We start from the raw sequence: 67,226 nt of genomic DNA on the forward strand, positions 1-67,226 counted from the left end.
ATTCTGCAGAAAATTCAGAATAAACAGAACACATTAAATATGTTGCCAGATTTGAAATAAAAAGTAACGCTTTTACAGTAATACTATTTGCTACACCACAATAATGTAATGCATTACTAATAAAATGTACAGTCTCAGTAATGCATTTTACAAAAACGCTTTTTATCCCTAAATTAAGTGGTTTTAATTTTAACTGAAGAATTCATCACAACACAAGACATTTCATCACCTAAAAACTATTCCGCTATTCCTTCTTGCTAGAAATCAGTGTTTGTTAAGACTGGGGATGGATTCTACATGTTAGATGGACATACTCCCACCAACTCCAGTTTGTCAGAGAAAAGAAAGAATATAATAATTAAGTACAATCTATAAGAGACACCAATGCATCAAGAAATGAACTTAAAGAATCCCCTGGACTGGTGTATGCCGCTAACATACACTAAACTAACAGAGAGAGCTTCAGGGTCAGAGAAAAGAAAGAATGCGGCAGACAAGAGATGAAGAGACTGAGTGTGTTGCTCTGGTGCTCTTTTAATGCATTTTTATGAATGCAAAGGCCAGTCAATACCACAATCAATACCGCAAAAAGTAAAAAGCTGTCAGAGCAAGTTATGTCTGTGTTTGGAGCGCCTGATGCCTGAGCCTCTATGATGAGCATCCGTTGTAAAACACTCGCTATACATTCATTTTGATAACTGCGTCAATATACTGAGCTAGAAGCGTGGCACTTTAGTGATCGATGCGCAGAGAGCACACATACGGTACGCGTTGCACTGTTCGAAAAATAACGGATCATCTTTACCTTGATTACAATGCCTTTTATTTTGTTTAAATGAATAAACAAAATAAAAGCTGTGAATGAAAAAAAAGTACAAATGTAAATATAAAAATATTAATTAATATAAAAATATTTAAATTAATTGTGAAATAATAACCCAATTAAATATACATCCACCTTGTTGCATTCTGCTCTTCTCCTTCTGTAGGTCATCATGTTCTGAAAAAAATTGGTATAAAGGCAAGAGAAAACTACATTTACACACACATATACACACATATACACTGTAACTACTACACATAAAAAACTTTTAAGATGTGCAAAAAATAGTGTCTGTTAAAGCTGCAGTCCGTAACGAGCCAGTATTCAAAACTGTTGCCTTTATTCTTAAAAGTTAGCATATAATAACATTTTCTAATTTGAGTGGCACGGGTAGGTTTTTGCAGGGAATTCGAGCAATGCATCATTATATCACGTCTGTACACATCAAAAAAGTTGTTCCGGCTCCTAGGCCATCTCATGTGAGGATCCCGCAGGCGGTGCATTATTTAATTATATCATTTTCTCACAGCAGCTGGAATATTTAAATGTCAAAAAACCATTGTGCCAGTGGATTTTATATGACATGTGAATTACATTTAATTATATTCCAGTTGCAAATATGTTTAAATAATATTAAATTTCAGAGTGTCAGAGAACCACATGGGATATAATTCTGCAAGGGACTGCAATTCCAACAATTTTCAAACATAAATAGCGACAAAGAGGCAGCTTTAAGTAGATATTTGTGGATGAAACAGAATTTACACCAATAATAAAATTGTGAATCAAAAAGACAAATTCACCTCGTTCTATTTTCCTGTTCTCGTTATTTAGTTGACCAAGTTCTGAAGAAAATTAAGAACGAAAGCAACATTAATTAGAGTTAACATCACACATGGGTACACACTGTAACTGAATAAATGAGTGATTCAAATGGATATTAATAATCGTGCATCTAAAAAGAAATGGCAAAATGAAATGGTGACCTTAAATATACACTTTTCATCATATGACAAAAAGTACACACTAAAAACACGGGGTAAAATACCCATAGCTGGGGAAAATATGGACAAACCCAGCAAATAGGTTAAATGTTTAACCCAACCTAGTAACCCAGTCACTGGTCAAAACAACCCAATTGCCGGGTTTATCTATATTTTAACCATCAGTGGGTTTTATTTAACTCATGTTAGAGTGTATAAACATACACAATGTCTGTTAATAAACTATTGAGATATTAATTTAAAAGATACTTTAAATTAATGGTAAAATACAAAAGTACACATTTCTCCAGTCCTGCATGTACTGTATATCCATATTAGTGGACTAAGAAATTAGTAAAACATCTCGGTTACTAATGTAACCTCTGTTTCCTGATGTCAGTCATTGAAAATGACTGAGTATTTTCCCAGGGGCCACTACAGCATGAAATTTTGTACTTGCACAGGTCTAGCTGTGAGCTACATGTGCGCCGAGGGAACCTCAGGGAGCAATGGAAGGATGATTAATGTGTGGCAAACAGGTCTTCCTGCGTCTCCCCAAATCAACGGCAAATCACCGGGCAGCTTCCTGGGAGAGTCTCCACTCTCCTCGGAGCGTGACTCGTCATGAGAGTGTGTTGGCCTCACCAATGAGGATTTCTGGAGTGTTAAAGACTCACAGCAACTTCAGATGGCGAGCAGACACTGCCCTGATGATTGATGATTGATCCCTGATGATCTACTTCTGCCACTTATGTATGCGATTTATATCAGAGGTCAAAAGCCAAGGGCATAGCCAACAGTTCTAGGGAGTTCATGTGCCAGTGCAAACAAAGCCCTCGTTGTGGTTCTGAGATTGAACATCGATGCACACGGCATCACTATCTGTCTTAGAGATGTTTGTTGTATCTAGAACATCCAGCCGAGGTCTGACCAAGGAAATGATGATAGAGAGAGAAGCACAAACCTGTCCTCTCAGTCCCAAAGAACAAATCTGAGTGGACCGTCAGACAGGGACCATATGACAACTAGCTCTAGACTCCCTGATTTAGTTACATTAAATATATTAAATAATAAACAAACTTGAATCTTACCTCTGTTTTTACGAACACATGCAGCTATCAGCATTCCAGCAATCACAACGAGTACAAAAACAGCTGAAATCAAGATGATCGATGTCCTCCCAGGATTAAACCTTTTATCTGCCAAACAAAACAGTGATTCAGATCGATCTTATTGTGTCCAGTCAAACATTTATTACTGTTTGATTGAAAGGATTAATAATGTAATCTTTTCAAGATATATATCGCAAACACTTGAGTGCAGTTGTTGCTGCTAAGGACTTTTTCACACTGGGCCATGTGGGTTTTTACAGATTTTCACATGACTGTACATATAAATACACTATATATTATGTCATGCATATATAATTGCACAGTGATTTTTTTATTAAATGTACAATACAACGTAAATAATAACAGCTAAAATAATTTAATGCATTAAGTTGATAATTAATTTATCCATTCTACATCATAAAATTACCATAAAAACATAATTAAAAATAAGTGTAAATACATACTTGAGGTGATAATCTGTGTCTCCAGCATGTGATGTCTCAGTCTGATCCTGCAGTGAATCTTGCTGTTTCTCTCATATACAGTGATGGTGTGTCTCACACTGAACCCATCTGTGTTTCTGTGTGTCTCTGTAGTTTCTGAACTCAAACGGACTCCTTCTCTGTTCAGCCACTCAAGAACAGGTTCAGGGTTCCAGCCTTCAGAGTCACACTGTAGATGAAGTCCTCCTGAATCATCAAACCCATCTACAGTGATCACCGGAGGACGTCCTACAGCTACAAATAAAGAAAATGCGTCTTCAGTCCATAAACCTGTCTTTTGTCTGACATTTTTATTAGTTTAATGCTGACAAGCGTATCAAACTACATAATGAAAGAGCAAAATATAAGGTCTGTAATTTTAAGTGATAATTGCCATAGAAAATAAAGAAAATGCATGCACTTTTTATCTCTAACACTGATATTATATTACATTTGTGTGCTATTAATTTATGTTGACTTGAAATGCTAAATATATGGAGGTTTTGTACATGCATTCAGATCAACCCCAACTCTACTTGTAATTCAAAAGGGCTAAAGATAACATATAAAAACATACGGCACTGTGTGCTTGTTAGTCACTTTCATAGTTGTGTCAAACGCTTATACACCAGCTCATTTCAATGCGTTCAATCTTTGTGGGTCCAGAAGGAGTAAACCATGAAAGTTGTGTGACAATCTGCTAAACATGATATTTCTGTAACCCTGCAGACCCTTTACGACTGACCCCGAAGGTGTGTTCCATTTGAACGTAAGTGAACTGCAAAGTGAACTTCACAGGGTATTCTGACATTCCGAAGGGAACGAACATGTTCACAGGAAGCGTAAATGGGAAAATCACCCATCTATCTTTGTGCACTGCTTTACCAGTCAGAGTTTTTTAATGATTGGAAGCAATGGAGCAGTTGCAATAAATGTTATTATTATACGAACTAGATTATTTTGAATGCTGATGAGTTATATTTGTATATTGTAATGTATTAATAAGTTTAATTAAAACCGGCTAAAAACGGCTGTCTTTTTATTTGCTCTTTCAGTTAATGAGGCTGCGTGAGGTAAAGAAACCACTATCTGTCACGACTTCAGTCTGATCAGTTTGTTTTTGTTTTTGTCTGTCAAACAGTCTGCCATGTGCTTGTGTTCCCCGTCCCATTGTCATCTGATTAATCACTTTAGTTGCCTTATCACCTGTGGCTCATTAGCTCCTTAACTGCTCCCCTACTTAAGCTCCCTTTGTTTGCAGTCTTGTGTCTGACCGTTGTAGTGTGAAGACGCTGCTCTGGTTTCCTGTCCTGTCCTGTCCTGTCCTGTCCTGTCCTGTCCTGTCCTGTCCTGTCCTGTCCTGTCCTGTCCTGTCCTGTCCTGTCCTGTCCTGTCCTGTCCTGTCCTGTCCTGTCCTGTCCTGTCCTGTCCTGTCCTGTCCTGTCCTGTCCGGCCCAAGAATAGATTTTGTTTTTTTAGTTTTACTCGGTGCTCGTTCTGCCTTGTGTTTTCCCCAGATCTCTGCTCGCCTGTTCCAGACCTGGTTCCTCTGGTGCTGTGTTTGGCAGCTCATCCTCACCTGCCCCTTTTTGGATCTTAAGCTGGGATCAATCAGCTGGACTGTGGTAGAGACTTTTTGAGAGGATTCCTCATACCAGATGCTCTCTGCCTGAGTGATTGGGGACTTGTTTTTGACTTGTTTTTTATTATCTGATGTTACGTCTTCTGTTCCTCTGCCTCAGTCAAGTTCTGTTCTAAGACGATAAATAAATTTAAGTTCAACACCTGCAACTGAATCCGAGTTCGTTCCTGACAGAACGGTCAGACCAGAAATGGATTCAGCAGGAGACGTCCAAGTCAGGACTGCTGTGATTCAACAGGGCATTCTCCTTGACCAGCATGCTACCCAAGAAACCGTTACCTCAAGAGACATTGACCTTCTGATAACCCAGGTTGCTGAGCTCAGTGTCAAGGTGCAGGAGCTCCAGCAAGAGACTCAGGTCAGCCGCCCTGCTGCCACTCTGGCCCATTTTTCACCTCAGATGGGTCCAGAACCCCACACCAACAATCCTCCTCCCTAATTCGTGTCGGGCCTTCCTGTCCCAGTGCTCCTTGGTCTTTGCGCTCCAGCCCCGTCGTTATGCCACAGAAGAGTCTCGGGTGGCATTTGTGATCACCCTCCTTAAAGGAAGGGCTCGGGATTGGGCAACTGCAGTGTGGGATGCTCGCGCTTCTTTCTGTGCCACTTTCCTGGAGTTCCGTGCCGAGATGATCAAGTTGTTTGACCGATCTGCTCAGGAGAGGAGGCAGCCTCCCAGCTGGTGCGGCTGAGGCAGGGCGATCGTTCAGTCACAGACTACCTCATCCAATTTAGAACTCTGGCGGCCACCTGTGACTGGAATGAGGCTGCTTTGCGAGCCAGGTTTCGGGAGGGGCTGGACGATGAGATTCAGGATGAGATTGTCACCCATGAACTGCCTCGTGATCTTGACTCCCTGGTGGAACTGGCACTGCGCGTGGAAGGACGACTTCAGCGTCGCCGCCAGCGGTGGACTGCTCGGTCCTCCTGGACCTTGGGTGACAGAGTAACCAACTCCACTCTCGCCACCTCACCTCCTACAGCCGACCCTGAACCCATGCAGGTGGGCCACCTTCATCTAACTGCTAAGGAGAAGCAGGATCGACTGACTCGAGGCCTTTGCCTATACTGTGGGAAGCCTGGACACAGGGCCATCCAGTGTTCTTTAAAAGGCCGGGGTCCATCAGCAAGTCGGGGAATCCTGATGGGCGCTTTTCCATGCTCCGAGTCTCCCAAGTCTCGTACCCTGCTTCCTGTGTCCATTCAGTTCCAGGATTCTGTTCACTCTTGCCCAGCTCTTGTGGATTCGGGAGCTGAGGGCAATTTTTTGGACACCTCGGTCGCAGCTCAGTGGGGCATTCCTGCCATTCCTCTCCCTTTCCCCATCCCCGTTCGCTCTCTCAATGGCCTCCTTCTCTTCTCTATCACCCATTGCACTCCCTCAGTAAGCCTAGTGGTCTCTGGCAATCACCGTGAGGTAATTGAGCTGTACCTTCTTGACTCCCCGGGAGCCCCTGTTGTCCTGGGGCACCCGTGGTTGGTGCAGCACAAGCCTCACGTGGATTGGTTAGGCAATTCTGTGCTATCTTGGAGTCAGTCTTGTCTTGCTTCATGTTTGGGTGCTGCCTTGTCTCCTGTCTCTGTGTCTTCTGTGTTTCAGATGGAGACCGCTGATCTCTCTGGGGTCCCGGCGGAGTACCATGATCTTTGTCGGGTCTTCAGTAAATCTCGAGCCACATCCTTACCTCCTCACCGGCCGTACGACTGTGCCATCAATCTCCTCCCAGGCACTTCTCCGCCTAGAGGGCGTTTGTACGCCCTGTCTAGTCCTGAAAGAGAGGCCATGGACAAGTATATTAAGGAGTCCTTAAATGCCGGCCTCATCCGACCCTCTTCCTCACCTGCTGGTGCTGGGTTCTTCTTCGTTAAGAAGAGGGATGGCTCCCTGCGTCCTTGCATCGATTATCGAGGTCTGAATGACATCACCATTAGAACAGGTATCCTCTACCTCTGATGTCCTCTGCCTTTGAGTTACTACAGGGAGCCAAGGTCTTTACTAAACTAGACCTCCGCAACGCCTATCATTTGGTCCGCATCCGTGAGGGGGATGAGTGGAAGACAGCTTTTAACACCCCTACGGGACACTTTAAATACCGGGTCCTTCCTTCGGGCTTACCAATGCCCCAGCTGTCTTCCAGGCCCTGATCAATGACGTGTTGAGGGACATGGTAAACAGATTTGTCTTTGTGTATCTTGATGATATTCTCATCTTCTCCCCCTCGTTGCAGGTACACACTCAACATGTTCGTCAGGTGCTACAACGGCTGCTGGAGAACCAGCTTTATGCCAAGGCGGAGAAGTGTGTGTTCCACGCCAAGTCAGTTTCGTTCTTGGGGCATATTATTTCAGCGGAGGGGATTAAAGCTGATCCTGCCAAGGTAAGAGCCGTAGCCGAGTGGCCAACCCCCGATTCTCGGAAGGCACTGCAGCGGTTCTTGGGCTTCGCCAACTTCTATAGGCGATTCATCCGGAACTTTGGCCTGGTCGCTGCACCCTTAACGGCACTTACCTCTCCTAAAGTATCGTTCAGGTGGAATTCTCAGGCTCAGGAGGCCTTTGATGTTCTTAAGTCCCGTTTCATCTCTGCTCCTGTTCTTTGTCTTCCAGATCCTGAACGTCAGTTTATTGTTGAGGTAGATGCTTCAGAGGTCGGGGTAGGTGCGGTTCTATCCCAACAGTCCCCTAGAGATGAGAAGGTGCACCCATGTGCATTTTTCTCTCACCGTCTGAGCCCTGCAGAGCGAAATTATGACATAGGTAACAGGGAGCTGCTGGCAGTCAGGCTGGCTGTGGCGCCAGTGGCTGGAGGGAGCTGCACAGCCCTTCTTGGTATGGACGGATCATAAGAACCTGCAATATATCCATTCAGCCAAGAGGTTAAATGCTCGCCAGGCTCGCTGGGCACTCTTCTTTGGGCGGTTTAACTTCTCCCTCTCGTATCGGCCCGGATCTAAGAACACCAAACCTGATGCCCTTTCTCGTCTGTTTGAGGGTCCTGGGAGGGATCTGGATCCTGATACCATTCTCCCCAAGGGGGTGGTGGTGGGGTTCCTCTCCTGGGACATCGAGCAGCGAGTGAGGAAGGCCGGACGGGAGGGGGAGGTACCAGAGGGGTGCCCGGAGGGTCGGTTGTTTGTGCCGGCTCCCCTGCGTCCTGAGGTTCTCCAGTGGGGTCATGAGTCCAGGGTAGCCTGTCACCCAGGGGTTCGGAGATCGCTGGCTACCATCCGTCAGCGATTTTGGTGGCCATCCATGGCTTCCGATGTCAGGCAGTTTGTGTTGGCTTGCTCGGTGTGCGCTCAAAATAAGACTTCTAACCAGCCTCCTGTTGGTCTGTTGCAGCCCTTGCCCATTCCCTCTCGTCCATGGTCACACCTGGCCCTTGACTTTGTTTCTGGTCTTCCCCCATCAAAAGGCAACACCGTGATACTGACGGTGGTGGATCGCTTCTCCAAAGCAGCCCATTTTATCCCTTTGCCCAAACTCCCTTCCGCCAAGGAGACCGCACAGGTGGTGGTGGACCACGTCTTCCGGATTCATGGCCTTCCGGTAGATGTGGTCTCCGACAGAGGACCACAATTTGTCTCCCGGTTTTGGAAAGAGTTCTGTAGACAGATCGGGGCCTCTACGAGTCTGTCTTCAGGTTTTCACCCCCAGACCAATGGGCAGTCCGAGCGAGCCAACCAGGATCTCGAGAGAGCTCTCCGCTGTATGGCATCACACAGTCCGAGCTCCTGGAGCCAGCAGCTACCGTGGGTCGAATATTCCCACAATTCCCTTCCTGTAGCGTCCACAGGTATGTCTCCCTTTCAATGTTCTATGGGTTATCAACCACCCCTTTTCCCCACTCAGGAACCCGAGGCTGCGGTCCCGTCTGCCTTAGCCTTCGTTCGTCGGTGTCGTCGCACCTGGAGGAGGGCTAAGGAGGTCTTGGCCCGGGCTTGCAGACGGACCAAAGCAGCGGCCGACCGTCACAGGACCCCCGCTCCTCCGTATGTGTGTGGTCAGAAGGTATGGCTTTCCACCAAGGACCTGCCTCTCCGGGTGCCTTCTCGCAAGCTGGCGCCTAGGTTCATTGGTCCATATCCTATCACCAAGGTTCTGAGTCCAGTGGCGGTGTGGCTCAAGCTTCCCAACACGCTTGGTTGGGTCCACCCTGTCTTTCATGTGTCCAGGGTTAAGCCTGTGTTTCGTTCCCCTCTTAATCCTGTGAGTTCTACCCCGACCCCCCCTCCCCCCCGTATAGTGGATGGCACTCCAGTGTACACTGTGAGAAAGCTCCTGGTGGACTGGGAGGGTTACGGACCGGAGGAGAGGAGTTGGATATCGGCCCGGGACATTCTGGATCAGACTCTGGTTGAGGACTTCCGCCGGCGACGAGGTGGGCTCCTCTGGGGCGCCAGGTGGCGCTCCTGGGAGGGGGGGTACTATCACGACTTCAGTCTGATCAGTTTGTTTTTGTTTTTGTCTGTCAAACAGTCTGCCATGTGCTTGTGTTTCCCGCCCCATTGTCATCTGATTAATCACTTTAGCTGCCTTCTCACCTGTGGCTCATTAGCTCCTTAATTGCTCCCCTACTTAAGCTCCCTTTGTTTGCAGTCTTGTGTCTGACGGTAGTAGTGTGAAGACACTGCTTTGGTAGCCAGTCCTGTAATGTCTAATCCTGTCCTGTCCTGTCCTGCCTTGTCTGTGTAGGCTCCAAGAATAGCTGCTATTTTTTAGTTTTACTCCGTGTTTGTTCTGCCTTGTGTTTTCCCCAAATCTCTGCTCGCCTGTTCCAGACCTGGTTCCTCTGGTGCTGTGTTTGGCAGCTCATCCTCACCTGCCCCTTTTTGGATCTTAAGCTGGGATCAATCAGCTGGACTGTGGTAGAGACTTTTGAGAGGATTCCTCATACCAGACGCTCTCTGCCTAATGGATTGACTGGGGACTTGTTTTTGATTTTTTTGTTTTTTTTTATTATCTGATTTTTAGTCTTCTGTTCCTCTGCCTCAGTCAAGTTCTGTTCTAAGACGATAAATAAATTTAAGTTCAACACCTGCAAATGAATCCGAGTTCGTTCCTGACACTATCTGTAGGCTAAACATATACATTTTGACTATATAATATACGTAACTGTATATGTATTTCATATGTGTTTAAATTTGAAAGTAAAATAAATTACAATTTTATTAATGTAACATCATAATCTGCATGACCCTGCCGTTGATATTCTTTCATGATTTTGCAGGGTATTTGAATGAGCGATTATTGTCAGCTAAATCCACTTCAACAGACACTACTTAGGGAAGGGAGTAGTGAACACTGTGTAGGGACCCTGTCAATTGGAACGCACCTCGAGTTACAAACATCCCAGTCTTCCCTAAACACCAAAGCTTCATATCTAAACTTCATTGGTTCACTCACCTTCAACACTGACATCAACAGTAACGTCATCATACCAGGATTTGGACTGAATAAAGCACTTGTAACGTCCTTCATCAGAGACTCGGACTGATGAGAGTCTGAGTGATGCGTTTCCTCTCTCTAGTTCTTGATGAGTCAGTTCTGTTCTCCCTCTGTAGGACTCAATCTGCTCTGCATTGCCGTCTTCATGATCCTCATAGAGATGCACTAGTTGTGAGTCTTTCAGGTCAGATCTAAACCACTCCACTCTCATGTCCTCAACACTGATGCTGGGTTTGACTGAACAGGGCAGAATCACATCTTCACCAGCTACAGCAAAAACAGGATCCACAAATCCCACTACTTCATACTGCTCTGTTATAAGAGAAAAAGGACATGTAAATGATACAGTTTTAAAGATTTTGTCTTTACTTCAACATGTGAACTGAGATCCCATTTCTTACTGAGCCTTGTGTTATTCCAAATTTATACAACTGTCTTTCTACAAAAAGAGATATCCTGCATAATGTTCATATACTGCTGGACAGTTAACCTCCAAAAGAACAAAAAGGTTAAAAGCGGTCCAAAACATGTTACCTCCCTGAGAGTTGTATAATGTCATTGACACCGCTCATTGACTCACATGTAAATTTATCACATAACATCACATTTGACATAATGGCAACAAAATTTGGTTCCTTAGTCTGTTCCCTACAAAAAACTACGGACTGATATGACTTTTATGGCATTTTTGGCCTTTGTGGAGCAGCAGCAACAGGCAGTCTGTTTGTTCTACAGTTTTAACCGTTTAGAATCATCATCTTCTTTCACATTATAAGAAACAACACAAGACACATTTGATTCCTAAAAATGTTTCCATGTAAAGCAGTATTTGTTGTTTTTATCTTACAAAGTCAGCTCATCTGTTCTCAGGATTCATTTACTACATAAAACTACACACAACAAAGCCTGTGTACACTTTTATCAATGTGACTATTTGTTCTTTAAAATACCTGATTCTGATCAATCTTGTGGTCAAATATTTCTGAATAATGATTATTATCTATGACAACGTTACAGTACTTTCCAGTCATAAAAAGCCTTGATTTCTATATGATTTTTTTTGCAGTGTACTTTGTACAGGATAACAAAACAGTTTTGAATATTTGTTTATTTGACAAGTGTTTGTGCATTAAGCTGCATAACGTACAGTAAACCTGGTATTAAGGCAAAACTAACTCCTTCAGTTGGACTATGACCGGCTGATTGTACACTGACCCTTATAAATGTTACTTATTATATCTGTCTTCATCTTTCATTTACACATGATGAACACACTTTGAATTCAAATAATTACCTGATCTTGAATCTGTAATTCCATAAATAATCAAGAAGGTCAAACAAATAAACTTCATCTCTGAAGGACAGGAATGCTAAAAGGAAAAATATTAGAAAAAGAGTTTATGATCAGAAAACGCACAGAATGTTAACATGCATTTTGTTTTCTTTATGTTAAACACGTAGAATGTCTAAATGAAGGTAATCATTGTAGACTTCTAGGTAAAAGCATTTATTGGTTCTACCATGACTTACCTTGAAACTTTAAGAGAGTGAATAAATAAGATGATATGAGAGATCGTGCGGAGATCATTCCTGTTTTAGTTTTACTTGCTCTTATCATGACCATCTTAAGTGACTACAACTCCCTCCCACTATACTAGTTAAAACTTAACTAATAAACATCTTGTGTTTGTTTGAATTCTAATCACATTCAATATTACAAACATTTAATGTTAGATACAAACATATACACACTCATAAACGCATACAAAAGTGCTTTAGCATGTTTCTTCCTATTTGATTTCTTATAATACCCTGCAGATAGGTTCCTATTTGGTCCTTTTTCCTTTTATCATAAAGTGTAATATACAGTTTATACGGAAAGTATTCAGATCCTTAAATTTTTCACTCTATGTTATATTGCAGCCATTTGCTAAAATCATTTTAGTTAATTTTTTCCCTCATGAATGTACACACAGCACTCCACATTGACAGAAAAACACAGAATTGTTGACATTTTTGCAGATTTATTAAAAAGAAAAAATGAAAAATCGCATGGTCCTAAGTATTCAGACCCTTTGCTCTGATACTCATATATTTAACTCAGGTGCTGTCCATTTCTTCTGATCATCCTTGAGATGGTTCTACACCTTCATTTGAGTCCACCACACTTTGATTTCAACCAAACAGCACATTCCTTGTGACCCCGCTAACAAGGAACAGTTCTTGTAGTGCGTTCAGTGTATATTTTCCAAAATATGGTGCTACGGTGCTTATGGAGAGACACAGAGGAGACAAAATATTGAATAAATGATATTTTCAACCAAATCTCATCAAATGATATTCGCCAGTCAAAATTTTAGTATGTATTTTTGTATGTATTAAACACAAAAACATTGCTGATAGCAAAAACAAGGTTGGAAAGACACAAGCATTTTCTTTTGAGTGAACTTTACTCAAAATCAATTAATCGGCAGATAGCTATACATGCATGAAAACATGAATGAACTTAAAATCATGTATTCATCTGTTCTAGATCTAATAATTCTTTATTCTTTCTGCATTACAGTAAATTCATCAAAACAAGTGTGTAAAATGTGACACAAGTGAAAACTTAATATCTGAACTAGTTGTTTTATTCCAGCTTTGCTCATTATAGAGATTCATCAACAACAGTAAGTACTTTAAGAAGGAACCGATGACTTCATGATGCTTTTCATTATGATCTGCTCTAGCTCAAAATTCCCAAATTCCTCCAAGTCAAATATATAAGATTATATTTATTGCTATTACATTGTTGTTGTTTTTTTTAATTTGTATTTTCTTTCATTTTGTTGTCATCGTTAATCATCACAGATGATCAGTGGTGTGGAGTTTTCATTCCACAGATCCCCAAACTAACAAATGGATAGTTTCTCCTTAAAAGACTGATCAGTGTAATAGAAGATGATTCAAGATGGCGCCGCGAATGGCAGCCTCGGTGCTTCGCTCTCAAGTGCTCGTGTTGTTTTTGTTAGTTTTTCCTGTTTTTTGTTTATCAAACACCATCGTTTTTACCAGGGATGAACTGCTGAACATTCGCAGACCACTCCGCAAAATATTTCACCGGTCTTTGATTATTCTGACGTCTTGTTGAACATCGTAGTTAGCGGAGCAGCGGTGCTGGTCAAAAGCCCAAGGCCGCGCAGACGGGGAAACGGGCGGCGCGCTTGTGAAACTCAGACAACGTGGACTCTAACGCCGCGTTGCCCAGCATTCACTTGGCGAACCTCCGCTCTCTACCCAACAAAATGGGACGAACTCCTTCTGCTTACCCGGACTAACAGGGATCTTTCTGATCACTGTTTGGTCCATCTCATACCGACCTACAGGCAAAAGCTGAAATCAGCTAAACCTGTTCTTAGGACTGTAAAAAGATGGACTAACGAAGCAGAGTGGGATTTACAAACCTGCTTTTCTCTCACTGATTGGACTGTCTTTGAAGCTGCTGCCACAGATCTGATTTGAGCTCACAGAAACTGTAACATCATATATTAGTTTCTGTGAGGACATATGTATTCCTACCAGGACTTATTTAACTTACAACAATGACAAACCATGGTTCACTGCTAAACTCAGTCAGCTCCGTCAAGCCAAAGAAGATGCTCGCAGGATAGGGGACAGAGCCTTGTATAAGCAGGCCAAGTACACACTAGAAAAGGAGATCAGAGTGGCGAAGAGGAATTATTCTGAAAGCTTCGCACCCAGTTCTCCTCTAGTGACACCGCTTCTGTGTGGAAAGGTCTGAAAGACATCACCAACTACAAGACACCACCCCCCAGCACTGTGGCAAATCAACAACTGGCAGACGACCTGAACGAGTTCTACTGCAGGTTTGAAAAGGAACAATTCTCACCTCCTGTAATCCCCCTCTCCCCACACCTGCCCTTCAACTCAGCGAAGATGACGTGTGCCAGGTCTTCAGGAAGAACAAAAGAAGAAAGGCACCATGCCCAGACGGTGTGACTCCAGCCTGTCTGAAAACCTGTGCTGACCAACTGGCCCCCATCTTCACTCAGATCTTCAACAGATCATTGGAGCTGTGTGTAGTACCTTCATGCTTCAAACGCTCCACCATCATCCCCATCCCAAAGAAACCCAAGATTAATGGACTTAATGATTTTCAGACCCGTGGCTCTAACGTCTGTGGTCATGAAATCATTTGAAAAACTGGTTCTGGGTTATCTGAAGGACTTTACAGGACCCCTACTGGACTCCCCTGCAGTTTGCGTGACAGAGCAAACAGGTCAGTGGACGATGCAGTCAATATGGGTCTGCATTATGTTCTGCAACACCTAGACAGACCAGGGACTTATGTGAGGATCCTGTTTGTGGACTTCAGTTCGGCCTTCAACACCATCATACCAAACCTCCTCCACCCCAAACTAACCCAGCTCTCGGTGCCCACCTCCGTCTGTCAGTGGATCAGCAGCTTCCTGACAGACAGACAGCAGGTAGTGAGGCTGGGAAAATTCTCATCCAGCACCCGCACAACCAGCACTGGAGCCCCTCAGGGTTGTGTCCTCTCCCCACTGCTCTTCTCCTCTACACAAATGACTGCAGCTCTAAAGACACCTCTGTCAAACTCCTGAAGTTTGCAGACGACACCACAGTCATCGGCCTCATACAGGACGGTGACGAGTCTGCTTACAGACAGGAGGTCAAAGAGCTGGCTGAGTGGTGCAGTCTGAACAACTTGGAGCTCAACATGCTCAAAACAGTGGAGATGATAGTGGACTTCAGGAGGAACTCCCTACACTCCCCCACTCACCATCATGGACAGCACTGTGGCAACAGTGGAGTCATTCAGGTTCCTGGGCACCACAATCTCCCAGGACCTGAAGTGGGACACTCACATCGACTCCATTGTTAAAAAGGCCCAGCAGAGACTGTACTTCCTTCGTCAGCTGAGGAAGTTTAACCTGCCACAGGAGCTGCTGAAACAGTTCTACTCGGCCATTATACAATCCATCCTCTGCACTTCCATAACTGTCTGGTTCAGCTCAGCTACCAACCATGACCTCAGAAGACTACAGAGGGTAGTCAGGACTTCTGAGAGAATCATTGGTACAACCTCCCCACTCTCCAAGAACTGTACCTATCCACATTAAAAAAAGGGTTAAGAAAATCACTCTGGACCCCTCACATCCCGCACACTCCATATTCGAACTGTTGCCGTCTGGTCGCCGCTACAGAGCACTGAATACCAGGACAGCCAGACACAGGAACAGTTTCTTCCCCGAGGCAGTCCATGTCCTGAACACTTGAGGACACTTACTTATTTAACATACAGATTGCACACAACACTGCACAAAAATAATTCCTGTTACACTTGAATGTTTATAGTATATATTTTTATTTTTTCTATATTTTTATATTTGCTGTGTTGCACATTTTATTTATTTATTTTTTGTATGTTGTACATAATTCTCTTTATATCTGTCTTGTCTTGTTATCGTGTTGCACTCTAGAGTTTTTGTCACTAAAACAAATTCCTCGTATGTGCAAACATACCTGGCAATAAAGTGATTCTGATTCTGATGATATGAGACATGAACTCCAAATCATAAAAAGAGACGAGACCCTTCTCGTAATCCACAAACACACCAAACCTCTGAGGATTCACTCTCAGAGAGAGAGGGACATACAAAGACTCATGAGCACAATACATCTCATATCTCTGACTCACAGTAAAGTATCCATCCTTCGGACTCAGACGGATCCTTCCCTTTGTGTCCACAGATTCTCTGACCACTCCTAAATCCAATGAATTTTGTCCTTCACCTGCACCTCAAAGTAGAAACACCCAGAGGAGAATCCATCCTTCCCGAGAACACCAAGATTTTCATCAAACCTTTCATGTTTCTCTTTTTTCCATACACTCCTTCCATTCGATTCTTTCCATCTTTCACTTGTTTCCCATCATCAGACACAGTAAGACGTGGATGAGCCGTATCAGCATCCAGAATCAAATTCACTGAGAAAAATATAGAAAAATCTCATCAAATCAGCCAAAATGATTACAATAAGTGACATAAAAAGATTTTTACTCACCTGTGTGTGTTCTTAAATGTATGATCGCTATAAATAGAAAGTATGCTGTTAGGTTTATACCAGAATTCATCTTTAAATCAATCATCAGTAAAGAGCACTTATAGACCAACATAATCCAAGAACTCTTTATACAGTTTACATATCTTTTAAATATAATGAATTATATATGTTGTGACGGGAGGAGCCAACGACAGACACAGTGGGCGTGGCGTCAGGCCTCGGAGAGGCTTTTATTAACAAAATAAATACAAAATAAAGTGTCCAGGGAGAAAGTGTCCAAATACAAAGGGGGAACTGGTGCCCTCGTTGTGCTGCAGGGGAAGTGCCAGGTCAGGTAGTGTTCCAGGGGCAGGGTCCAGGTAAGGGGCGGAGTCCGGCGGCCGCACGCGCTCCCCTCTCCCTGTTTGGGGGCGCGGGGCGGCGGCTTCTTCCGCTGCATCTCCGTCGCTTCTTTCCTCCGGTCGAGGGGATAAACGGCTCAGCATCCTGGCCCCGTCAGCCGACACGGTGCGGTCGTCGCCTGGACTACGCCCCACGACGCGCTTCTTCCTGGACCCACGAGGACACCAGCGTGCATGCACGGGGAAGAGACCGGTCTCTCGAGGAGAGGCGCGACGGCATTTAACGGCGACGGTGACGAAGCTAAATGCACTTCAGGTGTGCCTCGTCACACGCCGCCAGACCTGAACAATACCACGCCCTCCTCTAGAACACACCCACTCCCGTCGGGAGCCTGGTGAAGGGCGGCGAATAAAGGACGGGTGATGATGACAATAAAGGGAGGGGCAGCCGACTGGTCACAATGTCAATATACATCTTGTATTATCTTGTAAGATAATCAAAAGGTCCATTCATATTTTAATAAAGCCGCATAAACAAATTCACCTTTTTGTATAATTATCTTCTGACTTTGCAAAAATTTATCACATTCTAAAAAAATTCAGAAAAATATGAGATTTTTTTTTCATTTTTACAACAAACAAGTTATGATCTTTTAGTGTTTATAGTATTTACGTCATACAGTGTACATCTAGTGCATGTCATAATTAGTTTCTGTTTTTTTTTTTTTTTTTCTTGTTTAGTTTTAGTTTTAGCATTTTCAGTTTGTCATGTTTTTGCAAGTATGATGTTTCTTTTGTGTTTTTTTTTCAGTAAATAATACCTAGATCCAGCTCTACTGGATATTGTGTTTTTTTAAACAGCTGTGACAATACCTGAATAAATATACATTATATAAACAACTGGTGGCAATTTAATGTGGTCCTATAAGGTTCATAAAATAAATGAACACATATAGTTAAAACTGTACAATGACATAAAGATAAATTCACCTGTGATGAAGTAAGGATGTTAGATACATAAACATGAATAACCATACCACAAGGTTTTGTTTGAAATAACTTTATTTGTTTCTTTTTATTTTTCCAGTCACATGGAAGGTGCACATTCCAGTGTGACTTATGTTTTGGTGGTGGTTTCTTAGTCTGTAAAACAAGAGAAAATTGTATTAACAAATGACATTTGAGTAATTAAGTTATGGTTTTCTTTGTCTTACCTTTCCTTTGGTGCTTCCTAGTAGGAGGGGCCGCCCGCAACAGGAAGCCCTATTTATTCCATCAATGGAAAGGGAGGAGTCTGTTCCACACCCATGTGGATATTGTTTTTCTTTTGTATGTCTTTTGGACAAATGTTTGTATAGGGGAAAAGTGAAAACAGTTTAAGATGTCAATTGGGTTGTTTGTATCATCAATGTGTGTCTTTTTCAGTAGCAGTTTTAGAAGAAACTGTGGGATTGGGCTATTTGAATTTAGGGAGGTGCCTCACCTATAAAAGGCTAACTATTGTTCCAAGAGAGGGGGAGACAGATGGGATGTTTAGTTGGAGTAGTAGCCAACCTTTCTCCTGATTCCCTTGTTAAGTGCAAGCCTTGATATGAATTTTGTTGTTTTGATTTATTTTGTACTTTGTTTTTCTGGTTTCTATTTTCTTCTTGGAAGATCATTTCTATGCTGAATGCACTTTAGGAGCTGTGAATTAAATCCATTTTTTTCCTCTTGAAACCTCAGAGTTCTGTGCCTGATTTACTGCCCATTCACTGCTACGATCAACGGCCATCGTCACATCACCATTTTGAATATTTTCCTTCTCATCCTGTAGTTGGTCATAAACTGAAGATTATTTTTTTAAAAAGACAAAAACAGCATTCAGTGAAAACACATAACATATAATTTGAGATTGAGGAACACTAACTACATATCACAGGAGATAAGTACATCAAAAAAGTATATGAACACGCAATGTCTGTTAATTAAATGTTACAAAACACACAAATACATTTGCTAGTTGAACAATATGGTGCTGGGTGGGAAAATGAAAACCGCTACTGGACTGAAACTAGAAAACACTTGCACCGCATTGTATTGCATTTGACTGCAATAAAACATGAATCGTGATCAACCAAGAATACAAGTAAACAAGAATGTTCATATGAAGCCATGTTTAAATAAAATATACATTTTAGCTTAGATTGAAAAAAATAACAAAGATAAGTAAAACGTTAAAAGTAGTAGTAGTAAGATATAAAAATAACAATAAAATATAAATGTATCTCTGTTTTTCTGAGCAAACACAGCTATCAGTATTCCAGCAATCACACTGAGCACAACAGCTACTGAAATCAGGATGATTGAAGTCCTCCAAGAACTAAACCTTTTACCTACAAAGCAGTCCAGTAATTGAGTACATTGTTTAAGTATGGGTTTATTAAAATATATCATGTTAAGCTCTGAATGGTTCAGGCACAGTAAAATTAAAAAAGAAAAGAAAATCTAATTTATTAATAAATAATTGAATAGTTTTACTGAATCAGAAATGAACATGTCAGTACATACTTGAGGTGATAATCTGTGTCTCCAGCATGTGATGTCTCAGTCTGATCCTGCAGTGAATCTTGTCGTCTCTCTCATATACAGTGATGGTGTGTTTCACACTGAACCCATCTATTTTTTCTGCATCTCTGTAGTTTCTGAACTCAAACCAACTCCTTCTCTGTTCAGCCACTCAAGAACAAGTTCAGGGTTCCAGCCTTCAGAGTCAAACTGTAGATGAAGTCCTCCTGAACGATCAAACCCATCTACAGTGATCACTGGAGGACGTCCTACAACATCAACATCATCAACATCATTGATTGAGTATATAAAACAATATCATAAAAAAGCAACATATACATCTAATAAAGCCATTAAATATTTGTATTGCTTTCAACGGTTTCCTTACCATCAACAGTGACATTAATAGTGATGTCATCATACCAAAATTTGGACTTCATCAGAGACTCGGACTGATGAGAGTTTGAGTGATGCATCTCCTCTCTCTAGTTCTTGATGATTCAGTTCTGTTCTCCTCTGTAGGATACAATCTACTCTGTGTTTCTGTCTTCATGATCCTCATAGAGATGCACTAGTTGTCAGTCTTTCAGATGTAGTCTAATCCACTCCACTCTCATGTCCTCAACACTGATGCTGGGTTTGACTGAACAGGGCAGAATCACATCTTCACCAGCTATGGCAAAAACAGGATCAGCCGGACCAACTACTACATACTGCTCTGTAAAAGAGAAAAAAGCTGAGATTCCTGTCACTATTTTTTGTGTGTTCAACAGACTTACAACTAAAGAATTATTATATTTTCTTATTATAACAGTGTCAGTGTCTTATATCTTGTGCGACAATTCTGCACCAAAAACAGCACCAGACAGTCCTATAAAAGCATGTTAAAGCAGCATCTGTTCTCTCGTACTTTAGCTCTGTATTCATTCACTGTAAGCCCCCGACCTCATATTGGCTGGAGGAACTGGCTTTATCGTGCCTTCACTAGAAGGACAGCAATCTCTGCACGCAAGACAGGGGCACCCGCATCGCCCACTGACGAGCAGCGGATCCCACTGAACTTGGGGGACGCCAGCGAACTAAATCATATAGCCGAGTCCAGAGACCAAACTAGCGGCTCGAGTGGAACCACCAACATGCAGGCGATGAGGCAGAGAGGGGGAGCGCAGGGACCCGGCTCGGCCGGTCCAAGCGGGTCTGAGTGTGTGCAACTCTTACCTGCATCCCCGCAGAAGTGAGGCGGCTAGGCCGCTGGTCTCGCCCTCCCAGTCTTCTCACTGCTGCATATTAGCCCAAGAAGAGAGCGACTGTGTTGGCGGAACTGGCCCGCTCAACTCCTCGCTCTCCTGGGGACCCAGAGACAAAGGAAACTGCCCTTGTTGAGGTTTTGGTTAGCACTGTCCATCACGGTATGGAGTTCTTTCACAACTTCCGGTCATGACCACCCCTGTGCAGATCATTCAGTGCCTTGGCCTGATGAACCTGCAACAACGCCAAAGCGTGTACTGCAGACACAGCTTGTCCACAGGCCGCACAAGGCACTGCCGCTCAGAGCCGGCAGTATCTGCAGGCCGGGAGGGGAGCACAGGATCACCGCGCAAGCGGAAATGGCATTGGGACACAGCTGCATCTCTACTGACCGCTCCACTGGGGTGGATCTTCCGATGGATCTTCCGATGCAGCGGTTGACTTCCGATCATCAGGGGAGCCCAAGAGGGTACAGCTGATACCTCACGTGAGGGTCCAGACTGCCCCTTTGCAGCTCCACTGGTTGCAGAGTTTAAGCTTTGTGTCACAACCCAAAAAGTCGAGCAAACACAAGCTCCGCCCCTTTTTCCAAGGTGACAGAGCCCGTCCATCACTCCGAGATGACCACCTCCCGCAAGGAAATCATTCATCCACAACCGCCACCTCAGCGTGCTTAGCCCAGGCACACGAGGCAGTGATCGTCTGAAGCAAGAACCACGCTATCTTCCAAGACGCGTTGAGTTTTCTAGACACAACGCCGTCTTTAAAAAGACGCCCGCGATCACTCTTTTAGTGCTGAGGCAACAGGGGATAGCCGCTTTGCACACAAACAGGGGTAGTGCAGCCTGATTGTGGCAATCCACTCGATGCAGGAAAATGACCTCTGCTGAAACGCCAGACTCCAATACTCGTAGATCGCCTTTGGAGCAGAACAGTCATGCTCGGCTCTGAAGCGAAAAGCTGAATATGCGCTGCACCCGCTGCTTATTTATACCCGTGCTGTGATCAGCGACAGCTGGATGCGATTAGCGCATGCCAATCTTCAATTGGCTCGTTTAGATACACTGAAGTAGATTGGTATCTCGGCGAGATCCTAATTCGTTGGTCATCATTAAAAACGCTCCCGCTTGAACTTACCTCCTAACCCAGAACGTGACAGAAGAACAGCCCTTAAAATGAAAAACATTGGAAAATGGAAGCCCAAGAGGATCCTGCGAGCAATCCCCTTCAGTCATTCCTTCAAGCCATCCGCAAAACTCTGTCTGCACCTGTGAACTCGGCCTGTCTGATCGCCGCCCACTACTTTACTTCCTTCATTATCGCAAATTCCACATATTGATGCTAACATCAAGAATCAAAATCAACTTTCCCCAGTTAAAGTCCTGGTGGATTCCAGAGCAGCTGGGAATTTCATCTCATCTTGTAATCTGGCCAGTCTTCACCTCCCACGTCAGCAAAATTCCACCACCTATGGTATCACCACCATTCAAGGCCGAGTCCTACACAAGGGCATGGTGCGATTCTGCACGCCACCACTCTCACTCCACATTGGCAATCTAAACACCAAAGTCATCATCCTACTAGTCCTGGAGAATACCACAGTGGACATGGTAATAGGCCGACCCTGGCTTGAACAGCATCAGCACATCATTACGTGGAAAACTGGAGAAATCCCTGGCCTAGAACCCTTCATTAAAATTCCTTCACTCATCTACCCACCACTCCACTCCACCACTGTAGAAAGCCCTGAAGGTAACACGATCCCAACCATTCCCTCTGTATATCACAGTTATTCCCATGTCTTCAGCAAAATGGCAGCCACACACCTACCTCCTCACCATCCCTGGGACTGTGCCATAGACCTGCTACCTGGTGCTAAAATCCCCAAGGGACGTGTATACCCCCTTTCTGTCCCAGAGAGAGCGGCCATGGAAGAGTACATAAAGGAGGCCCCACACCAAGGTTTCTGTCCTCCACGTCACCAGCCACCTCCAGTTTTTTCTTTGTCGCCAAGAAGGACAGAGGTCTTTGCATTGATTACTTAATGCTAAACGAACAGACTGTCAAGTTTGCGTATACATTGCCCCTAGTCCCAGCAGCCCTGGAGGAACTTCAGGAGGCCAAGATCTTCAGCAAACTAGAACTTCAAGCGCTTATAACTTAATCAGAATTCGTAAGGGTGAGTGGACTGCTCATTACCCCAGCCGGACACTATGAGTACCGGGTTATGCCGCACAGGCTCTCCAACTCTCCATCTGTATTCCAAAACTTTATGAATGAGATCTTCCGTGACATGTTAAACCGGTTCGTTCTCATATACATAGATGACATTCTCATATACTCATCCAACATAACTGAACACCAACAACATGTAGCTCAAGTCCTCCAACGCCTACAACATCACCACCTCTACCTGAAGGCCGAGAAATATGAATTCCACAAGACCACAATACATTTCCTCAAATACATCCTCTCACCCTCGGGGTCCATATGGATCTGAGAAACGTGGAGTCTGTCCGCAACTGGCCCATTCCAAACTCTGTGAAACAACTTCAAAGGTTCTTGGGCTTCGCCAACTTTTACTGCCGTTTCTTTGCAAATTATAGTGCGATAGCTGCTCCCCTTACTTCCTTCTTTGCCGGAACCAGAAGGTAATAATATGGAATGGGGATGCTGAAGAAGCCTTCTCACACCTGGTGGGCGTTATTCTTTACCCTGTTCCAGTTCAAGGTCTCATACCGACCAGGTCACAAGAATGTAAAAGCGGACACTCTCTCCCGCCTGCATCAATCCTACTCTTAACGAGCCTGAACCTATTGTGTCAGCCTCCGTCTTCTTTGCTTACATTCATTAGTCCCTGGATAATCAGATACAAGAGGCCATGTAAACTGAACCTGCTCGACTGGGAGATCCAGAAAGGAGAGTCTACGTACCATGCTCACTCCGCTTAACCCTTCTGGACTCAGTCCATACCTCTCCGGGATCAGGGCACCCAGGTAGCTACAGAACCCTCTCACTCCTCCAAAATCGCTATTGGTGGCCCAACATGGCCTGGGATGTCAGCCGATGTTTTGTCTGTGCGATCATATCCACGCCACACTGACTGTTACCTTTGCCGATCACGTGTTGACCTTGGTCCCATATTGGCATAGACTTCGCCACTGATCTCCCACCGTCTAAAGGTTACACTACCATCCTTGTGGTAGTAGATCGCTTCTCCAAGGCCTGCAAGCTCATTCCCTACAAGGAATCCCTACCGCTTTGGAGACAGCAGAGGCCTCTTCCATAATGTCTTCAGACATTTCGGGCTCCCAGAAGACATTGTTTCAGACCGGGTTCTCAAGTTTACCTTGAGAGTATGGAGGAGCTTCTTCCACCTCTTGGTGGTGTCTGTCAGTTTGTCCTCAGGTTATCACCCGCAGGCGAATGGTCAAATGGAACGTAAAATCCAAGAGATCGGTCGATATCCCTGGACCTATTGCCATTGACACCAGATAGATTGGAGCCATTTTCTACCCTGGGCTAACCCCTTTGCAGCGTATCCTAGGTTTCCAACCACTCCGCTCCTTGGTCCGATGACCAGTTTATAGTCCTGGCGGTAGATTACTGGTTCCTAGAGAGTGAGAGGGTCAGAAAACACAAAATAATGTATCATGCATGTTTTATTTTAGTTTATTATTATTCACAAAAATCTAACCTTTAAATGGATTATACAAATTTTTGCACGGCTTTTTGCGTTGCCTACGATTCCACTATCACGTGTCATATATTTAAAAAGCCCCCAATCACAGCTAAAATAGACATAATTGATATCCTATCCTTATTCCTTAATGATTTATACCTTTCCAAACACGAGGAGGACACACTGAGCATGAAACGGACAAGTTCCCAGCTCTAGCTGGTTGCTCCAAACACAACTGGATCACATTGAATTTTGAACAAATACAATGATAATAATTATGAATTATTCCATGCATGTGAAAACATTGAAGATCTGTGAAATGTTGCTGTAAAACATTTCTATCCATTTAGCCCAAAGTATGCTGAAATGGGAAAGTTTTGAATTTGTGTATAAAAATAGAGACCCCTAGAGGACACTTTGCCTCATTACAATTAAATATTAATATTTATTTATTATAAAACATAAATTTTCATGAATTAAATAAAGAAATCATTTTTTTATTTGTACTCCTTTTAGAGGAATTAAATGAAACCTCATGAAGGAGATGGACCAAACCGATCTCAAAACTTCAAAAATTCTTGTGCTCGGTGAAGAACTAAATGAAAACAGGAGAAAAAGATTGTGAAATGAAATTGCATTCTGTGGCTTTCAAAAAAGACAGAGGGCTGTACACTAATTAGCTACTGACTCAGAAGGATACAATAAGCTGTAACTTGAGTATGTTTTACTGCATCACTATCAATCTCTACATTCAGTCTATATTGCTCTTGATCTCTTGTGATAAACTGGCAGCAGAATCAACACAAGAGACATATCTTTCCTAAGAAACTCTTTTCCTCATTCCACACATCGACATCTAAAACAGGTTTTAAGGTTTGCACTTGACTGTTATTGTACAGCTTTCTAAAAAACTAAACTGATGGGTCTTTTAATGAACTTATCGTCTGTAAATATCAAATATTCAATATACATTTCATACACAAAGCACAATCATTTTCTGTTATAAGAAAACTTGAAAAACTGACATTATTGTCTGGATTGTTGGTTTTGTTTTTAAATCCTGTCTGTAATGTTATGAGAGTTCATAAGAAGATTATAAAGTTATTATTACTGGCTTAGTATTTATTTTAAGTGTGTTACTGAACATAAATGACTCAAATAAGTTGCACATTTATGACTCAAATTGTTGATAACTCAAATAGTTTTTTCACTTTTGCACCTTACTTTATGAAAATTGCAATAGTAATGTTTTATTGTGATTTTATTTGTAGATCATGAGTAAAAAACAAGTGTACATTAAGAAAAAAGCATTATTTTTGATTGTTTGGGATCCAGTTTGTATTCCAGGATTTAAAAACAATAAACTTTAAAATAATCCTAAATGATGAATTTGGGAAGTTAAACTTCTGCTTTCAGATCTGTAATATTTTCATAGCAATAACTGCACTTACATTTTTCAGCACTTGCACTGAAATTAACTCATTTTCCTTTATATGATTAAACAGTGTTTGTTAATTTAATCTTTTATCACTGGTGTTATTCACTGAAACACTGTCACATTATATAGGATACGTTACAAATCCAGGTTATTGTAGCTATGTATTTGTTTTATGGTAAATCTATAGGTTTAAACTCCCTGAAGTTGTATTGTTTGAACATACGGCAGCGTGGATTTATGGTGTTCATGTGTTTTCTTAACAGCTGTAACAAAAATATGATACAGATTGTTTTAAGTACTAACTCTTGAGCATCAATAAAAAAAAGAAGTTATACATAGGTTCTGGACATAAATATCCATATCAAAAACTGATATAAACATTTTAATCTTTGGAGCACAGACATAAGTTTGGTCTCATTTAAAAGATATTTGTTGAAAAAAAAAAAAAAGTGAAAGTGAAACCAAAAAGTTATAGAGGTTTAAGTTTTATATATAAACCTGCAAATAGCTTTCAGTAAGATTTTTTGGGGAACAGTACTGATAAAATATATTTATTTAAGGAAATGGGGTGAAATATCAAAATGTATAGAGCTGGTTATAAAAATAAAAATAAAAAACTGAAAAGGACAAAAATGTCCAAAAGGTTAAGAATTAAACCTTAAAAAACTTGCATATTAGGCACATATAAAATATTTTTTAAAAGGCTAAATGAAAGATATTACAGTGCTGCACTTAGATCAAGCGTTAAACTTTCAGAGATGTATAAACTCTATCATTAGAACTGAATAACTTCAGAAGATTTAGACAGAACCTGCATTTAGTTTCATGAACAGATTAATAAGAAGTTATCATACCTGGAAACAATCAGGAAACTAATCAACAAGAAAAACTACAAGAGGACTAGAAACAGAACAGGAGACAAGAACAAAACTGAATGCAGACAAAAAAAGTCCTAATAACAAAAACACAAGATACATAAAACCAAGTGTCAAAGGTCTTTTAGGAGCTTGGGAGTAAAACATCTCCTTCTCTCTAAAGAAGAATTAAAACAGGATTAGAAATACACAAACATTCAATGAAGTACAAAATCAATATGAAATCAAATTAATAGAAAACATTACTTCTTCTGCATCTATTTCTTTATAGACTGTAAACCTATTTTAAACTGAAAAACAATCAAACTTTCACAACCTGTAAGCTGTTTATAAAACATTAAAAACTTTCTGTCCTGTCTTTCTCAAGCTAACTGCAGATCTAGTTATTGCTGTTACACTTTTACTTTAGTTGATCATTCACTGATCTCCTTAATAATCTTCACAGATGATCAGTGGTGTGGCGTTTTCATTCCACTGATACCCCAAACAAACAAATGGATAGAGTTTCTCATTAAAAGACTGATTAGTGTAAGAGTAGATATAAGAGCTGGACTCCACATCATAAAAAAAGACGAGACCCTTCTCATAATCCACAAAAACACCGACCCTCTGGGGCTTTACACTCAGAGAAATAGAGTAATCAGAAGAATCACAAGCTTGATATTTCTCATTTCTCCGTCCCACGATCCAGTATCCATCATCAGGACTCATATACATTGTGCTCTTGTCCACAGATTCTCTGGTCACTCCTAAATCCCACTCAGTTTGTTCCTTCACCTGCACCTCAAAGTAGAAACACCCCGAGGAGAATCCATCCTTCCCAAGAACACCGAGATTTTGATCAAATCTGTCTTTTCCTCCATTTACTACTTTTATTCGATTCCTTCCATCTTTCACTTGTTTCCCATCATCAGACACAGTGAGACGTGGATGAGCCGTATCAGCATCCAGAATCACATTCACTGAGAAAAATATAGAAGATTCAGCTTTACACATGATTACATCATAAAGATAATAACAGTTATTTATTTATATATTAAGAATCAAACTTCACAACACAAACAAAAAGACACTATTATATGTAAATAAATATAATGTTTAATGTACATTATATTATAATACTGTTGTATTCACTTTGTTGTTCATTTTTGGATCCCTTTCTTCTGATTTAGTTTTCTTTTCTTTGGTTTTTAGTTATGTATGAAAAATAAATAATTATAGTAAATAATGTATTTTTTTATATAATTAAGCCTTTAATTTAAAAAAATAAATAATAATGTCTTTTTACTCACCCTTATATGTTCTTGAATATTTGAGAGCTGAAAACAGAAAGTATGAAGTTATAAAGCGTCCATAACAGAATTCATCTTTAGATTAATGATGAGAATAATTTCAATCAATGCTTGAAGACCAATAAAATCCAAGAACATCTTACAGAGTTTATATAAATTATATAAATAAACATAATTAACACATTGTTATGTGTATCTGTGACTTTAATGTGATTGAGCCCATAGGTGGTGTTGGGGAATTCCGTTCTATGAGTGGTGACGTCATTAAGGATTCGGATATAAAGGCCGTCAGGTGAAAATGGCGGTCTCGCTCTCTTTCTGTTCTCCGTTTCCCACGGTTCTGGTGGCGTCTCCCTTATTGCCTCTTTTGAGGCTGGTATTTTGTTTTTGTTTAACGAATTTCGTTTTTATGTGGTTTCTTTTGATTTTCCTATCAGTAGCGGGTAGTCTATCTTATTAGTTCACGTTTTGTTGAGTTAGTAAGAGCTGAGGAGGGAAGTAGTTGTCCGGAAGACTCACCCATTCTGGTTTTGTTTGTCGGCAGACAGGTAAGAGCTGCAATCCGAGAATAGGGGTAGTCAGGGGCTTGCTTCCTTAGTGTTCCTACCCGCGATTTGTTATTCTTCATGTTTCATTTATAAGTCCTGTGAATTGTTTCTTATTATTTTGAAAATTGTTTAATAAATGGAGGTGTCTCAAATTCATATCGGGTGTTGTGACTCTTTTATATGTTCGGCCTGTATACTTTTCATTTATTTTTATTTAAGCGAGCCACAAATCAGTTATATGAATAAACAGTATTCATTCTTTGTTTGACTAAATAATATTAAAGTAATGAATTTATATTTGAATAAGATCATATTAAAGATTCACATTTAATTCTAATTATCTTCAGATGTTGTAAAGGTTGAAGATGTTCAGGTTCATTGTCCCTGATGAACACTTGTGTGACGTTAACAACACTGAATGATCAGAACTGGTTTGTCAGAAAATTATATACTATTTTAATATGATTTGTTCTTTTCTCATGTTTTTGTCTGAATTTTCTCTAGAAGCTGGTTTAGCTGACTAGTCAGGTACGTTTAGTGTGTTCTGTTATTATTTATTAAACAATATTGATTGTGGCATAATATCCAGCTGTTGTCTTTTTACAATCATGACAGACCTGCATAAATATACATTATACGACCATTTACTAGAAGATCTACACAAAATACATGAATAGCCAACAGTTATCACTGTATACTGTATTTTACTGCTGAAGACAGACTTTACATGAAGAATGAATTAATAACATAATAAAGACAGATTCACCATGTTGTATTCTTCCCTTCTCTTTCTGTAGTTCACTGTATTTATCCTGTAGTTGACTGTGTCTATGCCGTAAATTACTTTGTTCTAAAGAAGATTCATAAAGAAAAGAGAAAATAGACAACATTCAGAAAACAAATACAATTTGTGATTGAGGAATAAATTACGAGATTCAAGATATACACTAAAGTTTATATATGAATGAGCAATATCTGTTCATTAAATATTTTCTGGATGAAAACAGACTTGGCATTAATACTGAGAGAAATAATTGGTCACACTTTTATTGACAAATTTTACATAACACTGTTTTTAGTTCAGGGACATGAGATTGGTTATTGTTTACTTTTTAGTAATAATAATTAAAATTCTTGATTCTGATTCTTACTGATTTTAATTCCAATGTGGTTAAAAAAATTATTGTTGCTAATTATTAATTATAATAAAAATGATTAAGTCACACATTAGATATAAAACATATTATTATGTTTGTCTTTTGGAAAATTAATTAAAGTTAATTGCAGCTGAAAGTCATGAATAAAAATCAGCAGGAGACATAAAATGTGGAACTGATTAATAGCTTGTTTTAAGCAAAATAAAGCAGCATGATTCTGGTTTATAAATAAATAGAGATTGTTTTTTTCACAACTCTTCTGATAAAAGAACAAAACGACAACTAAGAACAATAACATATAATTTATAAATGAATTATTCAATGACTCTCTCAAGTTTGACTAGTTTGTTTTATTACTAAATGAAGAGAAATGAAAGAAACTAGTTAAAGAGTGTTTAACGGTTAAAAAAACTGATCTCTTAAAAACACTTCACTTCTCGCTGGGTCTTTTGACAATTCCTGAAAACTGCAGTAATCTGAATAACACCATATTGATCAACTATAGACCAATATCAAGATCATTAAAAAAGGTTGTGTAGCCATTTTTTGGTTGTAATTTTCTTTCACGCCTCTAGAGAGACACCTTCATGCTGTATTTATGATCTCAAGTAAACTCAGAGGTGAGACTTTTATTTAATCAAAGTAATGGACTGGAATATCCAACAACTTTATTCTCAAAAATATGGACATAACATTTTATTATCTATCTGTTCTAGCAAAGCTCATCTACAAAATAAAGTCAAGAAAGTCTGAATGCAATCCGTTCTTCATCTGAACAGCCAAGTGAACAAAACTAAAGAAATGTTATCATAATTCTTTTCTTTTATTATTGTGATTGTTTTGTATGAAGAGCACTTTGAATCATCATTGTGTATAAAATGTGATAAAAAAAAACTTTCTTTAATTATCTTGAAAATTTAACCATACACTGCCTTATTTGCAAAACTAATTAAAATAACAAGAAAAGAAACATCTTACCTTTGTATTTTCGGGCAAACACAGCTATCAGTATCACAGCAATCACACTGAGCACAACAAAAACTGAAATCATGATGACTGATGTCCTCCAAGAATTAAACATATTACCTGTAAATCAAAACAGAAATGAAGCACATTGTGTGTGAATCAAACTTTTGATGAGATGATTAAAATATATAATGTTCATTTCTGAATGGTTCCTAGGCAGTACTATATTTTTGCTACTTAATAAACAAAGCTGATAATCATTAAATCTTTTTACTGCATCAAATAAACCACAAGAAGATTCCAGGAACAAAAGTGTCAGAAGTTACTTGAGGTGATGATCTGTGTCTCCAGCATGTGATGCTTCAGTCTGATCCTGCAGTGAATCTTGTGTCTCTCTCTCATATACAGTGATGGTGTGTTTCACACTGAATTTGTCTGCTTCTCTGTGTGTCTCTGTAGTTTCTGAACTCAAACTGACTCCTTCTCTGTTCAGCCACTCAAGAACAGGTTCAGGGTTCCAGCCTTCAGAGTCACACTGTAGATGAAGTCCTCCTGAATCATCAAACCCATCTACAGTGATCTCCGGAGGACGTCCTACAGCTACAGACAAACAAGTTTTTTAGAGCATGTTAAGACTTTCCTTGATGTACAATCTGAAGAAATTGATGCTAGCTGCTGAGAGTCAGAGCCAGTCTGAAGATTAGAGTTTCTTAGACAATCATGTAGTGTATGATGGTTGTGTATGATAACTTCAGGTTTGATTTCATCCAGTCAGAGGATATTAAATGAGTTTTATATTTTAAGCTGATTTTAGAACACATATTGTTTAATTTGTCACGCATCTCCTATCAACAATGAGTTTGTTGTGATCCTCTCTCATTCAGTGTATGATGGCCATCTTTCTTTTGTGACTTTTTATAAAGCTGGTAAGTGTATGATGCCTAGTGTTTTAAAATCTGATTCAGCATTTAATGTGTGTAGTGTATTCCAGCCTTTAGTTTTCATTGGTTCACTCACCTTCAACAGTGACATTAACAGTAACATCATCATACCAAGATTTGGACTGAATAAAACACTTATAAAGTCCTTCATCAGAGACTCGGACTGATGAGAGTTTGAGTGATGCATCTCCTCTCTGTAGTTCTTGATGATTCAGTTCTGTTCTCCCTCTGTAGGACTCACTCTGATCTCTATTTTTGTCTTTATGATCATCATAGAGATGCACTTGTTGTGAGTCTTTCAGATCAGATCTAAACCACTCCACTCTCATGTCCTCAACACTGATGCTGGGTTTGACTGAACAGGGCAGAATCACATCTTCACCAGCTACAGCAAAAACAGGATCAGCCGGACCAACTACTTCATACTGCTCTGTAAAAGAGAAGAAGTGAACCTCCTGTCAGTGAAACTGTCAAACTTCAGCAAGACAAAGACTACAGCGTTCACATGTAAAGCAGTAACTGTTTCTCTCCACAAAGCTTTGCATCCAAACACGTCTGCTTAAAATCACTGCTTGTGCGCATTTCTGTTTTATTAAATGTTAAGTGGGGTTTTTTTTCGCAGTTTTGCATTTACTCAATGTTAATAAAGCAATTTCTAAATTCATTATAATTTAATATTACAGTGAGTCAGTCATTATCACAGACTATAAACTAAACTATAAATAGACTTGTAAATATAGAGTTCAGCTGGACAATGAATAGACATGAAGACACACTTCAGCTCTTTACATGGATGTGAATAATTACCTGATCTCGAATCTGTGATTCCACTAATAATCAGCAGAAACAGACAAATGAACTTCATCATAAGGGACACAGATGCTAAAACGAAAGAAAAAAAACCCAGTCATCTCATGTGTGAACTTGTGTGTGTTTTACATTTACACAGAGAGAATACAACAGTTTACTTACAGACCTAGAAACAACTGGTTAAATGAGTCCAGACCAAGCAGGTCCAAATACACAACGTGTATCTACATGTAGTAGCCCAGTATTTAACTTTATCCTTTTTAAACACATTTTAATAGTTTAGTATCACTTCAAGATCTACGTATCGGTTAAACACCTCTGATCTCACGACAGACACTTCTTCAAGTAAATGTGTTTCTCGACTTACCTTCGACTAAACATCGACGCGTTCACTAGAGTTTAATAAATAATTGATATGATTACACGAGTGTTAACTAAAAGCTGATGTGACAGTATGTAAAGATTAAAAAGAGATTATTCCTGTCTCAGTTTCACTTTCACCTATAACTGAACGATCCACCTGAGGACACGCCCACAACAACAACACCTGATCATAATCTGAATCCGTCTCTGTTTAAAGAAGTATGTCTTATTCTGGTTTGTAGCCTGTAAAACTATTCTTTGTTGAGCGCCGTGATTTATTTATTTATTTTCATCTGAATTGACCTCATTGACAGATTTCCTATTTAGATGTTGATAAATGTAGTTCCTCCTTATTGGACCAGGGTCACTTTCCTGCACAAAACAATTTCGTAAAAACATAATAGGCTACATTTCTGTCCTACAAAATCAGTTTTTCCTAGTTTAAGATCCAAAATATTGGGAATGATAGTGGAATGTGTTATAATCCCATTTAACATATAAAGAAATGATAAAGGAAAACATTTAATAACTTTAAATAAACTTTTCCTCTCTCCCTGGGGTCCGTGAGCGTACAAATTCTTCCATCCTTCCATTTGTGGCGGGTAGGGGTATCGTTTTTAACAGCAACGCTTAACTCACAAAGAAATCCGACTACGCCACCCTAGGGATTATTCCCAGGGAACAAAGTTATAATTGGACACAGGTTCGGATCCCTCATATAAAGTTAGGCCGGACACTTGGGTAGCGTATAAAAGTATAAATTTTATTAATACACAAATTTTAAAATGCTTTTGCAAAAAGAAAAAGCACCACTTCAAAACAAAAGAATACAAATACAGAAATAATCTAAGGTTGGGGCCCTAGAATAAATCACATACATCCGGCAGGGCTGAGGCTTCCAGCGGCAAGAGGAGTTCGGTTTTTACAATGGCACACTTCCACGCACACACCCCTGTGCACTCAGATCACACTAAACACTCAGTGTTACACAGCACACCAAGAAGAACCACCACCAGGAGAGAAATCCAACCACCCGTGGGACCCCAGCTCCTGCAATGAAGCAAACAAAATAAAATACAAAATTACAACATCAACCACAAAGTATAACAAAATACATTAAAGCCACGCCCGCACCAACTCCCAGAAATAAAGAATACATAAATTCGAAGCGGGCATTAAAACCACATCCAAACCAGATACGAACAGTCCCCTTTTAGAGTTACTGATGGCAGCTTCAGCGTTGTAACCAGGATAATGTAGCAGCCTAAAGAGATGTCCAAAGCACGCGGTTTCTGAAAGGCGAACAAAAGAAAGGGACGATCCGTGAGAATATTACGCCGCAATAAATATCTATGGGCACCGGTTTGTCACTCATGCCTTCCGCACACACAGTGGGGTACAGGAAATCATGCCTGAAAGGCGAACAGTCATCAGCTCCACTAACGCCACAACGGCGCAACAATGCAAATGAGACACTGCAGCTAGTCCACACAGACAATGAACACGGGCGGGAAAATCTGACGTGATGCACCCTGAGTGACAACCAATCCAGCCTTAAATTGACTGCCCAAGTCCCTGATAGGTGAAGACTGATGTCAATCACGTAGTCCTGTCACACATTCTTCGGGCCCTTATGATCGTTCTAACTTATGTTTTACATTTCCAACAAGAGGATTTGTAGATTCAGTCTGAATCTGCAGCTTGAATTGGATTATCGTCACATGTAATATTTGATTTTTCATTTAGGAGGTTTTTGCATGCATGTGTTTGGTCTATACCGATTTTACAAGATAACAACGTTTGTTTGTTGATATGTTAAATATCTGTAAAAAGAATAATGCTCAATGAACTGCAACATTAATCTCTAAACTGAACAGTGACCGAAGATGATTGTACATTGTTCCTTTCATAAGTAACTTATTAAATCTCTTTTCCGCTTTCTTTTACACATAAATACACTTCAGCCCTTTAAATAATTACCTGATCTTGAATCTGTAGCTCCACCAATAATCAGAGAGGAGAAACAAAAGAACTTCATCTCTAAAGAGACACGCTTGCTGCATGCTAAGAGAAAAGAAATGTCAGAAAAAACAAAATAGTGTATTATCATGCATGTTTTATTTTAATTTTTCACAATTTGTGGCACTGCATATGAACAAAGTTATCCAGCCATGAAACTTAAGGAACATGAACTCTGTGCCTCCATGGAAATTACATCATCAGAGTTATGGTTATTCATCTATAACTTTAAAGCAGTGACCTAGATATATATGGTCATATTTTTAACCATAGAACATCAGGTTTTTTTTTTTTTTTTTTTACATAAATCATTTCTGCTTTTATGTTACATAAAATAACTATGGTCTGAATTTGTCCCCACTTTTGTCTTAACAATTTTTGTGTTGCCCACGATTCCACTATCACGTGTCATATTTCAAAAGCCCCCAATCACAGCTAAAATAGACATAATGAACATCCTATCCTTATTCCTTAATGATTAATTAATACCTGAATTTATACCTTTCCAAACACGAGGAGGACGCACTGAGCATGAAACGGACAAGTTCCCAGCTCTAGCCTAGGTTTTGTATACTATCATCTACGGCGGGGCGGTCCACAGTGGTGGGTGCAATGCCCCTGCCTGTGTTGGCCACTGTGGTGGCAGGTTTTGTATACTGTCATCTACAACGGGAGTGGTCCATGGCGGTGGGTGCAATGCTCCTGCTTTGCAGTCTGCTGCTGAAAGCAGTAGGTGCATGTGAGCATCTCTGGCAGGAGTGATCCACAGCGGTGGGTGCAGTACTCCAGCTAGAGTAAATTAGCATCTACAGCGGGAGCAGTCCACGGCGATGGGTGCGAGGCTCCTGCTTGGGGTGGCCACTGCGGTGGCAGATTTTGTATATGGTCATGTACAGCGGAGCGGTTCACGGCGGTGGGTGCAATGCTCCTGCTGAGGCAGATTTTGTATACGGTTGACTACGGCGGGAGCGGTCCGCAGTGGTGGGTGCAAGGCTCCTGCTTGTGCTGGCCACTGTGGTGGCAGGTTTTGTATGCTGTCATCTACAGCGAGGGCTGACCATTGTAGTGGGAGTGGTGCCCTGCCTAGAGTGATCCCTTGCAGGGGTGGTAGGTTTGGAGTTCTGTTGGGACTGATGAGAGTCTGGAGGGTTTCGTTGTCTCACGATAGATAGATCAGGAATGGTGGGATGAATATTTGGTTGAATCTGGAGTTGGATGTAAATTCTGAACGTCTGAGGAAGGCGAAAAGCTAAAATTATTATTTTTTTTTTTGGGAGTCACTGGAATATTAGTGAGTAGGGAGGAACCGGGGTTGGATAGGGTTCCGCTTCCGGCGCCAGCATCCTGAATTTCTGAAGGGAGAAGCGAGAGAGGGAATCGGCTATCAGATTTTCCCTTCCGGGAATATGTTTGGCGATTATGATGAATTGGTTGCAAGCCGAGATCCAAAGGAGTCGTCTTAGCAAGGGCATAAGGCCAGGTGAATGGGAACTATGTTTGTTGATGCAGTGAACAGTGGCTTTGCTATCGCAATGGATAGCAATGCTAGAGGCTGACCATTCCTTTCCCCATAGGAAAGCGGCTACTACTATGGGGTAGAGCTCAAATAGTGCTGAAGATGCTAGTGGTTGGGGAAGGTTTGACAGTTCGGTGGGCCAAGTTGAGGCAAACCAATGGTTGCGGTAAAACCCCCCGAAGCCTAACGAAGGGGCGGCATCTGTGAATAATTGGATATTGATAGGGGAGGCAATTAGGTCACTGTAGAAAAAGGACTGGCCATTCCACTGCTTAAGGAACGAGATCCATAGGTGGAGATCTCGGAGGCAGGGATCAGTTAGGACTAGTTGATCTTCGAGGTTGTAGACTGATGAAGCCAAAGTGAGGAGGTGGGAGATAAAGGGGCGGCCCTGCGGAATTATGCGCATTGAAGTTTAAGTGCCGAGGACGGATAGTAATTCACGCTTAGAACACTGGGGGTTAGCTAGGAGGTTTGAGGCAACTAGAATGGTTCTGCCAATCTTTTCTTGGGGAGAGAGGCTTGGAAGTTTTTAAGTCGAGATTTATGCCTAGAAATTCTATGGAAGTACTGGGTCCTGAGGTTTTTCTTGGGCTAGGGGAATTTCAAGCTCGACAAAGACTTTTGGAGTGTCAAAAGATTGGCCGCTGGGATAGTGTTTGGAGGAGAAACGATAAGGAAATCATCGAGGAGATGGATGAGATAAGGAATTTGATAGTTATTACAGAGGATCCAGCAAACTGCTTCAGATAGCATGTCGAAAATTTTGGGGCTACTTTTGCAGCCGAAGGTGAGGCGCACAGCAAAATAGAATTTTTCACGCCAGCGAATGCCGAATAGATGCCAAAAGTCTGGGTGAATAGGCATTACTTTAAATGCTGAGGTTATATCGACTTTTGCCATCCAAACGCCATGGCCAGCGTTTTTATCATTGCGATTGCCTGGTCGATATTGTGGTAATGAAGGAGAACTCTTCGATTTGGATAAGGCTGTTGACGCTAGGAAAGGAGGAGTTGTGAGGGGAGAAGAGGTCGACTATAAGGCGTTTTTGCCTGAGAATTTCCTAGTGGCTACGCCCGATTGGGCTAATGTGGAAGGTATTGAAGGGAGGGACTGAAAAAGGGCCGACCATGAAACCTGCGTCCACTTCTTTCTTTATTAAGAGGTCTACCATTTCTGGTTCTGTCAGGGCGGACTGGAGGTTAGGGCAGGGGAGGCTGCTGACTCGGGATGGAAACCATGTGATAAACCTGATAAGAGATAATTAGAAAAGTTAGGATCAGGATGGAGCGATAATTCAGAAGCCAGATGGGAAATATTAACAGGAGTCGATAAATATTGCTTATTATTTTTATTTGTTGCTTTGAACACTGAGCAGATGAGGCGGGAGTGGGCACCGCCACAAAAATTACAGACATGCAAAAATCTGCAGTGTTGCCTTAGACATTTGCCATCGTTGAAGTTAAGGCAAAGGGTGGCCGCGGGAAGAGGAGAGGCGGCGGTAGGGGTTGAGGATTAGGGGATTGGGAAGGTGAGTTGGGAATCTAGGGACGGAGCTTGTGGACAGGTTCAGGACAGGGAGGGATGGAAGGATTGATGAAGGGGCAAGTGGTGGATGAATGTGAGATGGACCTGCAGACCGCACAGGTGATATTGCGGCAACCGGTGAAAACGCGGTTATGGAGTTCGTTGTCTATGGCCCCCAGTATGGGCATTGAATCCACTGGGAAACTCTGATTGCACATTTTTAGTAAGGGAAAATCCGCCACAGTCAACTTGGCGGTCTCCAGGTATCGGGAAATGGGAGAAAGGAGAGAAAAATGGTCGATGTCTGCGCCTGCGAGATCTGGGCTCTGATGGAACTGGAGACAGGAGTGGGGTCAGCGAGACGGCATTTGGGGGCAAAGGGAGGGGGTTAGCAGTGGATAGGGTGAAAGGGGGTGAGCAAGGGAAGAGGTAGGGTAATTTGTGGGAGCTACTTGTGAAGGTAGATCAGAGATTACGGAGGCTCTAGCAGGGGATCAGAGGGAAAAGAGGGGAAAAGATGGGGAGGGAAAGAAGAATAGGTGTGTGAAGATGATTGGGAGGGTCTTGAACCTGGGTTCAGACTAGTAGCAGAAAAATAGGGGAGGAGGAGGAATGGGGGTGCTACAGCTAGGGTCATCGGTGGAGGCATCTGTGTGCCTGTGCTGGCTTCTCTGACTGGCTGGGCTGTGGAGACGGAGATGGACGAGTTAAGTCCTGGAGCAATAGGAGGAACTTGAGGCTGGGAAATATCGGACAGTGGATTGGGGGCTGGTGGCCAGGCAGGGGAGAGAGACTTGGGCAGAGTACGATTGGTGTGGTTCCATCTGATCCAATGAACGGAGTGGGTACGGGGCTAGGCTGATGGCTCGTGGGGGCTGGAGCTGTGGTGCCTGCTGCATGGGTTGCCTGCTGGAAACTGGAGGTGGAGCTGCTGGTGTTTGGGTCCTGGGCTTTGCTGGTGGTAGCTGAGGGCCTTCTGCCACCTCCTGGTGGGCGGAGGCTTAATATGGATGCAGAGGCTGGACGTCTCGCGTCTCGATATCTGGCGAAGCTGCACCTGTTTAGGAACGAGATATCGAGGTAAGAGGCTTGTACGAATTTATAGTAGGCTTCTCTTGCTCTGGTTGGATAATTGCGTGATTAGGAAACGAGAAGCCAGCCGCATTAATTATCAGTGCGTGCGCCTCCGAAATTTGTTTATAGCTAAATATCATATTTATTATAAAACATACATTTTCATAAATTAAATAAAGAAAACATTTTTAATTTGTACTCCCTTTTAGAGGAATTAAATGAAACCTCATGAAGGAGATGGACCAAACCGATCTCAAAACTTATTCTTGCGCTCCGGTGAAGAGGGCGGAGCTTTAAGAGTAAACCTGTCTAAACTGACAAAACATAAAACAATTACCAATTAACAAATAATGTACACTAACTCCTAACTAAATGAAAACAGGAGAAAAAGGATTAACGGAAATGAAATTGAATTCTATGGCTTTCTAAAAAAGACAAAAAGTAAATGTACAATAGTAATGTTTTATGGTGTTTTTATTTGTAGATCATGAGTAGAAAGTTACAAGTGTACATTAAAAAAAACATTGCTTTTGATTGTGCGGGATTGTATCTAGTGTATTTTCCAGGATTTAAAAACATTAAACTTTAAAATAACAAATTATTAACTTGGCAAGTTTAATTTCTGCTTTCAGATCTGTAATATTTTCATAGCAATAACTGCACTTACATTTTTGGAACTTGCACTGTAATTAACTAATTTTCCTTTATTTGATTAAACAGTGTTCAAATATAATTACTGAAACAAACTATCAGACTATATAGGATAAGTTTTCACATGGGCAACTATTTACTGACACAGACTGTAAAAATACTATATCATTTTAAATATACAATATTATCTAAAGCTGTCACGCCAGCACTGTTGTCATCCAAACCGGTCACATGGTCCCGATCTCAATCCCCTGATTACTAATTACCTGCACCTGTAACCACTTGCCTGCACACCTTTTATAACCCGCTCCTGCCATTCATTCAACGGGCGGTTCTCAAGGTTGCACACTTACACCTGCTCACCTTCTCGTCTGCCCACCTAGAGATCTCCTGGATCGGCCATCAACTAAAGGAAAGAACTATTACCTTGAACTGCTGACTTTACCCTTTGTGGGAAGTTCCATGCTATGTTTAAATTATCGGCTGTATGCCTTTTCCCAAATTGTTTCATTAAAAACACTCCCATTTGAACTTACCCTGTGTCTGCCTCCTAACCCAGAATGTGACAAAAGCACAGTCTATAAATACAAATCCAGGTTATTGTAGTTATGTATTTGTTTTATGGTAAATCTATAGGTTTAAACTTCCTGAAGTTGTATTGTTTGAAAATATGGCAGCGTGGATTTATGGTGTTCATGTGTTTTCTTAACAGCTGTAATAAAAAAAGGATACAGATTTTTTAAGTAAAAAAAAGTTATACATAGGTTATGTCAAAAAACTGACATAAAAATTTTTATCTTGGGAGCACAGACATAAGTTTGGTTTCATTTAAAAGATATTTGTTGAATAAAAACATTATTTTGAAAAAAATAAAAGTTTAAAAAGTTTAAAGTTAAACTAAGTTGTAGAGGTTTAAGTTTCTGAAAAATATTTATTTTATTAAACATAAAAACCTGTAAATAGCTTTCAGTAAGATTTCGTTTGGGAACAGTATTGATAAAATATATTTATTTAAGGAAATGCGGGTGAAATATCAAAATGTATACAGCTGGTTATAAAAAAAAAAAACTGAAAAGGACAAATGTCAAAAACATTAAAACAATCAGGAACTGAAGAACAGAACAGGAGACAAGAACAAAACCGAATGCCGCCAAAAAATAAGCCCTAATAACAAAAACACACAAGATACATAAAACCAAGTATGTCAAAGTTCTTTTAGGAGCTTGGTAGTAAAAAAATGTCCTTTGTATCTTGGAAACAAAAGAATAATTAAAACAGGGTTGGAAAGACACAAACATTCAATGAAGTACAAAATCAATATAAAATCAAATTAATAAAAAACACTAAACAATGAAAACATAATTTTACTGTGAAAATAAAGAACATTCATCAACAAACAAAAGTAACAGTAACTGAATGATCTCCATGATCTTCAATCATGATCAAAACATTATTTATGTTGAAGTAAAGCTACGATCTTTTAAAAAATTCTAACCATTTTTATGTTAGTTTATAAAGTCTTTATATAAGTCTTTTTAGTTAATAAAGCAGAAGTCTTTAATATTTAAAGATTACAGTAAACATAAAAAGCCAACTGAAGACTTCTGTTTGTAGCTTCGGTGTGTTTGATCAGAGTTAAACTCTTCAGGACAGTGGTCCTCCAGACAAGATTTGAGGAACCCTGTCCTACAGCTTTAACTCCATAACTGCCAAACTCAACTCAGATCTTCAGACTTATCTGAGGTTTGGGGCTGTTATTCTCACTGATCAGATTTATGGTTTTCAGCAAACTGAAGATTAAAAATCATAAAAATCCCATAGATTTACATTAACAGAATGTTCAAATGAGCCAAGAGTTAAAATAAACCACCCAGTAACAACTAAACAACAACCGAGTCCCTCTTCTACTGCATCTATATAGACTGTAAACCTATTTTAAACTGAAAAACAATCAAACTTTCACAACCTGTAAGCTGTTTTCAAAACATTAAAATCTTTTTGTCCTGGCTTTCTCAAGCTAACTGCAGATCTAGTTATTGCTGTTACACTTTTACTTTAGTTGATCATTGACTGATCTCCTTAATAATCTTCACAGATGATCAGTGGTGTGGCGTTTTCATTCCACTGATACCCCAAACAAACAAGTGGATAGAGTTTCTCATTAAAAGACTGATCAGTGTAAGAGCTGATATAAGAGCTGGACTCACATCATAAAAAAAGATGAGACCCTTCTCATAATCCACAAAAACACCGACCCTCTGGGGCTCTACACTCAGTGAAATAGAGTAATCAGAAGAATCAAGAGCTTCATATTTCCCTTTTTTCGTCGTCCCATGATCCAGTATCCATTCTCAGGTCTCATATACATTGCGCTCTTGTCCACAGATTCTCTGGCCACTCCTAAACCCCACTCAGTTTGTTCCTTCACCTGCACCTCAAAGTAGAAACGCCCTGAGGAAAATGCATCTTTCCCAAAAACACCAAGATATTCATCAAACCTTTTATGTTTCTCTTTTCTTCCATATACTCCTTCCATTCGATTCTTTCCATCTTTCACTTGTTTCCCATCATCAGACACAGTGAGACGTGGATGAGCCGTATCAGCATCCAGAATCACATTCACTGAGAAAAATATAGAAGATTCAGCTTTACACATGATTACATCATAAAGATAATAACAGTTATTTATTTATCAAGAATCAAACTTCACAACACAAAAAAAGACACTATTATATGTAAATAAATATGTTTAATGTACATTATATTATAATACTGTTGTATTCACTTTGTTGTTTATTTTGGATCCCTTTGTTTTGATTTAGTTTTCTTTTCTTTGGTTTTTAGTTATGTATGAAAAATAAATAATTGTAGTAAATGTATTTTTTTATATAATTAAGCCTTTAATTTAAAACAATAATGATAATAATGTCTTTATACTCACCCTTGTATGTTCTTAAATATATGAGAGCTGAAAACAGAAAGTATGAAGTTATAAAGCGTCCATAACAGAATTCATCTTTAGACTAATGAAGAGATCAATAATTTCAATCAATTCTTGAAGACCAATAAAATCCAAGAACATCTTACAGAGTTTATATAAATTATATAAATAAACATAATTAACATATATAAATAAATATCATTTATTCTTTGTTTGACTAAATAATAATAAAGTAATACATTTATATTTGAATAAGATCATATTAAAGACAGACAGACTTTAAATGAATAATGAATTAATAACATAATAAAGACAGATTCACCATGTTGTATTCTTCCATTCTCGTTCTTTAGTTCACTGTATTTATCCTGTAGTTGACTGTGTTCTAAAGAAGATTTACAAAAGACAAGAGAAAACAGACAACATTCAGAAAACAAACATCATTTGTGATTTGATAAATAATAAATTACAAGATCCAAGTTATACACAAAAGCTTATATATGAATGAGCAATATCTGTTAATTAAATATTTGGATGAAAACAGACTTGACATTAATACTGATAGAAATAATTGGTCACACTTTTATTAACAAATTTTACATAGCACTTCTTTTAGTTCAGGGACATAAGGTTAGTTATTGTTTACATTTTAGAAATAATAACTCAAATTCCTGATTCTGATTCTTATCGATTTATAATCGAATGTGGTATCGAAAGTCGCACAAGATATAAAATGTATTATTCTGTTTGTCTTTTTGGAAAACAGTTAATTGCAGCTGAAAGTCATGAACAAAAATCAGCAGGAGACATTAAATGTGGAACTGATTAATAGCTTGTTGTGAGCAAAATAAAGCAGCATGATTCTGGCTTATAAATAAATGGAGATTGTGTTTTTTTCCACAACTGTTCTGATAAAAGAACAAAATGACAACTAAGCACAATGTAACAAGGACGCTGAGGCAGAGTTAGAATCCATTTATGGAGTTAGTAGGCAGGCAGAAGGTCAGAACCAGAACAGTAATCCAATCAGACAAAACAGAAGGGCAAATCCAACAATCGAGAAACAGGCCGGCAGGCAATGATAATACACAAGATAGCAATGGGTAGAATGATAAACGCTCAATAAGGCAGGTAAATTGGCAATCCTTTGCATTGTCCTGTTGGAGAGCCTCAGAATATAAAGGCTTCCAAACAGGAAATGATCAGAGAAGAACCTGGGGCGGGAGTCCAGCTAGTACTCGGGCGAGGGCTCCTTCTGCTGGCCGGGTGTTACAGAACCCCCTCTAGGAGCGACTCTGTAGTCTCCCCTGTGGTCATGGAGCTGGTTGGTCAGGTCTGGCTTGGTGGAACTCCTCGATGCGGGATGGATCCAGAATGTCCCGGGCGGCTACCCATGATCAGGTCCATAACCCTCCCAATCCACTAAGTATTGGAGCTGACCCCTCTTCGCCTAGAGTCTAACAACTCATACACCAGATAAGCAGGAGCCCCGTCTATATTCAGAGGTAGTGGCCAGGTTGGTAGGGAGGGTGGTCTTTTGGCTTGGAGGGCTTGAGTTCTGACGGCTTGTCAGGAGTTTTGCGCATACTCTGCCCAGGGTAGAAATTCCGACCACCCATGTTGCTCTCTGCTGCAGTAGGTTCGTAAATAATGGCCAGTCTCCTGATTGAGCCGTTCCACTTGACCGTTCGATTGGGGGTAGTAGCGGCGGTAAGGCTGACATTCATATCTAGCTGCTTGTGGGAAGACAGGGTGCCGCGATCACTGACTATAAAAGTCTGTAAATCCAAAAGACGTGGTGGATGAGAGCTCGGGCAGTTTCCATTGCAGTAGGGCGTCCCTTAAATGGGATTAGGCAGCATGATTTTGAGAATCAGTCGATCACAACAAGTATGGTGGTGCAATTCTCAGAGGGATGTAGATCTGTTACGAAATCAATTGAAAGGTGACCAGGGTCGTTGAGGGATGGGCAGAGGCTGGAGGAAGCCAGAGGGTAGTTCCTTCTGTGTTTTGGAATGTGCGCAGACATGGCATCACTTGACAAAGGCAGTGATTTCTCTGACCATCTAGGGCCACCAGAATGAGTTCTGCATTAGGCAAATGGTTCATGATATGCCGGGATGTCCCACACTGAGGAAAGTGTGTACCCATTGTATAACGCAATGCCTCAAGTTGGAGGGGACATATTGCTTGTTGGGAGGACATTGGTCAGGTGGAAGTTCTAGTTGTGGAGCCTGCTGTATTTCTTCTCTTATATCCCAGGACACGGGTGCCAAGACTACGGTGGGTGGTAGGATGGTTTCTGGGTCAGAGGTGTTGGATAATCGGTCATAGCGGTGGGAAAGAGCATCTGCCTTACTGTTCCTGGTACCAAGTCGATATGTAACGGTGAACTGAAAGCGTGTGAATAATAGAGCCCATCGGGCCTGACGGGATTAAGGCGTTTGGCACCCTTGATATACTTTTTGTGGTCTGTGATCACTTGAAATGGGTGGACTGCTCCCTCTAGCCAGTGACGCCACTCTTCAATAGCAGCCTTCATAGACATCATAATTTCTCTCAGCTTGAGTGAGTTTCCAAGAGAAAAAGGCACATGAGTGCAGTTTACCTGACCGTGGTTGCCTTTGGGAAAGGCCACAATCAGAGGCATTAACCTCCAGTATAAACGGAAGGTCAGGGTTGGGATGCTGCTCAAAGGCATGGGTGGCTTCTGGTGTCCATCGCAACTTGGTGGCCTACCCTTTAGAAGAGAGGTTAGAAGAGCAGCGACCAGGCTATAGTAGCTTAATAAAGCATCGATAGAAATTTGCAAAACCTAGAAATCTCTAGAGTTCTTTGACAGTGTTAGGTTGAGGTTGACACTCGGTTACTGCGTTGACCTTCATGTTGTCCATTCATACCCCTGGTGACTGATGTGGTATCATAAGAATGCAGTTTTGGGGTGTGGAACTCACATTTTTCTTCCTTCACATACAATTGTTGCTTCATGAGTCAGGACAGGACTGTTCTTACATGGGTAACGTTCAAATTCTGACTTGGAGTATATGAGTATGTCATCAATGTAGGCAATGACAAACTGGTTAATAATTTCTCTGAAGATCTTGTTAATAAAAGATTGGAAGACTGCTGGAGCATTTGCAAGTCCATAGGGCATAACAAGATATTCATAGTGCCCCTAGAGGTAAGGGAAGGCTGTCTTCCGTTTGTCACCCTGATAAGGCAGGTAAGGCAGGTAAACTGGCAATACTTTGCATTGCCCAGTTGGAGAGCCTCAGAATATAAAGGCTTACAAACAGGAAACAGGAAGAACCTGGGGGTGGGAGCCCAGCTAGTACTTGGGCGAGGGCTCCTTCTGCTGCCTGGATGTTACACCCAATAACATACAATTTATAAATGAATTATTCAATGATTCTCTCAAGTTTGACTTGTTTGTTTTATTACTAGATGAAAAGAAATGAAACAAACAAGTCAAAGAGTGTTTAACGGTTTAAAAACACCTCACTTCTCGCTGGGTCTTTTGACAATTCCTGAAAACTGCAGTAATCTAAATAACACCAAATTGAGCAACTACAGACCAATATCAAGATCATTAAAAAGGTTGTGTAGCCATTTTTTGATTGTAATTTTCTTTCATACCACTAGAGAGACACCTTCATGCTGTATTTATGCTCTCAAGTAAACTCAGAGGTGAGACTTTTATTTAATCAAAGTAATGGACTGGAATATCCAACAACTTTATTTTCAAAAATATGGACATAACATTTTATTATCTATCTGTTCTAGCAAAGCTCACCTACAAAATAAAGTCAAGAAAGTCTGAATGCAATCCGTTCATATGCACAGCCAAGTGAACAAAACTAAAGAAATGTTATCATAGATATGAAATGTGCAGCTTTGTTTCTTTCTTTTTTTTTACATGATTGCACTGATACTATTTAAACTGAACTGAGCTGGACAATAACATCTCTGAATTTAATAATGAAATGTCTTTAACTGAAAATTGAGTGTTTAATCTTGTCATTATATATAACTGACAGTCTATTCTCAGTTGATATTCTCAAAAGTGCTGTATAAATAACCATTTACATGTTTTACATTTTATTTCAATTGTAACTGACAATTCATTAAATTTGATTTCTTATGTTACAGCATTAAATAAAGTTTCTAACAGATCAAGTTATCTGTCTGCATGTCCTACGCTCATTAAAAACTGTCATCGCTTCCAATTAATACACAGCTCAGATGAACTGTATAGCGTGTGTATTATTATTCAATTATTTTGTCATTAATAACTGTGTCATTAATAAATTTGGCTGTGGTATTAGAAACTACACAATAATGTTATATTATTTTCATGAAGCATCAATTCTGTTTAAAAAGATTCAATCCTGTGTACATGAACCCCAAGCAGGTTTAAGTTTACAGACCTGTTGCTATGACAGCAAGTCTAGGATGAGCTTTAAAGACTTGTTCCTTAAAACAAGTTTATCAAATAAAAGCCAGGCTTATTTCAGTTGGTCTGACTTCTCTTGAACCAAATCAATAAGTCTAACAGAAATAAGCCTGACTTATTCAGTAAACTTGTTTTATGGAACAGGCCCTAAATGATCCAAGATCAAGGAAAGTCATTGACAGTTACATATAACTGTGTTAGTGACGTATGAAGAACGTGTCCTGGGATTGTTTGTGAGACACAGCTGCTTGAGAGCAAAGAAAAAAATGACAGCATGCAGCTTGTTAAAGTGGGAACCAACTGTGCATTTAAAGAATGAGCACTGTATTTTATGTGAATTCAGACAATTTCTTCCTTATTATATAGGTAAGTTTCTCCAGAGCTAGACAAGAAATTAAATTTTTCAGCCATAGACCAAGAGAAGGGCAATTAGTGTTTTTCCATAATAAGGCAATAGAGCGTCTGGCCTGTAGTAAACACATATCAACAAGTTTTTGCTCTTTTAGTGACAAGGAGCAGGTATCTTCATACAGATTCAATATACATAGTAAAGGACATAAAGGGATTTTAGAGGAAGTAAATTGAGAAATATATTGAGTTACCCCAACCCAAAACTTCTGTACCTCCTCACATTCCCATACACAGTGAAAAAATGTACCAGGATATTTATTGCATTTAAAACAGAGATCTGGGATATTAGGGTTAAATTTATTTAATTTTACAGGGGTTATATGAGTTCTCATTACCCAATTGTACTGTAAGAGTCTCAATCTCGTGTTCAATGTTTTTGTTTGTGAATTTAGGCAAACTGTATCCCAGTCGTCCTGTGAGATCTCCAAATTCATGTCCTGCATCCATGCCTGTCTTTTAGTTTCAGAACTTTCTTTACGTTTTTCTTTTAATATGTCATATAGCTGAGTAATCCGCTTTTTATTATTACAATCATGCAATGCAACCGTTTCCAGTTCTGACAATGGAGGACGTTTGACGGAATTTTTAAATGAGAAAAATAAAACTTCTAATTTGCAGATATTGAAAAAGTGTTTCTGAGGAATATGGAATTTTGTTACAAGATTATTAAAAGATAATAAGAGATCATCTTCATATAAATTTGACAACATTGCCACACCCTTATTCATCCACAATTTAAACCCCAAATCCCTTTTATACCAAAATAGTCATTACCCCAAATAGGAGAGAAGCAGGAAAGTACTGGAAGGTCTCCCAGATATTTATGGGCTTCATACCAAATTGTAATAGTATTTTTTACAAATGGGTTGCCTGTTCTTTTTCTCTTTATATTAAAATTATTATATTATTCTTTTTTTGTATTATGAATACAAAAAGCTAGCAAGTGACAGGCCTTTTGCAGCCAACTCTTCTACCTGCACCCATGGTAAATTTGTGTCCTTAGAAAACCAGTACATTGCAGCTCTCAGTTGAGCAGCCCAATAATACCATAGGAAATGCCTCTCATAGGGCAAATATAGTAGAGAAAGTCTTAATTTTGGCTTCCTGTTACTCCAAATAAAATTAGAAAGGAGCTTTCTTATTCTTACAAAAAATGCAGGAGGAGGAGGAAGTGGAATTGACTGAAAGATATATAAAAACTTTGGTAAAATATTCATCTTAATAATGTTTATTCTACCCATCAAAGATAGAGGAGTGACATCCATCTCGTTGTTTCTTCAACTGCCTTGGCTAGCAAAGGTTCATAATTAGCTGAGCTAAGAAGGCTTATTTTAGGTGTTATTTTAACTCCAAGATACTTAAAGCCATATATAGCATTTACAAATGGGTGGGACACTTTAGGGTGTAGTCTATCTTGTTCATTAAGAAACATGATTGAAGACTTGTCTTTATTAACTTTAAACCCCGCAAATTTACCAAACTGGCCTATAAGGTCTAATAGGGATGGGATAGATTTTTCCAATTCTGATAAAAATACAATGGCATCATCCGCATATAATGCGATTCGATGTTCAATATTTTCAGTATAAATACCCTGAATGGAAGGATGTGACCTTATTGAAATTGCCAAGGGCTCCATCGCTAAAACAAATAGTAGTGGTGAAAGTGGTGAGCCCTGCCTAGAACCACGGCTAATTTCAAATGAAGGTGAAAATAAATTATTAGTAAGCACCTCTGCACAGGAGTCAACTAAAAGGATTTCCATCCATCTACGGAAATAATCACCAAATCCAAAATGGATTAACACTTCCTTTAAATAAGGCCATTCAAGACGATCAAATGCCTTTTAGGCGTCGAGTGAAAGAATAGCCATGTCACGGTTTTCATTTCCCCGCATGTACTATATTAAGGACCCTCCTAACATTATGGAACCCTTGCCGATTTTTAACAAAGCCATTTTGATCTATATGTATCACATTAGGTAGAACCTTTTCAAGTCGCATTGCCAATGCTTTAGCAATGATTTTGGCATCAGAATTTAAAAGTGAAATTGGTCTATAAGAGCCGCAATCCACAGGTGATTTTTCTGGTTTTAGAATAAGTGTGATCATAGCACTTCTTAATGAGGGGGAAGAAAGCCTTGTTCAAATGCTTCAACATACATATCTAATAATGGAAATATTAATTTCTCCTTAAATTCCTTATAGATATCGATTGGAATCCCATCGACCCGCTGCTTTACCACCCTCATATTATTAATAGCATTAGTAATCTCCTCCTTATCATTTGCCCCTAATAAATGCCTTAAAGGCTTCCCATCTAGTAGTAGCTGAAGTCTGATTTGTATTTATTGCAAAATACAGGTCTATTTGTTTTCCCACAAATTCAATGAAGTCAGGATTCTGCAGCCAATTAGAATGTAAGCGCCATCTAGAGGGACCTTTAGTTAATTTTAAGTCTATATAAAGTAATGAGGTTGGAGAATGATCTGACAAAACTGCACTATCATATACACAGCTATTTATATTAGAAAAAATAGAGAATGAAATTAAAAAATAATCTATTCGTGAGGAAGTTTTAGACATTGATGAAAAACATGAATATTCCTTTTTTAATGGATTTAGTATTCTCCAGGGTTCACAAAGGTTCAAATCTTTTATAAATTGTTGAATTTTTTCCGACTTTGAGAGTGGGAACTATCGAAGCCAGAGGAACGGTCCAGCAGTGGGTCCAAAGTGCAATTAAAGTCACCTGCTATAATAACTACTCCCAGAAGAGAGGCTATCAATATGAAAAGATTTTCAAAAACTTTGGGTTATCGTCGTTCGGGCCATAGATATTAATCAGATTAAAAGCTTTACTCATATATGTACCCTGCACTATCAAATATCTACCAGCGTTATCTGTGATAGTTTTATTAACTAAGAAGGGGATAGTCTTATGGATTAACAACATAACACCCCTGGTATGAGATGAGTAACAGGAAGCCAAGACCTGTCCTGGCCATCTTCTTCGTACTCTCACTAGTTCCTCTTTTAGAAGATGAGTCTCCTGTAAAAATGAAGTTATGATCCAGCACTGATCCATTATCAAAAAGGAGCAGTTAAAGCCAAACACTTAGAGAAATAATATAAAATCTAAAAAAACGGAAATTAAGTGAAACTCCTGGTAGAACGTCAAAATAAGTAATTCAATTAAACATCCCTTCACCCATAAAAATAATAATAATAATAATAGGAATCAGTTTTTGAATATACCGATTACACACAAGTTAAGTCTGAAATATTAAATCACCATCGATTATCCTGATTATCTGGTCTGCAACGGACCAGTTAGTAGCTAGCATTCCCAATGCATAGCCTATCGAATGAAATAATGTGTAACGTTAACTAAAACTGTAACCAAGCCATTATACCGAACAAGGCAACGAAACATCAGGAATGAAAGTCAGTTTTTCCGAATTGAATATAGCCGTATTATGTTGCTTACTGAGTTCGGAGACGGTTATATGGCACCTCTGTTTTGTTTTCCATGAAGAAATGTTTCCACATCCGACGGGTCCTCGAACTCACGGGTCTGTCCATCAACTGTAATACGTAGTTTAGCTGGGTAAACTATTCCGTATTTGATGCTCAGTGATCTCAATCGCTGTTTAACCACATCAAAGCGCTTCCTCTGTCGTAGAATCTAAAAACTTGACCTCCTGATCACCGTACATGACTTTGCCTTTCGTTCTGGCCGCACGCATCACTCGAACCATGTCCTGAAAGTTCAGAAACTTCATGATCAGCACTCTTGGTGTTGAACGGTTGGCTTGTAGCCTACCTGGTATCCTGTGTGCTCTCTCTATGATGGGAGGTGAGGGAAAAGTTTCGGGACCCAGAGTTTCATTCAGCCATTTTCCAAGAAAGGCGATTGCATCCGGATTTTCCACCTTTTCGGAAGATTAACCAATCTGAGGTTAGATCACCGTGAACGATTTTCGAGATCATCAAGCTTTCGTGTGAGAAAAGCTATACGCTTAGTCGCTTCTTCCAACTTGTTCTTTTCTGAGTTAACTGCCTCCTCTACATTGCTGATACGCTCTTCGCCATAACAATGCGCCGGAGAAGTCTTTTACGTCTCTCTTTACATCTTGAATCGCATTTAAAACACCGTCCAGCTTAGTGAAAACATCACTTCTCATTTAGTCCAGTTTTTGAATTACATCCAGATTTGTATCACTTTGAGGGACGCTGCACACAGTACCTGAAGAACTAGCATCACTGCTAACATCCCCCTCATCATCGTGATCCGTGACTTGAGGAGAGGCGATTTACTCTTAATTTTGCCTTTCTTTGACGGCATCCTGTTAATTACTTACTCATGAACGGCAACTCAGTGAAATTAAAGTTGTTTCGGTAAATAAAATGGGTGATTTTAGGAATTTAAACGAAAAATGCCAGGAGCTCACAAAAAGACGTGTGCTTAGCTCAGGTCATAACCACGCCCCCAACGTTTATTATTATTATTATTATATTTTTTAATTATAAAATGTTTTAATTTGTCATTCTTTTCTTTTATTATTGTGATTGTTCTGTATGAAGAGCACTTTGTATCATTGTTGTATATAAAATGTGATATAAAAAAACTTTCTTTAATTATCTTGAAAATTTAACCATACACTGCCTTATTTAAAAAACCAATTAAAATAACAAGAAAAGAAACATCTTACCTTTGTGTTTACGGGCAAACACAGCTATCAGTATCACAGCAATCACACTGAGCACAACAAAAACTGAAATCATGATGACTGATGTCCTCCAAGAATTAAACATATTACCTGTAAATCAAAACAGAAATGAAGCATATTGTGTGAATCAAACTTTTTGATGAGATGATTAAAATATATAATGTTCATTTCTGAATGGTTCCTAGGCAGTACTATATTTTTGCTACTTTACTTAATCAACTAAGCTGATAATCATTAAATCTTTTTACTGCATCAAACAAACCACAAGAAGATTCCAGGAACAAAAGTGTCAGAAGTTACTTGTGGTGATAATCTGTGTCTCCAGCATGTGATGCTTCAGTCTGATCCTGCAGTGAATCTTGTCGTCTCTCTCATATACAGTGATGGTGTGTTTCACACTGAAACCATCTATTTTTTCTGCATCTCTGTAGTGTCTGAACTCAAACTGACTCCTTCTCTGTTCAGCCACTCAAGAACAGGTTCAGGATACCAGCCTTCAGAGTCACACTGTAGATGAAGTCCTCCTGAACGATCAAACCCATCTACAGTGATCTCCGGAGGACGTCCTACAGCTACAGACAAACAAGAAGAAGATTATGTTGTTGTTGGGACTTTTTAGAGCATCTTAAGACTTGCCCTGATGTACAATCTGAAGAAATTGATGCTAGCTGCTGAGAGTCAGAGCCAGTCTGCAGATTAGAGTTTCTTAGACAATCATGTAGTGTATGATGCTCACAGACTACAAGTTTTTAGCTTCAGGTTTGATTTTATCCAGTCAGAGGATATTAAATGTGTTTTATATTTTAATCTGATTTTAGAACACATGTTGTTTAATTTGTCACGCATCTCCTATCAACAATGAGTTTGTTGTGATCTCTCTCATTCAGTGTATGATGGCCATCTTTCTTTTGTGACTTTAATTTCCTTTGGTTCACTCACCTTCAACAGTGATTTTAACAGTGATGTCATCATACCAGTATTTGGACTGAATTAAACACTTATAAAGTCCTTCATCAGAGACTCGGACTGATGAGAGTTTGAGTGATGTGTTTCTCTCTGTAGTTCTTGATGATTCAATTTTGTTCTCCTTCTGTAGGATGGACTCTGATCTCTATTTCTGTCTTCATGATCCTCATAGAGATGCACTAGTTGTGAGTCTTTCAGGTCAGATCTAAACCACTCCACTCTCATGTCCTCAACACTGATGCTGGGTTTGACTGAACAGGGCAGAATCACATCTTCACCAGCTACAGCAAAAACAGCATCTGCGGGACCAACTACTTCATACTGCTCTGTAAAAGAGAAGAAGTGAACCTCCTGTCAGTGAAACTGTCAAACTTCAGCAAGACAAAGACTACAGCGTTCACATGTAAAGCAGTAACTGTTTCTCTCCACAAAGCTTTGCATCCAAACATGTCTGCTTAAAATCACTGCTTGTGCGCATTTCTGTTTTATTAAATATTAAGTGGTTTGGGTTTTTTTTGCAGTTTACTCAATGTTAATAAAGCAATTTCTAAAGTCATTATAATTTAATAATACAGCGAGTCAGTTGTTATCACAGACTATAAACTAAACTATAAATAGACTAAATATAGAGTTCAGCTGGACAATGAATAGACATGAAGACACACTTCAGCTCTTTACATGGATGTGAATAATTACCTGATCTCGAATCTGTGATTCCACTAATAATCAGCAGAAACAGACAAATGAACTTCATCTTAAAGGACACAGAAGCTAAAACGAAAGAAACAAACAGTCATCTCATGTGTGAACTTGTGTGTGTTTTACATTTACACAGAGAGAATACAACAGTTTACTTACAGACCTAGAAACAACTGGTTAAATTAGTCCAGACCAAGCAGGTCCAAATACACAACGTGTATCTACATGTAGTAGCCCAGTATTTGACTTTATCCTTTTTAAACACATTTTAATAGTTTAGTATCACTTCAAGATCTACGTATCGGTTAAACACGTCTGATCTCACGACAGACACACTTCTTCAAGTAAATGTGTTTCTCGACTTACCTTCGACTAAACATCGACGCGTTCACTAGAGTTTAATAAATAATTGATATGATTACACGAGTGTTAACTAAAAGCTGATGTGACAGTATGTAAAGATTAAAAAGAGATTATTCCTGTCTCAGTTTCACTTTCACCTATAACTGAACGATCCTCCTGAGGACACGCCCACAACAACAACACCTGATCATAATCTGAATCCGTCTCTGTTTAAAGAAGTATGTCTTATTCTGGTTTGTAGACTCTAAAACTGATCTTTGTTGAGCGCCGTGATTTATTTATTTATTTTACATCTGAATTGACCTCATTGACAGATTTCCTATTTAGATGTTGATAAATGTAGTTCCTCCTTATTGGACCAGGGTCACTTTCCTGCACAAGACAATTTCTTAAAAACGTATTAATAGCTACATTCCTGTCCTACAAAATCAGTTTTTCCTATTTTAAGATCCAAACTATCGGGATTGATAGTGGAATATGTTAAAATCCCATTTAAAATATTAAGAAATGGTAAAGGAAAACCTTTAATAACTGTCACACCCAGGCGTGAACTCGGGTCTCTGATGCGGTAGTAGAGAGCACTACCGCTGAGCCACAGGAGATATTGAGTAGGACCCAAACGAAACACTACAAGCAGGATCTCAAAAAAAAGGTAGATTTATTAGACAAAAAGGTGGGCCAGCAGAATCTAACAAAAGTTCTTCTCAGATCGAGGCATTTAACAAAAGAGCAAAATAAACAGGAGAAAAATGAAAGCTCCACGAGGGGAAAAAACCTAAACCCAAGAGTCCTAACAAACGGAGAGATTAACTCAGGATACCTTACTTCAGGTTGCTTGGGAAGAATTAGAGAGCAGGCAGAAAACACAGGGTGACGGCTCAAAAACCAAGTGAGGAACCCAGGCAAAATACATCGCTTAAATACACTGAGGGGAAACAAGGCACAGGTGGCCTGAGTGAGGCTTAACAAGGTCACACGAGGAAGAAATAAGGCAAAAAGGGAACACAGGGGACCTCTAGAGGCACGGAGATACAACAACAGCAAACGGGATATGACAGGACCCCCCCCTTTAGGAACGACTCCTGACGTTCCTTCCAGAACCCCCTGTCCTCCGGGTGCGAAATTCCCGAATCAAACTTGGGTCCAAGATGTCCTTGGCTGGAACCCAGGAGCGTTCCTCCGGGCCGTAGCCCTCCCAGTCCACCAGATACTGCAATGAGTTCTGGACCCTCCGTGAGTCCAGTATCCGACGGACTGTGTAGGCTGGCCGGCCATCGATGATCCTGGGAGGTGGAGGGGGTCTGCGAAGTGGAGCAAATGGAGAAGACAAAACAGGTTTTAGCAATGAGACATGGAATGTCGGGTTAATTCTAAGCGAACGAGGAAGGAACAAACGATATGAAACAGGGTTTACTTTCCTTGCTATTCGAAAAGGACCAATGCATTTCTGGGACAGCTTCCTTGATTCAAGCCGAAGCGGCAGGTTCTTGGTGGCCAACCAGACTCTTTGACCAACTCGTAGATTAGGGGCTGTCCTACGGTGGCGATTAGCTTGATGCTGGTATCTCTGGGAGGTCTGAAGAAGGGAATTCCTAGCTTTCCTCCAGGTCTGCCGACAGCGTTGGACAAAGCGCTGGGCCGAGGGAACACCGACCTGAGATTCCTCCTCTGGGAACAATGGAGGGGTATACCCGAACTGGCATTCAAAAGGGGACAGTCCAGTGGCTGAGGAACGGAGGGTATTGTGGGCATACTCAGCCCATATGATGTAGGTGGCCCAAGAGGTGGGGTTATTGGCGGCCATACAGCGCAGGGTGGTCTCCAGATCCTGATTAATTCGTTCCGTTTGGCCATTAGATTCTGGATGGAATCCAGACGATAGACTGACGGTGGCCCCAATCAGCTTGCAGAAGGCTCCCCAAAACCTGGACGAGAACTGGGGCCCTCGATCTGAAACAACATCCAGGGGAATTCCAAACACTCGGAAGACATGGACCATAAGGAGTTCGGCCATCTCTTTGGCCGATGGCAATTTGGGCAGGGGAATGAACCGTGCGGCCTTAGAGAACCGGTCCACCACCACCAGGATGACCGTGTTTCCCTGGGATGGGGGGAGTCCAGTGACAAAGTCCAGAGAAAGATGTGACCATGGTCTACGGGGATGTGTAAGGGATGGAGCAGTCCCTGAGGTCGTTGATGCCCAGACTTTCCCTGGCTGCACACAGGGCAGGCCTCTACATAGATCCTTACATCCTTCTTGATTGATGGCCACCAAAACCGCCGTTGGAGGAAGTCAAGCGTGCGAGCTGACCCTGGATGGCATGTTAAGGGAGACTCATGACCCCACTGCAAGACCCGGCCCCGGACAGAATGAGGAACATACAGGCGTCCCACGGGACCTCCTCCTGGATCTGGTTCCTGGGCATGAGCCTCTCGCACCACCCTCACCAGGTCCCACTGAAGGGGAGCAACGATCCTAGACCTCGGAATAATCGATGCCAGAGGCTTCTCCTGTGTCTCGGGAGAGTAGGCTCGGGACAGGGCATCTGGCTTGGTGTTCTTGGTGCCAGGTCTGTAAGACAGAAAAAACTGAAAACGATTAAAAACAGGGACCATCGGGCTTGCCGAGGGTTTAGCCGCTTAGCCTGCTGGAGATACTCCAGGTTCTTGTGGTCAGTTAGAACCTGGAAAGGATGCTGTGCACCCTCGAGCCAGTGGCGCCATTCCTCCAAGGCGAGTTTAACTGCGAGCAATTCTCTATCTCCCACATGGTAATTGCTCTCAGCAGCGGACAGGCGACGGGACATGAATGCACAAGGGTGTAACTTCCCATCCTTCCCCCTTTGTGACAGAATGGCCCCTACGCCCACCTCAGATGCATCCACCTCCACCACAAAAGATATCTCAGGATCAGGGATAGAGAGGATGGGAGCAGAAGTAAAGCGGCGCTTGAGATTCTCGAAAGCCTCTCCTGCCTCTGGACCCCAGTAAAACTTGACTCCTCCCTTGGTCAGTGCTGTCAGGGGGGCCACTACAGAACTAAAGTTTTTAATAAACCTCCTATAAAAATTTGCGAAGCCAATAAAACGTTGTACCTCCTTGACTGTGGTAGGAATAGGCCAGTTGAGGACAGCTTCGACCTTCTTGGGGTCCACTTCCACATGGCCAGGGGTGATGATGAACCCGAGAAATTGAGCCTGAGTGACGTGAAACTCACATTTTTCAGGTCTTACATAGAGATGGTTATCTAGAAGTCTCTGGAGAACCCTACTGACATGCCCCTCATGTTCCTTCAACGAGCTAGAAAAAATTAATATGTCATCAAGATATACGAAGACAAATTTATCAAGCATGTCCCGGAGAACATCATTTATCAGCGCTTGGAACACTGCAGGTGCATTGGTGAGGCCGAAGGGCATTACCAGATACTCATAATGTCCTGTGGGAGTGTTAAAAGCCGTCTTCCATTCATCCCCCTGCCGAATCCTCACAAGATGGTAAGCATTGCGAAGATCCAGTTTAGTAAAAACGGAAGCCCCTTGTAGTAGCTCAAAGGCAGTGGCCATGAGAGGAAGAGGATATCGATTCGTGACTGTGATCTTGTTGAGTCCCCGGTAATCAATGCACGGCCTAAGACCTCCATCTTTCTTCCCTACAAAAAAGAATCCTGCTCCAGCTGGGGAAGTAGAAGTACGAATGATGCCGGCTGCCAAGGACTCCTTAATGTAGGTATCCATAGCTTTGCGCTCAGGGGAAGACAAGGAGAAGATCCGACCTCTGGGAGGACAGGAGCCAGGTAGGAGCTCAATGGCACAGTCATAGGGGCGGTGAGGTGGTAAGGAGGTGGCTCGAGACTTGCTAAACACAGCTTTAAACTGATGATAAGAACTTGGGACTTTGGACAGATCCACAGATTCTTGAAATATAGAACTAGAGACTGAGGGATTCTGAGGTAGACAGGTGAGAAGGCAAGTAGGACCCCAGCTCAGAATGGTGCCAGCGGACCAGTCTATTCGGGGGTTATGTCTGTGCAGCCAGGGGTAACCCAGGATAACAGGATACTCTGGTGAGTCAATAAGATAAAAGGTCTCCTTCTGCTGGTGTTGATAGATGGTGAGTCGTAGGGACTGAGTGGCCTCTGTTACTCTGCCCGGCTTCAATGGTCTGCCATCCAACGCTGTGACTGCCTGGGGATGAGGAAGAAGTTGAGTAGGAACCCCGAGTTTCTTAGCCAAGGTTAGATCCAGGAAGTCACCCGCCGCACCAGAATCGATCATGGCCTGGACCTGATGTTGGTGGCCCTCCCAGGCCAGAGTGGCAGGTACCGCTAGCACGGTGTTAGCAGGAGGAGCTCTTATTTTCCCCATCACAGCCCTCCTGGAGCTGGACGGGGACCACCGTTTCCCGAGAGCTCGGGGCAACTGGAGCGGAAGTGGCCGAAAACACCGCAGTACAGGCAACGTCGCTCCCGCATGCGACGTTCCCGCTCAGTGGGAGAGAGTCTGGAACGACCCAACTGCATGTCCTCAATGGAATTATGACCTAGTTCAGGGACTGGGGAGACCTTGGACTCTGGATTACAACCTGGGGAAAATGATCTGTTCACAGGTAGTTGGGAGTGTGACACCTTGCGGCGGGCCATCTTTCGCTCTCTTAGCCGATTGTCCAGACGGATGGCCATCGTAATTAGGGACTCGAGATCAGTAGCAGGTTCTCGGGTGGCTAACTCATCTTGTAGGGGCTCAGACAAACCTCCTAGAAAGCAGTCCATCAGTGCCTCGTCGTTCCACCCACTCCCTGCTGCAATGGTCCGAAACTCAATGGCAAAATCTGCAGTGCTGCGAGAACCTTGATTAAGAGAAAGCAGGCGCTTGGAAGCTTCTCGACCACTGACTGGGTGATCAAACACTTGCTTAAATTCTTTTTTGAAGGCTGTGTAGGATTCACAACAGGCATCCTGTGATTGCCACACCGCAGAGGCCCAGGAGAGTGCCCTGTCTGAGAGAAGGGTAATTATATAAGCGATCTTGGCTCGCTCTGTTGGGAAACTTGAGGGTTGGAGCTCGAAGATCAGAGAGCACTGAGTTAGAAAACCCTGGCAGGAGCTCGGATCCCCAGCAAATGGCTTGGGAGGTGGCAATCTGGGTTCTGCAGCTAAAGTGTGCGCGTTGCAACTTGGGGCCGAAGCGGCGGGAGATACTATGGCAGAGGGCGGTACTGTGGCAGGGAGTCGGTCAAAGAGTTGGTGAATTGAGCTCATAACATCAGCAAGAAGTTGAGAGTGTTTAGCCATTAGCTCCTCCTGATGACTGAGAACAGCTTCATGACGTTGGAAAGACGACTCATGTTGCGCAATCACTGCAAGGAGGTCCTTAGAGGCAAGTGTCTCTGGGTCCATGGCTGACTTGGTTTTTCTGTCACACCCAGGCGTGAACTCGGGTCTCTGGTGCGGTAGTATAGAGCACTACCGCTGAGCCACAGGAGAGATTGAGTAGGACCCAAACGAAACACTACAAGCAGGATCTCAAAAAAAAGGTAGATTTATTAGAAAAAAGGTGGGCCAGCAGAATCTAACAAAAGTTCTTCTCAGATCGAGGCATTTAACAAAAGAGCAAAATAAACAGGAGAAAAATGAAAGCTCCACGAGGGAAAAAACCTAAACCCAAGAGTTCCAACAAACAGGAGATAAACTCAGGATACCTTACTTCAGGTTGCTTGGGAAGAATTAGAGAGCAGGCAGAAAACACAGGGTGACGGCTCAAAAACCAAGTGAGGAACCCAGGCAAAATACATCGCTTAAATACACTGAGGGGAAACAAGGCACAGGTGGCCTGAGTGAGGCTTAACAAGGTCACACGAGGAAGAAATAAGGCAAAAAGGGAACACAGGGGACCTCTAGAGGCACGGAGATACAACAACAGCAAATGGGATATGACAATAACTTTAAATAAACCGCACAAATTCTTCCATCCTTCCATTCTTCGGGCCCTTAGGATCGTTTTAACTTATGTTTTACATTTCCAACAAGAGGACTGCTGCTTTAATTGGATTATCGTCACATGTAATATTTGATTTTTCATTTAGGAAGATTTCTGCATGCATGTGTTTGGTCTATACCGATTTTACAAGATAATAATTCTGACTCTGATCAATACTAGATGTACGTTTGTTTGTTTATATGTTAAATATCTGTAAAAATAATAATGCTCAATGAACTGCAACATTAATTTCTAAACTGAACAGTGACCGAAGATGATTGTACATTGTTCCTTTCATAAGTAACTTATTAAATCTCTTTCCGCTTTCTTTTACACATAAATACACTTCAGCCCTTTAAATAATTACCTGATCTTGAATCTGTAGCTCCACCAATAATCAGGAGGGAGAAACAAAAGAACTTCATCTCTAAAGAGACACGCTTCCTGCATGCTAAGAGAAAAGAAATGTCAGAAAACACAAAATAGTGTATCATCATGCATGTTTTATTTTACTTTATTATTATTATTATTATTATACATTACACATACCCAGTGTGTTCAGTGTGAATAAATAAGTTGAGAGATCCTATGGAGATCCTTCCTGGTCTGGTTTCACTTTCTCATATCGCTAAACAGCTGAAGTAATAACACAGTTCCTCCCATAATAATACACTGCTTCTGAAATTAATGTTTTGAGCTTAACTAGCTGTTTAAGGGGCTCATTGTCATAAACACAGCTCTGCACTTTAAAAGAGTAAATCACACACCATACACTGAAGAACATTTGCAACATTGTATTTAGGTCTTGCATATATGTCATGTATATCAAAAATATTGGCGCCCTTGGTAAATATGATCAAAGAAAGCTGCATTGTTAATCCTTTTGATCTTTTGTTTAATAAAATTCACAAAAATCTAACCTTTAAATGGATTACACAAATTTAAAATGAGGAAAATATCATTGTGAAATACATGTTGGACACAATTATTGGCACCCCTAGAAATTCTTAGTAAAATAAATTTACATTTACATTTAGTCATTCAGCAGACGCTTTCATCCAAAGCGACGTACAAATGAGGTAGACAATAGAAGCAATTTATATCAACAAAGGGCAGTAGTGCATAAGTGCTCTGAGTGGGGTCTTGGCTTACCTAACGCCGACACAAGGCTTTTTTTTTTTTTTTTTTTTTTTTTTTTTAAAGAAAAGGATAGGAAAGAGCAGGAGAAGAAGAAGAAAGTGCTAGCGATGTTGGGTCAAGTGTAAACGAAAAAGATGAGTTTTGAGTTGGTTTTGAAGATTACTAGTGACTCTGCTGCCCTAGTGGCGACGGGCAGATCGTTTCACCAGCAAAGAACAGACCAGGTGAAGGTGCGCAAGAGTGATTTTGCACCTTTTTGTGATGGTATTGCAAGACGCCTTTCGTTTGCAGAGCGTAGGCACCTGAAGGGAACATATGATTCAATTAGTGAGGGTAAGTACGAGGGAGTCTGTGATTGTCCTGTAGGCCAGCATCAGGGATTTGTATTCAATGCGGGCATCTATAGGAAGCCAGTGTGAACTAATGAAGAGGGGGCGTGACGTGGGCCCTCCTTGGTTCGTTGAAGACCACTCCTGCCGCTGCATTCTGGACCATCTGAAGAGGTCTGGTTGTAGAGGCTGGGAGGCCAGTAAGGAGGGCGTTGCAGTAGTCGAGTCTACTCAGGACTAGTGTCTGGACGAGGATCTGTGTAGCGTGTTCTGATAAACCTACAAGATCGAGCAGTTTTTGAAATGTGCTCAGTGAAAGTTAGCTGGTCGGCAATGATCACTCCAAGGTTCCTAGCTGACCTAGACGAGGATACAGTAGCCGAGCCTAGCTGAATGGATAGATTGTGTTGTATGGTGGGATCGGCCGAGAAAATGAGCAGCTCTGTTTTTGCGAGGTTCAGCTGCAGGTGATGATCCTTCATCCAGACGGAGATGTCGTTTAGGCACGCAGAAATTCGTGCAGAAACAGTGTGGATCGTCTGGTTGAACGGAGAGATGGAACTGCATATGAACATAATATTATCCAGCCATGAAACTTCAGGAACATGAATTTCAGGAACTTGAATTTGATCCATAAATGTAATCTATTCCTATTAATTTATTATAAAACATCAATTTTCATAAATTAAATAAAGAAAACATTTTTACAAAAACAATTTGTACTCCCTTTTAGGAGGAATTATATGAAACCTCATGAAGGGAGATGGACCAAACCGATCTCAAAACTGATTCTTGTGCTCCGGTGAAGAGGGCGGAGCTTTAAGAGTAAACCTGTCTAAACTGACAAAACATAAAACAATTAACAACAGAAATGTACACTAACTCCTAAATAAACGAAAGCAGGAGAAAAAGGATTGACGGAAATGAAATTGCATTCTGTGGCTTTCAAAAAAAGACAGAGGGCTGTACACTAATTAGCTACTGACTCAGAAGGATACAATAAGCTGTAACTTGAGTATGTTTTACTGTATCACTGTCACAATTGAGGAGTCTGAGGCGTGCGGATCCATTCGCTGGCTTTTATTAAACAAAGGCATGGTCAAAGCAGGCAGGCGTCAAATCACAGCAAACAGGAGTATCAGAGGCAAGGCAACAACAGAATCCAAAAACAGGCAGAGCTCGGGTCAGGCAGCAAACAATCACAGTATCAGAAGACAGGCAGGGTCAAAACCAAAGAATCTAAGACTTGGGAAACACAAGGAAAACTAGGAACGACAATCAAACAATACAACCTGCAGGTGAGGGGCCGGCTACAGTATTTATAGTCCCACAACAGGAAGTAGCAGCAGAGGAGTGATCACAGATCATCCAGAGGATAGGGCTCCCTCTGCTGGCTTGGTGACAATTGTGACGTCCACAAAAGTGTTACAATTGTGTGGTGTAAAAAATGGCATTGAACTTTTACATATTATAAATATGTTTATATATTTTTTCAATACCTTGAAATGTTTTATTTCAGATGCTTATAATGTGTAGTTATCATGAGCTTATTGTGATGCACGCTAGAGCCAGCAGGGGGTGTGGTCGCATAGTGATTCTCTGTTTCTTCTTCGTGGACTGAAACATAACTGCAGAGAATTCTGAGCACTCGACACGCTGTTGCCCTGTCTCCTGATTATTCTCCTGTATTTCAGGTTGGTAATGTGCATACATCACAAAAATATGATAAAACAAAAGAGGGACATTAACTAACTATGCTGGCCAGGTAGTTGGTTATGTGAGGTAAAGTTTTATCACTGTTCAGCCAAGTTTCAATACCGTTTTCACGAGAAATGTAATCTTCACACGAAATGTGCGGAGTCATTCTAAACATTCCTTTAGTCGTTCTATAATATTCCTTTATTTGATATCTGGGTTAATATAACATTTGTCTGAATGTTAAATTTATGTATTTCTTTTGTGGCCAAGTTGTGTAAGTTTCTCTTGTTGTTCACGTGGGTGTATACTTAGTACACAGGTGTTAGGGGCTAGTTAAGTTGCCTCGTGAAGCCGCCATTTTAGGTGTAGCACGTGTTAAAATGTTAACGTATAGGTTATTTGAGATGTATATTAAGTTACAACTATATGAAAAAGTAGAAACGAGTGTTGAAGAGTAATGCAGTTGAGTAATCAATGTTGTGTACTGGTGATAAAAGCATGTTAATTTGCTTAAAACAAGTTAAACAAAATGGTAATATACCAGGTATGATGTGTTTCATGTTAAACAAAGAATTGGTGAAAGAGGTATGCTGTATAGTTTATTATGCATTTTGAGAATGAAAATAAGTATTTACATAATGTTACAAGACATTGCATTGAATATAAAAACGGTTTAAAGAACGAAATGTGTTATTGTGAACTGTGAAATAAAACATAACTGCAGAGAATTCTGAGCACTCGACACGCTGTTGCCCTGTCTCCTGATTATTCTCCTGTATTTCAGGAACTTTATCTGCTGACGTGGTTCTGCCGCTGCGGTACCCGTTACAGATTTTTGGTGGCCCGTACGGGGATACGGCAACAGTTGCGCAGGCGATGAGGACAGCCAAACATCGACAGCTGAAGTAGCCTTTTCAGCTTAAGCCATTTGGCAAAGACTCGATTCCAGCTCCGTGCCTGATGATTACGGGGAAACGACGCAGTACACAGCTCTGATGGGCAGACTCTGGTTTGGCCATATTTGAACAACGGTGACTGATGAGAAGCTGAGATCAGCAGAGGAAAGCCAGGACGGACCGGGGACAAGATACCTGAACAGAACCACTTGTGAGGAAGAGGAGAAGACATCATGGCAGATCGGGAGAGGAAGAGCTTGGTGTGGACGATCAAGAAGAACCTGCTCGTGCTGACAGCTGATGAACTTTTCCAATTGGCCAAGAGCATTGGTCCTGTGTCGGGGGAAGGATACATCTATGTTTCAGGTTGATGATGAAGAGAGTTGCTTGAGTATATCCTAGCTTTCATGAATGATGATACACTGGTAGAGTCTGAGGATTCAGGTATGGCAGTTTTAATGCAGCTTGATGATACTGTGAACGATATCATTCAGAGTCACGTTGTTTCACCTAAACAAAATACAGAGGAAAGTGCATCTAAGGTTGTAAATGAGAATGTAGATATCAGTACACTTAACACAACACACATAGTTGGGCCCAGCACTACACCTCTTAACACTGATTGCAAGGCTACCCAGAACACAGAATCAGAGTTACAGAGAATGCTGTCTAGCTATGCTGAATTAAGTAACAAGGTATTACAGTACATTCATGGCCCCACATCGACTCATCCAGTTACATTCACACCAACCTTGCCTCCACAATATCCTGATCACACAAACACCAACAACATGCCAGAACAAGAGCATCCTAAAACACAAGACAGAGAGGTTCCTCTTCGTGACCTTTCACTGCTTCGCAGAGAGTTTAAGGTTCAAGGTGGACAAATAGGTGACCAGAGTTCAGACATAAGTTACAACAACATCTGTAGGCAGATAGATGATGGTATTAAAGAGCGATTTAGTGAGGCTGAAATCCTGAGGGGTGTTCTCAAAGTCATTAAATCCAGAAACTTTAAAGATATGCTCATGCACAAAGATGATTTAACTATAGAGGAGCTAAAAGGGTTCTTGCAGTCCCACTTGGTTGGGCGAAGTAACACTGAATTGTTCCAAGAGCTCATGTGCACAAAACAGAATGACAGTGAAACACCACAACAGTTCTTGTACCGGATCATAGGCCTCAAGCAAAAAATTATCTTTGCCTCTAAATATGCTGACTCTGAAGTGAAATACAATCCAACAGCAGTCCAAGACATGTTTCTTCACACAATATATCAGGGCCTCACCCACAAACATGACGACATACGTCGAGAGCTTAAACCACTGCTTTCAGAAAGCAACGTGTCAGATGAGATGATTCTAAAGCAAATTATGAAGATAACAAATGCTGAAAATGAAAGACAATGACGTCTGGGGACAGTTGTGCGACAAAAAGCTGTAAATGTCCATGGTGCAGGAGTCAAAGTGGCTGCAGTGCAAGATGTCAGCAGTGCAAAGAAAGCGAATGTAGACAGAAAGCCTAAGGATGATCCCATCCAAGAGCTGACAGAGAAAGTGGAGAAGTTAATGACGAAAGTTGAACAACTGCAGTGGGCCCAGCAACCAGTGCCATGCCACAACTGCCCAGTGCAAGTAGGCCAGAAGAAGAAGTACAGCTGTACTAGATGTCTTGAACTTAACCGCTCTAGTTGTCTCCATTGCTTCATCTGTGGTGAAGAGGGCCACAGGGCGGTGGGTTGCTTGAAGAAGCCTCAGCACCAGGAAAACTGGAGCCGGTCCCTGCCGCGGGACAATCAGTGACCAGACCCCATCATCTGTCCCAAGTAGGTTCACACCACACTGCTCAGTGCAACACAGTGAGTTTACAAACCAAGAAAACAAAGCGAGCTGTAATGACCCAAGCTCCAAAAGAATTCAATGCGCAAGCGCTGCCTCAATCCACCCTTTCCTACCCACTCAGGAGAGCAGACGTCTAGCTAACTTTATAGGAGCTAAAGCTCTGGTGCGGTGCAATCTCGATAGCTTAATAACCATGGCGCTGCTAGACACAGGAGCTCAGGTGAGCGTGATTGACAGAGGCTGGAAGAGAAGATACTTAACAGACACACCACTGAGGCCCCTAGGTGAGATGTTCGACGACAAGGAGAGGAGCTGGAGGTCCATGCAGTGAATGGGGATGTTCTCCTTTCGACGGCTGGGTCATCATCACAGTCAGTTTTGAAAAGGGCAGTCTCAGCGAGCCCATTATAGTACCTTTCCTTGTGTGTAGCATCCCCTTGACCAGCCACTACTGGGGTTCAATGTGTTAGAGGCAGTTATCCAGGGTCAGCCAGCTGAACTCATTCCAACTATTAGCCATCTTTTGTCTGATTCGATGTCAATACACCCTGAGAAAGCTTTGCTGCTAGTCAGTTTCATTCAGGCTGGCAAAGCATCTGTGCAGCAGGAACGTCTGCGGTCGGGTAATCGTGACACAGTGATTCCATCTGGGAAGGTGGCCTGGATAAAGTGCCTTGTCTCATGCGCTGTTGATCAGTCAGAGCCCCTCTTTTTGAACCGGATGAAAACAGTGCCCTGCTGACAGAGTTAGGGATAGAAGAGGGTCTGTTGAAAGTACAGTGTGCCAAGAAACCTTATGTCACTGTCCCGGTCAAGAATAGCACAAAACACTCTATCACTATACCGAGAAGGACAGCACTGGGTAGTGTACAGGACGGTGGCGAAGGTGATTGAAGCAGACTCACCGGAGAGCTCCAAGACAAGAGTAGTAGTCAGTGCTGCCCCATTGGCAGATACTGTGCCCTGCTCAGCTTTGTGGCACCCTCCAGTGAACCTCAGTCACCTTAACGAAGACCAGCAAGAAAAGGTGAAGAAGATGCTATTTGAAGAGTCAGCTGCGTTTGCCAAGGATAGTCAAGATATTGGCTGTATCCCTAGCTTACGGATGTCGATCACACTGAAAGATGAGATTCCAGTGCAGAGCTCATATGTCACTGTCCCAAAACCCCTATTTAAAGAGGTCAAAGAGTATATACAGGACCTGTTA

General features: G+C 41.1%; 2 protein-coding genes and 3 pseudogenes across 6 annotated transcripts in view; all 5 read right to left on the reverse strand.

Annotated features, from left to right (window-relative positions):
- The window catches only part of LOC122340945 (butyrophilin-like protein 3), a 14,970-nt gene extending 2,843 nt beyond the window's left edge, over positions 1 to 12,127 (reverse strand). For 2 of the 4 annotated variants that reach the window (XM_043234221.1, XM_043234206.1), the window contains exons 1-8: positions 12,018 to 12,127; positions 11,782 to 11,857; positions 10,446 to 10,799; positions 3,383 to 3,655; positions 2,898 to 3,005; positions 1,627 to 1,668; positions 959 to 1,000; positions 1 to 3 (exon numbers count right to left, since the gene is read on the reverse strand). The exon at positions 1 to 3 is cut by the window's left edge and continues 39 nt beyond it. In XM_043234221.1, coding sequence (XP_043090156.1) covers positions 1 to 3; positions 959 to 1,000; positions 1,627 to 1,668; positions 2,898 to 3,005; positions 3,383 to 3,655; positions 10,446 to 10,799; positions 11,782 to 11,839 — 880 coding nt within the window. In that variant the 5' untranslated portion in view covers positions 11,840 to 11,857; positions 12,018 to 12,127. Of the gene's footprint in view, positions 4 to 958; positions 1,001 to 1,626; positions 1,669 to 2,897; positions 3,006 to 3,382; positions 3,656 to 10,445; positions 10,800 to 11,781; positions 11,858 to 12,017 lie in introns of those variants that run through there. The other 2 variants (XM_043234213.1, XM_043234226.1) reach the window with 2 other exon arrangements.
- Positions 12,128 to 16,062: 3,935 nt separating this feature from the next.
- On the reverse strand, positions 16,063 to 21,095 carry LOC122333644 (annotated as a pseudogene).
- Positions 21,096 to 26,873: 5,778 nt separating this feature from the next.
- On the reverse strand, positions 26,874 to 29,376 carry LOC122341034 (erythroid membrane-associated protein-like). Of its 2 annotated transcripts, none has more exons than XM_043234343.1 (3): positions 28,520 to 29,308; positions 28,001 to 28,027; positions 26,874 to 27,670 (listed from the first exon to the last, which is right to left on the reverse strand). In XM_043234343.1, the coding sequence occupies exons 1-3, from the start codon at positions 28,626 to 28,628 to the stop codon at positions 27,138 to 27,140; spliced, it is 669 nt and encodes a 222-aa protein (XP_043090278.1). In that variant the 5' UTR covers positions 28,629 to 29,308; the 3' UTR covers positions 26,874 to 27,137. The 2 variants fall into 2 exon arrangements, 1 of the variants encoding a protein (XP_043090278.1); XR_006250404.1 differs by lacking the exon at positions 28,520 to 29,308 and adding an exon at positions 29,315 to 29,376 and having other exon boundaries at positions 27,561 to 27,670.
- A 577-nt stretch (positions 29,377 to 29,953) lies between these two features.
- On the reverse strand, positions 29,954 to 36,278 carry LOC122333655 (annotated as a pseudogene).
- Positions 36,279 to 40,484: 4,206 nt separating this feature from the next.
- Positions 40,485 to 53,838, reverse strand: LOC122340869 (annotated as a pseudogene).
- Positions 53,839 to 67,226: the final 13,388 nt, after the last annotated feature.

The sequence above is a fragment of the Puntigrus tetrazona genome, chromosome 3, assembly GCF_018831695.1.
Source record: "Puntigrus tetrazona isolate hp1 chromosome 3, ASM1883169v1, whole genome shotgun sequence".
Taxonomy (NCBI): Eukaryota; Metazoa; Chordata; class Actinopteri; order Cypriniformes; family Cyprinidae; genus Puntigrus; species Puntigrus tetrazona.

What these genes read in the sequence shown, in the direction of transcription:
- LOC122341034 (XM_043234343.1), bottom strand. Translation starts at nt 28,628, where the DNA reads ATGAAGAATAACAAATCGCGGGTAGGAACACTAAGGAAGCAAGCCCCT. An exon ending in GACAAACAAAACCAGAATGG is followed by an intron (nt 28,028 to 28,519) that starts GTGAGTCTTCCG and finishes TTCTGTTTTCAG; the next exon opens with CTCTCAAATATTCAAGAACA. An exon ending in ATATTCAAGAACATATAAGG is followed by an intron (nt 27,671 to 28,000) that starts GTGAGTAAAAAG and finishes TATTTTTCTCAG; the next exon opens with TGAATGTGATTCTGGATGCT.